Raw genomic sequence first — 72,089 nt, forward strand, 5'->3', positions numbered from 1 at the left:
TTTGGAGGGGTCAACAATCACTTGATCTGGGGAAATGATGAAGCCCAAAAAGGAAGTAGTAGTTATGTGAAACTCACATTTTTCTGCCTTGACGAACAACTGGTTTTGGAGATGTTTTCTTTGGGTTTCCAGATCTTGAGAATAAATCAGTATGTCATCAAGATAAACAAATACGAATTGACCCACCATGTCTCTTAGAACGTCATTGACCAATGACTGAAAAACTGCAGGAGCGTTAGTAAGTCCAAATGGCATGACCTTGTATTCATAATGGCCCGTAGGCGTGTTGAAAGCCGTTTTCCACTCATCCCCTTCTCTGATTTGGACCAGATGATATGCATTCCTTAGATCCAGCTTAGAAAATATCTTGGTTCCCTGGATCTGATCAAAAGCTGTGTTCATGAGTGGTAAGGGGTATCTATTTTTAACTGTTATCTCATTAAGGCCTCTATAATCAATGCATGGTCTCAACGAACCATCCCTCTTTCCAACAAAAAAGAAACCAGCACCTGCAGGAGAGGAAGAAGGTTGAATTTGCCCTGCCTTTAATGCCTCATCAACATAATTCTTCATGGCCCTGTGCTCTGGACCAGACAATGTATAGAGTCTGCCTTTAGGGGGTGATGTGCCGGGAAACAAATCAATAGCACAATCATACGATCTGTGGGGTGGTAGAGCTGTGGCCTTGATCTTATTAAATACTTCTTTTTAAATGGTATTCTTGGTATTCTTGCGGTACATTGGATAAATCCGGGTAGATCTCCTCAACCTCATTCTCCACACTGACCTCCGTAGCAGCAGACAAAAGGCAGGCAGCGGAACATGACTCAGACCAACCCAGAACCTCTTTCTTCCTCCAGTTAATATGAGGGTTGTGTGTTAGCAGTGACAGACATGTTTTCCCGTTAACATTTATTTTGTCTCCAATGCCAAGGAAATCACAGATTGACACTAGCTGGTCTTTGAACAGAGTGTGCATTTCACGCACAACTTCTTCTTGTAGCTTTACTACTAAAGACATTGTGGCAGTAGCCAGGAGGAATTCTGCTGGTACAGGTGAAGCTGAGCTGAGTGGTCTTTGTAGATCCTGATGATCTCTGGTTGGCCACATGAAACATCCACTGAAACACAGCTACCAGCTCTCCTCAACAGCAGCAGTTTCCTTACTGCAGTCTACCTGGGTTGTAGTGAGGGACCTGGCTGGCTTGGACTACAATGAACAGGCTGTGGACACTGGACATCTAAAGCAGCCATCCCAAGCGGTGCCTCCAAATGTTACACCCTTGAACAGGAGAGAAAGAATCACAAGAGTGATTATTAGTTGCTTCTCTCATGTAGTAGTTCAATGCAATCCAGGAATGAACATAGTATTTTTACATTTACTTCTCAATGTCACACAGTGGATGAAGGAGCTCATTAATAAACCAAAATAATGATAAACTGCTTACTATTTACCCTTTAACATGTTTCCTCACAGAATAAATGACAATAGGCACGTTCCTAGCTCCTGCTGCTTGTTTAATGCAATGAGGAGAGAGTGTGCGAAAGCACCCTAGTGGAGTATGGAGCCACTACCAATCAATCCCAGAAAAGCCTCACTAGCTGATTACTGATATACACATTGCATTTCCCATCATGAAAATAACTTTTTTACACTTTGTTCTACTGTATTTACACAGTTGTTTAGGCTTATGCCTTCTAATATGAATTAATATTTATTGTCCCCCTTTTTACGGTCAACTCTTACAGTATGAAATCAACTTATGAGCAACAGCTATATAGAATCTTTTAGTACTGCATTGGTGTACAATAGTAGTCTTTTCAACCTATCACACATCCAACACCAGAGGGACCAATCGTCTGTCTGCTGGATTACTGTCAAGGCAGTAACCTTTTTCAACTAGCGTACGCAAGTGGCTATTTGTGTAGGCCATGAAATGGCCATGAAATGGCCATAACATCATATTTCTGTATTAACAATTCTTATATATTGCGCTGATGTAATATTTTATCTTTCTGAGAATATTAATTTTTGGTTGCCATTAGCTCAAAGCCAAATCCACCAAAATGAACAAAAATTGTAATAATTCTCTGTATGAATTTAACATTTTAAGTTCAATTACTGAAATAAATTATGTTTTGATGATATTCTCATTTACAGACTACAGGCATGTCTTGAAGACAGAAAAACTTGGATAACTTTAAATTTTGTGCTTCTAAATTTAGACAAGACAGGAGTTGTCGTCTTTGGACCGAATCTTTGAAAAATAAATTAGTCAATAAATTAATGTGGACAGCATTAAATTGACCTCTGGTAATAAAGTAAAAAATCAAAAATGTTATTTTTGATCAGGACATGTCATTTAAACCCCATATTAAACAAGTTTCTAGGACTTTCTTCTTTCACCTACGGAATATTGCCAAAACTAGAATATATTTTTTGTGATGATCTCATCTGCGCCAGCCCATTTAAGGCATTAGCATACTCCCTGTGATCCATTTCACTGTGTTTTGAACTGGAGCAAATCACTTCCAGCCCCCCATCTGAATTTTACGTGTCATCCGGGTCACGTTACTTCAACCCAGCAATTATATATTCACACACACACACACACACACACACACACACACACACACACACACACACACATATATATATGTATAAAACCCCGATTCCAATTAAGTTGAGGTGCTGTATGAAACGTAAATAGAAAGAAAATACAATGATTTGCAAATCCTGTTCAACCAATATGCAATGGAATGCAACATATTTAATACAAGATATTTAATGTTCAAAATGATAAACTTTATTGTTTTGTTGCAAATATTCACTAATTTTGAATCTGATGCTTCCAACAGACATAAACTGGTACAGAGGCAACAAAAGACTGGAAAGTTGAATAAAGCTCAAATAACATGTTTGGAACAATTCAATTTTACAACTCAATTCAGTTTTATTTATATAGAACCAATTCATAACACATGTAATCTCAAGGCACTTTACAAAGTCAATTTATTTGATTCATACAGATTTCAAGTCAGTTACTGTCATAATTTGGTTTTGGGTAGGACCAAAGTGCATAGAAGGAGAATTAAAGTGAGTGTGAGATTTATTGTTCTCACTCACGGACCAGGCAGGGTAACCAGAACCAGGCCAGGACACTGGATACAGGCATAATTTAATGTGGCCTAACAAAAAATTTAAACTGTCTATGACAAGACGATGACAATGACACAGCCCAGAAGAAAGGCAACTAAGGAACATATATACAAACAGGAAATGCAGAGAGAACCAATGAACAAAAAGACCAGGTAATCATGGAAAACTAAGAACACAAAACATAGACACAGGCTCCTTCCCGCTAGATGAGAGGTTTGATAACTGGCAAATGTAATCTAATGTAAAGCACAGCTCAGCATGATGTTTACACTGTTTGATGTGGGCGGGGCCAATGCTGGGCTTTGGGTATGTGCTCCTTTTTGTCTCCTCTCATCTACCACTCATTAACTCTCCTTACCGCACATCTTTGTCACTCCTTTTTCTTTCTGTCACACACAGACATGCACACTCACACACAAATATTTCTTAACATAACCTTATATCTCTCTCACCTCCTCTTACTCCCAGCACCTTCTTAATTTTCTCTCTTTTTCTCTGCCATATCTTTGTTTCTGGACTTCATATAAGGCAACCCCTAGCACTAACTATGATTTCACTTGGGTCTATCCGTTTCTGTGGTGACATGCGATGCGATGTGATGACATTCACCCTGATCACAGAGAATATATTTTCTTCTCACATGTCCATCAGTCTTACTCTCGTCTGGATTATTTCTTAGTCAGAACCTCATTGTTGACTGACATTTCAGACACTGAGGTACACCCTATAGCTGTCAGCGATCATGCTTCCGTCTCCTTAACTTTAGTAAATAAGAAAGAAAACCCACAAAGCAAAAACTGGAGGTTTAATATATCATTGCTTAAGGACGAATAATTTATCAAACATTTTAAAGAAGAGTGGACTTCACATTTGGGGTTTAATGACTTCAACATCTGTTCTCTGGGAGGCAGGGAAAGCAGTGATGAGAGGTAAAATAATTTCATTCTCATCACATAAGAAGAAAAAAGAAAACTAACATATTAAGGAATTAGAAGAAACAATTAAACTGTTCCCAGGAAGAGGAAATGCTGAGCAAACTACGTAAAGCCAAAATAGAATTCAATGAAAATATTGACAAAAAAAAAAAAAAATTCTTAGTGCAACGACTTTGAATAGAAAACTTTCAACATGGCAATAAATCAGGTAGCTTTTTAGCTAACCAGCTAACAATAAATAAAGAAAAAATAATTCTATTTGCTGTTAAAGACTCAACAGGGAATACAGTTTATGATCCTGAAAGAATAAACAGCACTTTCAGAGATTTCTACTAAGCTTTATACTCACCACAGATAGACCCGTCAGATAAGGACATTGATAAATTTCTGGATTAAGTAACACTTCCTAAATTATCAGATAATCAAGCGATGGCCCTGGATGTACCACTGACTTCAGCCGAAATCCAAGAAGCTCTGACAAGCATGCCCAATTAAAATGCTCCAGGCCCCAAAGGATCCCAACAGAGTTCTCCAAAGAATTCTGAAACCAAAGAAAATGGCATACTTCCGCCAAATACAAATTCTGCCAACATCACTCTCCTGTTAAAACCAGGCAAAAACCCAGTACTTCCTACCAGCTACCGTCCCATAACCCTTATAAACATCGATCTAAAAATAATCTGTAAAGCTCTTGCAAAAAGCCTAGAAAAGGTAACTCCTCTCATAATACATAGAGTTAGCTGGAAATTCTTGTTCGCGACCTTGACTAAATTTGGTTTTGGAAACTCTTTCATAAACTGGTTAAAAATATTATACAGTTCCCCAACTGTATCAGGACAAAAAACCAAACATCTTCCAGCTTCTATCTTCAGAAGGGCACCAGGCAGGAATGATCACTTTCCCCCTCATTGTTTGTGATTTTTATTGAACCACTAGCAGCAGCAATCAGGCAAACTAAAGTTATTAAAGACATAAAATGCATGCATGCATATTGAACATAAAATTGTGGATTATTCTATGAATTGGTTGAAATTCTTCCAATTGCCTGTTCTTTCCGCAATTCCATAAATACACAACTACTGTCAGGGAATATTACATACTTGGGTATTAATGTTTCTCCTAGCTTGGCAGATTTAACAAAACTAAATCACATCCCGCTTATATAAAAAGTGGAAGATGATTTTGCTAGATGGAAATCTCTACCCATATCACTCATGGGCAGGGTTACTTCCAAAAAAAATTATGGTCTTGCCAAAAATAAATTACTTATTTTTAATGATCCCAAATTCACATCATCTGACTGGTTTAGATCTCTGGACTCCTCTATCTCTAAATTTCCTTTGAAAGATAAACCACCGCGTATAAGCTTAAAAACGCTACAAAAGACCAAAGATAAAGGAGGACTAGATCTGCCTAACTTTCATCATTACTTCTTAGCCAACAGGCTACAATACATCTCAAAATGGTTTAAACACAGTCCTCTAGATGAACCCTGGTTAGACGTAGAACAGAAATTATGCAATAATATTAAGATTTCAGATCTACCATTTATTAGCTCAAATATAAAACAACATGTATGCTTTAAAAGCCTCAATATCAGCAGCTCTCTGACACCATGGTGGGAATATCTAAAAATGACAGGGTCTTTACTAATCCCATGCGGACGCACACCCATCTGGAACAACCCTGACATCCTACAAAAAAATAATATGATAAACGTTTCAGATTGGAAGAGTATAGGAATTGAATACCTGGAACATATATTTGAATGAATTCAGTTCATCTCATTTAACAGATTAATTATACAATATGGAATGGACAAGAATACATTTTTAGAATATCAACAAATTAAATCAATAATAAAAAATAAATTTAGGCTTAAAATCGTTGGATTAAAAATGCCATCAAGTGTACTAGAGTCCCTAAAACTCAACCCCCCCCAAATTAATATCTAAAATATACAGGACACTGTCTAATATAGATGAGTCAATTTCCCTTCCTATTATGAAATGGGAGGTGGACTTATCAGTTAACTTTGACCAAACATTCTGGTCTCAGATTTGTTCCAGAACTTTTAAAATGACTAGTAACACCAGTTTACGATACAATACAATATAAAATCCTTCATAGAGTATACTTTACAGGTCAACGGCTGTTCTGGATGGGTTTTGCACCGTCTAATACAGGTCCTTCTCAAAATATTAGCATATTGTGATAAGGTTCATTATTTTCCATAATGTCATGATGAAAATTTAACATTCATATATTTTAGATTCATTGTACACTAACTAAAATATTTCAGGTCTTTTATTGTCTTAATACGGATGATTGTGGCATACAGCTCATGAAAACCCAAAATTCCTATCTCACAAAATTAGCATATTTCATCCGACCAATAAAATAAAAGTGTTTTTAATAAAAAAAAACGTCAACCTTCAAATAATCATGTACAGTTATGCACTCAATACTTGGTCGGGAATCCTTTTGCAGAAATGACTGCTTCAATTCGGCGTGGCATGGAAGCAATCAGCCTGTGGCACTGCTGAGGTCTTATGGAGGCCCAGGATGCTTCGATAGCGGCCTTTAGCTCATCCAGAGTGTTGGGTCTTGAGTCTCTCAACGTTCTCTTCACAATATCCCACAGATTCTCTATGGGGTTCAGGTTAGGAGAGTTGGCAGGCCAATTGAGCACAGTGATACCATGGTCAGTAAACCATTTACCAGTGGTTTTGGCACTGTGAGCAGGTGCGAGGTCGTGCTGAAAAATGAAATCTTCATCTCCATAAAGCTTTTCAGCAGACGGAAGCATGAAGTGCTCCAAAATCTCCTGATAGCTAGCTGCACTGACCCTGCCCTTGATAAAACAGAGTGGACCAACACCAGCAGCTGACACGGCACCCCAGACCATCACTGACTGTGGGTACTTGACACTGGACTTCTGGCATTTTGGCATTTCCTTCTCCCCAGTCTTCCTCCAGACTCTGGCACCTTGATTTCCGAATGACATGCAGAATTTGCTTTCATCCGGAAAAAGTACTTTGGACCACTGAGCAACAGTCCAGTGCTGCTTCTCTGTAGCCCAGGTCAGGCGCTTCTGCCGCTGTTTCTGGTTCAAAAGTGGCTTGACCTGGGGAATGCGGCACCTGTATCCCATTTCCTGCACACGCCTGTGCACGGTGGCTCTGGATGTTTCTACTCCAGACTCAGTCCACTGCTTCCGCAGGTCCCCCAAGGTCTGGAATCAGCCCTTCTCCACAATCTTCCTCAGGGTCCGGTCACCTCTTCTCGTTGTGCAGCGTTTTCTGGCACACTTTTTCCTTCCCACAGACTTCCCACTGAGGTGCCTTGATACAGCACTGTGGGAGCAGCCTATTTGTTCAGAAATTTCTTTCTGTGTCTTACCCTCTTGCTTGAGGGTGTCAATAGTGGCCTTCTGGACAGCAGTCAGGTCGGCAGTCTTACCCATGATTGGGGTTTTGAGTGATGAACCAGGCTGGGAGTTTTAAAGGCCTCAGGAATCTTTTGCAGGTGTTTAGAGTTAACTCGTTGATTCAGATGATTAGGTTCATAGCTCGTTTAGAGACCCTTTTAATTATATGCTAATTTTGCGAGATAGGAATTTTGGGTTTTCATGAGCTGTATGCCAAAATCATCCGTATTAAGACAATACAAGACCTGAAATATTTCAGTTAGTGTGCAATGAATCTAAAACATATGAATGTTAAATTTTCATCATGACATTACGGAAAAAAATGAACTTTATCACAATATGCTAATATTTTGAGAAGGACCTGTACTTGCTTACATTGCACAGGCAATATAACTGACAATTATATCCATGCACTATGGTTATGCACACCTGTTCAGAGGTTCTGGTACCTGATATGTGAAGACTTATCGAAGTGTCTGAGATTTAATATTTCACCTTCCCCCTAAGTTTGCTTGTTGGGCAACTTAGATGATGTCACCATAGAGACAAATTTGGTTCACATGTGGGCCGTTGTGGCGGGTGCAGAGGAGTGTCTGGGTTTGGGGCATTTGGGGTGTCCCTGGGCTGGGATTGCTGTGGCCACAACCAGGGTGGAGCTTTGGTGGCTCTCGGGGGTGGCATCTGGTGGAAAAAAAAAAAGGCACAGACTTTAGGCGGTCTGCGACGAAGAAAGACCAGGCTGTGACAAGACCGGCAATGGAACCAGAAGGACCCCTTATGATGCTTGTCAGAAGGCCAGCCCAAACGTGTAGAGGACCCTCGGAGACGCCGATCAGGTGTTCGGCCACGAGGAAGCCTGCGGTGGATCTCAGGAGACTAAGAACCACGGTGGAGCTCTAGAGAGTGGTGCAGGAACCTCTGGAACCCTGGAGAGCAGTGCAGAAACCGCTGGAACCCTGAAGAGCAGTGCAGAAATCACTGGAGCCCTCGGCGAGGCCATTAGGATCTGCGATGGAGCCCTTGGCGCTCTGAAAACAGAGGCGGTGTGTCCTCTCACCCCTCTGGAACAGGATGGAGAAGCGGTTAATCCTCGAACTTCCCTGGAACAGGAAGGAGTGCCAGTTCGTCCTCGAACCTCCCCTGCAACAGGAAGGAAAAGCGGTTTGTCCACAATCCCCTCACGGAACTCAGGAACTGGAGGCGGCTCGTCCTTGGACGCCTCCAGAATAGGAACCAGGATTGGAGGCAGCTCGTCCTCTAACTCCTCACGGAAAAGAACAAGATGTGAGGGTGGTTCGTCATTGGAACCCTCCAAGGCAGGACCAGGAACAGAAAGTGAAGGCGGTTCATTCTCAAACCCCTCCGGAACTGGACCAAGAATAAGGTCAGGGAAGAGTGCCAAGATGACACCCCAGAAAAACCCAAGAAGATGTGCAAGGAAAAGAGGTTGATCAGGAACCAGCAGCAGCGGTGATGGCTGAACAGGAGCGGAAGCAGGAGCGGAACAAGGAGCTGAAGCGTCGTGCCAACCCTCAGCAGAGACTGGAGTTGAAGCGTCATGCTGGCAACGTTGTCTGTGGTGTGAGGAAGAGGCTGAGGGATAGCAGGCCGGTTCCTGGGAAGGGAATCGCCAGCCTCGAACACCAGAATGACGATCGCTGCTCCCTCACCACTCACTGCTCCTCCACCACTTCAGCCTGGTGTGCGCAGATCTCCGCAGCAGCACCAACAGTCCGCAACAAACCAAGCCCTGAAGGAAATCTTCAGAATCCAAGCCATCCATAGCCAACTTCCTCCAGGGTTGGTAAATCAACCAAGTGCTCCTCTTCCTGTTGCCAGCTCGAATCTTGTTGTTGCCCACTCAACTTATTGGAGCGCTAGTCATCCGACACCTGAACCCTTTTCTTTTTTCTTTAAAAAAAAAAAAAAAAAAAAACCCTTTCAGGAGACGTGGAAAAAAGTGGGGATTTTTTGTTTCAATTTACTCACATATTTCAACAATCCAGAGATGCTTTTCCAGATGATACCAGCCGCATTGCTTACATCATTGGACTACTCCGAGGACAAGCGTCCAGGTGAGCAGAAAACCTCATTAATGAGAGAACCATTCACTTCTTCTCACTAGAAGAATTCGTAGATCTATTCAAACAAACTTTCTCACTCAGGCACAGTGATGAAACTCTGGCAAGGAAGTTATGGCACCCATAGATTCATCCTCTCACCTTTAACCATAATCATATTTATTTTATTATTATTGAGAATTTATTGTCCTTTAATCCCTAGTCAGTGTTGGATATGATACTTTTCATAATAACATTTGAAATGATCTCCAGAACAAAATATTCTTATCATTTTCTATCAAGGTCTAGTTTTTTGGAAAAACAATTTTTTAAGCCCATTAATAATATGATTACATCTACCTAAACTAGACCTTTATGGTCCTTCCCCGTTACATCTACCCCCCAATACTAGATAAAATAAATTTTCATATTCTGGACAACAATCATGCCATCATTTAGTTATTCATTCCTATTAAACATCTGATCAATGTAACTAGTCATTACCCCAATTCCCCCATTTTTTCCTGTTTCCATTTTAGGATTATTATCACTGTTTTTCTCTCTGAGGTGTAAAGGTTAGTCAGGCAGACACTGAAGACAAATATTGAGACAGAAACTTAGACAAACACCTAAGACATACAGTCATACTCTTTCTGAACCCCAGTGATATTATGTCCCAAGTAATAAGGTGTCAATGGACCCATTTGTAAGGCTGCTCCCAGCCACCGTTTCAGGCCTTCTTCACCTTGGAGAAAATCATATGTTTATAGTTATCGCTCTCATCAACAGGCAATATAGTGGGATGATTTTTCATTAAAATTTCAAGAGAAATCATTAACTCTTGAGTGTTCTGACCTGCAAAGCCTGAAAATAAACAATTTGATCATACAGCTGTCCCAGTGCAACAATTTAAGAACAAAAAAATCACAAACTTCGGTAGTGAAATCAGCATTTTTCCTTTTTTCTTTTTTTTCCCCCTTCTTCATTTCACGACACATAATCATAATTGTACATTGTTAATTTCAGTAGTACCAAATGCAAAGTAGACAAATATTAACGACATTCAAGTTAGAATGTCAAATGCAGATAGATCATAAAGGAAATCATTCTCATCAGAAAAGGAAAAAGGGCATTTTGTCTAGCATTGGCATCTCATCACCCTATGGGGCCATCAAGCACTGAAAGTTGAAAAAAAAAAATTCATATTTAAGCCTGTCACAATTACCCTATTTATACATAAATAGTCAGTGCAGTTGTTTTTCATACCATCAAGTAAATCAAATGTATCATTTAATGCACCTACCACTTTCGGTGAAAAGACAAATCTTAAATGTATGACATAATTTTAATCTGGTCAGAAGGCAATGATTGGTGTATTCGTCTTGAAATTATAGAGAGTTAACAGCATTTGTCCTCATATCTGTATGTCTTGAAGTGGTGAAAATTTAGCCAAGTTTAATCACTGTCATTATTTGTTGTGAGGTTTTTGAAAAACCCAACGTTTGGATTCGGACAAAGCTAAAGGCTAACCGGTTGCGCTGAAATCCTAAATTTTAATATCATCTGTAAGCTTGTTGCCTTAAAATCATCACATTATCATTCTGTAGAATGTTTTTCTCTTCCAGTTTATAAAGGAGATTTTACACAACTTTTACACAACTTATCCTGCAACTTATCCTGCAAATTCTATAACACTCAGATATAATTTTATGTCAATGCTAAACTTCATCCTCTCAATGATGTATATAATAGTCTCCGTAGATGTATTTGTTGCGGTGTCTATTTAGGACTCCTCACTGCCTTATGTATGAGTCCTTAAACTGGTTAGCTCTCCATTTCAGAAGACAACTTCATTGGTTATTTACTTTTACATGTTTCTATTTCCTAATTTTTTCATACCTAAAACAATATTTTAATCCCATTTTGTTGAGAATATAGCCTGAGCCTATCTTTTTGCTTCCTACAACAATAATTTGGGAAAGAAATTTCGCTTTGTCCATTAGAGTTTAACGTTCCATCAGCTTGGAATAGTTTGCCTCGCTCTTTCATTTACCCCTTTTCATATTTCTAAGTTGTCTTTAGTAGCTTATTGTAAAACATCCTGCTCTTCCTTTCAATAAGAACAAAGATTAATTTATTCTGGACTGAATCCTGACAAGGATGTGCATAGTGCTCTGTATCAGTATGTAATGCCTTATTTGTGTGTTAAAGTACCATACCGTTGATCCGTGGTTTGTGTTTAGGTGTGCGTGTGTGCTAAATGCGTGATTTGTATTACTGTTGTGTAATTCAAGGGGTTGTCCTTGAAGTTTGCTTCCTACAAACATTTCCATCTGGCCATGATAAAACTGTTATCCGTCTGGTTCCATAACGTTTCAAGTTGTATCCATCTGCAAGATTACAATTACTCTGGATGTTTTTATTCTACTTTAGCCTTATTTAGCTGTATCTGGATTTTTCTAATGAAGTTAGAAGTTCCTTAATTTTTGAGAGTGGGGTAGCTAGGTTTTATTAGTTGGTATTATTTTATAGTCTTTCATATCTCGATTAGTCTGTTTTTAAGTGCAGGATTCAAAAAGTATTCAAAGAGTATTGTATTCATTAAATTGTGAATGTATAATATGAAATCTCAACCCTAGATACATTTTTCAAAATCTGGTTCCCCTTTCCACATCAGTTTACAAGGCTTAATAAAATTGATAAACACTAAAATGATGGGCATATATCTTATAACCTTAATTTGTCTTTGTCAGTTTTATACACACCATACAATTTTAACTATAACAAGCCTGTCCAGTAATTCTGTTAAAGCATGTGTTTCATTTGTGTTGAATTTCAGTCTAATTTGATCATTCTGAACCTGACTGGAAAAAGGCTAAACCTTTGTTAATCAAAATCCTGTTTTGAGGGAAAACATTGTCACTGTCTGGACTTCCTTTTGTTTTACCATAAAGAACTGACCTAATGTTATGATACTGTTGAGGATCAGACTGGCTTTTATAGTCTATAATTGTTATTGTGATAACCCTGAGTTGGCATAAAGACAAGTCCTCATTTAATAATTAATGTTGTTACCTTTTAAGCAGGTGGTTCATGGGCTGGCCAAGACCCTGTTTACCTATTTGCAACTGCTCCCCAGACCTAACAAACTCAAAATCCCAATTAGTCTCGGATCAGAAAACAATGTCAAATGAAATACATCATGCCACATTTACCCTAATTTTCAATTAGCATGAAACAGTCATTCATTCCACATAAATGGACAGACGAAATGGACATTGGGCACATAAAAGTTCAATTAAACTGTAAATACCAAATGAAACATTTTTTTTTTAAAACATCTCTGCTCCACCACGTATTGTGTCAGCAATGCTGTATACGATCTTATCTTGTTTTAACTAGCATCCTGTTTAAAAATAAGTGTGCTCAACTTTAGGGAGTGGAACCACTGTTTTGCGACCCATACTCGCTCCATGTACCAGTTGTTTTAAGTTTTTAAAGCATCTTTGTGGGGAATGCTTGCTATTATTAATTTCCTCCCTGTTTCCATGCTTGCTAAGCAGGGAACTCATTTTCTCGTGATGTCAGCCAGAGTCTGTTAGCTTAGCATCTAGCATTCAAAGTCCGTCAGTGTAACATGTACCTGCTACTTCCGCTAGCTCACAGTTATTGACACACACACATTCACACTGGCCAGTTGATGTTACACTTTTATATTTACACAGCTGTTTACTGAAAAATGGGAGCCAGCGGATGTTTGACTTTTCTTAAGGAAAAATTAAGAGAGATATCGAAACTCAAAATCCCCCCCTCGGTGGCGCTTTCGAGTTCCGTAAGGAAACTCAGGACCCGTTTAAAACTTAGCCGAGGATGTGCATCTATCTCTGTGTGTTTACTCACAAGGAAGCAAGTGGCTTTTAGGACTTATAAGAAGCCCAAGGAACCTCAAACCTATAATCAAGCCATCAAAACCTATAATACTTACCCTCAGCAGCGCTTTCGAGTTCCGTAAGGGAACTCAGGACCCGTCAAAACCTTAGCCAAGTATTAATGCCTCACTCCGGGAGGTAGCTTTTATATTGTGTGTGAGGGAAGCTATTACCCTTGCATGCAATAAAGGAACTCAAAACCTTTCTACTCGTAGACTATAATATTCTCAGAAGGCTGGACCAGTTCCTTCCCGGATTCACCCTGCTATATTCGGACAACTTTCCCACACGTTATATCTAGCCAGTGTCTGTGTTTTGAGTTTTTGTTTTTGTTTATTTCTCCTGGTCTGGTCCTTAGTTTACCCTTAGTTCTGTGTTTTTGACTTGTTAATTGGTTTCACTCCTTCTGTTTACCGCAGCCTAGCTGGCACTTGTGTCTTGTTTCTCCTAATTATCTGGTCTTGTTTTTCATTGGTTCTCCCTGCATTTCCTATTTGTATATATATTCCTTAGTTGCCTTTGTTCCCCGCTGTGTCCTTGGTCGTACTTATCTCTGTGTTCTGGTCGTACTTATCTCTGTGTCCTGGTCGTACCTGGTCGTGTATCCTATCTCCTGGCCTGGTTCTGGTTTCCCTGCCTGGTCCGTGAGTGAGAACAATAAATCTCAGACTTATCATCATTCATCTGACAGCTGGCGTCTCCTTTTCTGCACTTTGGTCCTACCTCAAACACTCATTATGACACACATCTTATATTCTTCTTTCGTTTTCTCAAAATCTCACTAAAAACATTTCTGAACCATTTCTCTGCCTCCAAGGGTACAAAATTCCAGATCACTGTTGATCAGAACCAACAACACAGCCAAAATGTTTTTAGGAAAAAACATTTTTAAGAGGATTCTCCTCACCTTATGAAGTGTGGCCGCAGGCTGTGGTATCCAATCTGATCGTGGCCCCTAGCCAGAGGATGAAGCGCTTCCAGGGCACGGGCAGAAACACCAACACCGCATCCTGTTGGCGGACAAATGCCTCGGATCTCCCCCGAATTATTTTCCCCTGAAGCGTCACCTCTACTTACAATCACTTTCTCTTAAAAGGAATGAATCTCAAACTGTTCTATATTCTCAACACTTTTGTTCTAAATAAGCCAGAGGAATGGTTACAGAGATCAGCGCTGATGGCTCCCGTCCTTAACCTGCTCGGTGATTGAAGTGACATATAGCCCGAAAGACGGCCCCACATGGGTTTTATATCTGGTACTCCCTGCAAGGGATGTACACTCCCACAGTGTTTATCAGTAACATATGTGTCATCATTCTGGTGTCTATCTGACAGAGTGTGTAATAGCAGGTGTTGATCCCTGAATCTATGTGTGGCTGCTGCAACCTAATCGCTCCTGTTACAGTATATACCACAATCAATCCAATGCACTAAACTTCAATCGTCAGTCACTGAGAATTATTATCCTATTCTAAATGAGTGAAAACATTGGCATTCATACTTTATCATTCTGGTCTGTGTGTGAAAGCTCATCTGTAATAGTAAGCAAGGTTATTCCTAACAGGAGGACCCCCAGGTCGCCATTACGTCCTTTCTTCAATAAGATAAAAGGTTATCCATTGGGCTCATGCATTCATCTTCTCTGGCCACCTTGGTCGTAGTTGAACTATTGCCTTCATTTGGAGGTACTTTTGTGGCCCACTCTAAATAAGGACGTTGTGGACTTCTTAAATGCATTCTTCATCTGTGCTCGCAGCAAGAATTCTCATCAACCCCCAGCCGGACTCCTTCAAACTCTGTCCATTCCCAGTCAACCCTGGTTCCATATTGCGCTGGACTTCATTACAAGTTTGTCATCTTCACGCCATAAAACAGTCATTCTCTCCATCATTGATCGATTCTCCAAAGTATGTCATTTACCAGCCTTAAACAAACTGCCTTCTGCTGCTGTCACTGCAAAACTTCTCATTAACCATGTTTTCAGGATTCATGTACTACCCACCAAAGTCATTTCTGACAGAGGTCCCCAATTCAATGGAAGGATTTCGCTTCATTTTAGGAGCACAATCAAAACTCTCTTTTGGTTTTGATGGACAGTGCAAATGATTAAAACCAGGAGATGAAAAACACCTTGAGGTGTCTCTGCATCAATAACCCCCGATCGTGGAGCCAACATATCATATGGGTCGAATATGCTCCTAATTCACACATCTCAGCAGCCACAGGTTTATCACCATTCGAATCATCCTTTGGTTATCAACCTTTGCTTCTTCTGTCCTCTTGTCCCGAACCTGTTCTCCCATCAGTCCAAGCGTGGTTCAGTCGCTCTAAGAGAATATAGAACCAGACGATAGACGGAACTCCAATGGTCATCCATACAAATCAAAAGGTATACTGACATAACGAGGAAACCAGCTTCTATCTATTCGCCCGGACAAGAGGTATGGCTCTCAGCTAAAAATTTTCCTCTGAAGGCTTGTTTTTCGAAAACTGGCTCCCAGGTTTTTTGGTCCATTCCAGATTGAAACCATTATCAGTCCATCTTCAGTGTGCCTCAAACTTCCATCTCATCTCTGTGTTCATCCTACCTTCCGCATTTCCCAAATTAAACTGGTCCTTGCCAGTCCTTTGTGCCCTCCGACCAGAACCCCTCCACTGGCCCAGGAAATCGATGGCCATCCAGCCTATGATGCAGTATCTGGTTGACTAGGAGGAATACGGTCCCGAGGATTACCAATGGGTCATCAATGGGACAGCTGTACCTCGTCAGGAGCAATCGGGGAGAGCTTCATAAGCCTCTAACCTTGGAGGAGTTGTCAGATTGTTTGCTCACCTCCAGTGGTAATCAGACCAACAAACTGCCTGTGCTCAGGAATAGTTTCCTTACCTGGTTGTGTTTCTCTTCTGAAGGTTACTGTTACAGAGATCCTGTCCTGGATGACCCGTCGTGGTTCTGCCTCCTGCCTGGTTGGTGAATCCTTAAATGAAATTACCTCAGCTTTATTAATCCCCTGGATTTCCTGGACCATCCAGCAGAATCCTTGTCCTTTCTGTCCATCATCCAATGCAACTCACTTTCTGGAGGAGTCCACTCTCACAGCACACCAGCCTGTCAACCTCAGTCTCCGTAGCTTGCTCATTTTCCCCTGGAACTCTTTCCATCGTCCACAAAATGCAGTTAAAAGCCTTCAGCTGATTCGAAATGCTGCAGCAAGAGTTCTGATGAAAATTAAACAGAGAGATCATATTTCCCCTGCTTTAGCTTCCCTTCATTGGCTCCCTGTTAAATCCAGAATAGAATTTAACATTCTCCTCCTCACATACAAAGCCCTTAATGATTTAGCTCCATCATACATCAGAGATCTGATTGTTCCATATGTTCCTAACAGAGCACTTTGTTCTCAGACTGCAGGTTTACTGGTGGTTCCTAGAGTCTTTAGAAGTAGAATGGGAGGCAGATCCTTTAGTTATCAGGCTCCTCTCCTGTGGAACCAGCTCCCAGTTTTAGTCCGTGAGGCAGACACCCTGTCTACTTTTAAGGCTAGGCTTAAAACTTTCCTTTTTGATAAAGCTTATAGTTACAGTGGCTTAGGTTATCCTGAGCTATCTTCCTTATTTTTTATGGTTGAGGTGTAAATACACCCTCCATTTCTGCTACCTCTATGATCCCCTCTCTTTTCCAATGGTTATGGTCAAACTGACAGAGAGAGGTATCCCAATCATTGTGGTTTTTAGTTTTAACAATGGCCATCAGTGAGCTCTAGATGGACAAATTGTCTACTTTTAAGGCTAGGCTTAAAACTTTCCTTTTTGTTACTGTAAGCGTTAAATCATCTTTAAAGTCCATGGTTTGTTGTGGAGTACCACAGGTTTAGTGCTTGGGCCAGTTCTCTTTACTATGCTTCCAATAGGTCAAATTATCAGGCAGCATGGGATACATTTTCACTGTTATGCTGATGATACTCAGCTTTACTTATCCATAAATCCTGATTAGCCCAACCAGTTAGATAGACTACAGGCATGTCCTGAAGACATACAAATTTGGATGACTTACAATTTTTTGCTTCTAAATTCAGACATGACAAAAGTTGTCATGTTTGAACCAGAGTCTTTGAAAAACAAACTGCTTAGTCAATCAATTAATGTGGACGGCATAAAATTGACCTCCGGTAATAAAGTAAAAAACCTTAGAGAGACTAAATGTACATCCTTCAATCAAACGAGGTGTGAAAATTTTGACAGGTGGACTTCCAGTGGCTGGGACATCCTAGGGCGGGACTTCCGGTGGTGGGCCTTCCTGTGACGTAACCGGATATCATCATTAATCGGATGTTGTCATTAGCCGGATGTTGTCATTAACCAGATGTTGTCATTAGCCGGATGTTGTCATTAACCGGATGTTGTCATTAGCCGGATGCTGTCATTACAAGGAAGCGAATCTTTCTAATTGTATGTTTTTAGATGTTTTTTACATCTAAAAACAAAACATGTAGTTTATCCACTTTAAAAGGTCACTCAGGTTAATGCAGGCACGTCACACAAAATTCTGATAAAAAGAGAGAACCTGACAGAATTGTAAATTCATTTTGTTTTAACACAGGGTTTATTTAGATGGATGTTTTTACATCTAAAAAACAAGAAAGACAAAAAGTAGATACAGAACCTTTCTTCCTCTGCTCAAATGTTTGAGTAATCTAATCTGCTCCAGCAACTTGTAGAGATGATCTAAAACAGAGAAACCAATGAACTGAAAAAATAGTTATGAGTGCTCAGTATGCTGTTTCCAAATTAGAAATGGATTCTACAGCTAAAAGACTTTGTTTGGAATCATGAGAGACTCCATTTGGTAAAATGGATGGTAATTTTAGTTGCCTTAAGCTTTTCTTTTTTCATCTTAGAGCAATAGTTATTGAATATTTAGAGAAAACAGTTTTCTCCTGATTCCACGTGGGGAGCCAGAGGTTGTAACCAGTATGTCTATGTTAAACGTCACAAGAAACTGAAAAAAAATAAATAAAGGTTATAAAATCCTCAGACATGTCACTGTTTGTTGAATTAAGCCAGACATCCACAGCTGTTTCTTGCGTATTGTCTCAGACACAGTTTTCACACTGACAGTGCTCTTTTCCTGGGCCAAAGTGTCGACCATTGTCTCAGTCAATACACATCCACTGTTTAATGAGCCTTTCTTCCTCTGCTCAAATGTTTGAGCAATCTAAACGGCACCAGTAACTTGTAGAGATGATCTAAAAACAGAGAAATAAATGAACTGAAAAATATTTTTTTAAAAGTAAGCCAAACATGGAATTATCTATTTATGAGTGCTCAGTATTATGTTTCCAAATTAGAAATGGATTCTACAGCTAAAAGACTTTGTTTGGAATCATGAGAGACTCCATTTGGTAAAATGGATGATAATTTTATTTGCTTTAAGCTTTTCTTTTTTCATCTTAGAGCAATAGTTATTGAATATTTAGAGAAAACAGTCATCCTGTAACTGCTGCCTCGTCCTTCTGATTCAAAGTCTTCTTCTCATACCACGTAGGAGGCAGAGGATGTATCCTGTAGGTGTGGTCTATGTTAAACGTCACAAGAAACTGAAAAAAAAAAAAAAGTTAAAAAGTACTCAGACATGTCAATGTTTATTGAATTAAGCCAGACATCCACAGCTGTTTCTTGCGTATTGTCTCAGACAGTCTTCACACCAACTGTATTCATGAAGTAATTAAAGCGACGGTGCTCCTTCCCTGCCCAAAGTGTCGATCATTGTCTCAGACAATCCACATCCACTGTTTATTGAACAGACCTCAGACACGTCACTGTTTGTTGAATTAAGGCGTCTGCGGTTTTGCGAAGGTGTCTCCGAAGCTGTGTGTATATTCTTTAATGCAAAAAAAAAAAAAAACAGAGAGCAAAGTGTACCGGAGTCAAATTCCTTGTTTGTACATACGAACTTGGCAATAAAGCTGATTCTGATTCTGATTAAAGGAATAGGAGAGAGGATTTGTCAGATTAACTGTCAAATAACAAATATTTGAAATAAATGCATTTATTCCTGCATTTGTCTGAGCATCTTTCCGTCAGTCATTCTCCGTTGATTTCATTTCATATTTTTTGCCCATTAGTGCTAACCGTCGTCATTCTCTGTAATGCTGGCAGACTACCTAAAATAATATATCTTGCTTACAGATAAGCGCTTCTCTCTAAACCTCCCAGGAAAAAAAAAAAGGACATTTAAAAATTGCTGTCATTTCCTTTCCTCAAGGCACCTGAGCAAGTCTTTTGTACCTGTTGTAATAGGGAGCCGGGGTTTCATTAACATAACTTTTAAATATCTTTGCCGTGAATTGGGGATGGGTTTGGTTCCTCACTGATCACTTTAGAGACACCTGCAAAATTTATTTCAATCCAATTAAATTTAAAGTAAACACAGGATTAAGCCACAGTTTAGCACAGTCAATATGACATGACTAGTGAATGCATGATGGGGTAATAAAACACCTGGTTCTCTTTTTACTTCTTCACAAAACTTCCACTACTATTATAAACTTTACTCTTTATCATCATCCTCATATTAAATTATTCAAGATTTGATATTTCATTTAATAATTATTTCATTTGGCATCTCTTGCTTTTTCTGTATTTTAAAGAAGTATTTTAAAGTCTATTCTTTGAGATATGGGGAGCCAATGTAATGACTTTAGAACTGGGGTGATGTGTTTCACTTTCTAACTTTTAGTGAGGACTAGAGGGTGACACAGGAGTGGATTTTCTCTCCTGTCCCATCCCACTCCCACAGAAAAATGCCTTGTACCATCCCAATCCAGGCCAGCATAAAAAAAAAAAAATCCTGTCCCGTCCCACTCCTGGTAAATTGACTCCCACTCCTGTGCCACTCCCATTTTTGTTTTCTTCATTTAGTCTTTTGGCAATTTCTTTGAAAGAGCAGTTAGGTCCCTGTGTTTAGCTGTAGTAAAGGCCAGTTAAAGTAAAAAAGAATAATAATCAAGAAATAAAATATCAAACAAGGACACAGACCATGCCTATCTTAGTTGAATAAACAAAATGTACATAGTTGTATTTTACTCATTTATTAAGTGATTTCCTTTGAACAATGACATTACTTTTACGTTTCAAGTTGCTGAAATGAAAGAAAAATGCACCTAGCAAGAGAACTGTACTTGGTGAACAAAAGTGCAAAAAGGCATTACCTTCACAATTTAGAAACTGTACCTCAATGGTTCACAGCCCTGGTCCTCAGGGACCTCTTCCCTGCAAGTTTTAGATGTGTGTCTGCTCCAGCACACCTGATTCAAATTCTGACATGACCTCCTATACAGGCATCAAGAATGGAGGGTCAAACTGGACAAAATTAAAACAATAAAATTATCATTAAATATTAAGTGTACCACTAATTACGTCATGTCGTCTTTAAAATTATACTTAATTATTCAGTGGCACATTTAATGGTACATTACATATTTTCTATTTCACAACGTATTTATTTAATATCATCCCTTTATAAAGCCTTTCCCCTCTACTGTGGCAAAGGCTCTTAAATCTTTAGTGCACATGCGAGCAATTTTGTTGGTCAGATGAGACTTGACATGTGATGGTACTTTCGTTTGACGAATGAAGAGATTCAGGGCTGATTCAATCCAGAATCTGCCTAACAAGTGTGCCTTAATCACTGGTGTACATGATTATGACTAAACACGTTTTACAAGCAGCATACTGCGTGTTGACACCGCTACATTCAACTCTCCTGAAGTTCAGTAATATTTGCGACTTTCCTGTCAGCTCTATAAGTTTAATAGATTAGTTTAATATAAGTTCCTTTTTTTTTCTAATTTCAAGTATGAACTCTGACAGCGAATCAAGCATGTTTAAATCTTTGTAAACAGATAACAGTACCGTTGTGAAAATGAGAGGAATAGGCATGTAAATGCCAAGTGTCACAAAGTATTAGAACCTAAATACTCAAATATAATTGTACCTGGAGTTGTAACAGTTGTAAACTGTGTACTTTTTTTTTTTTTTTTTTTTTTTTTTTTTTTTTTTGCCTTCTGTTTTTGGTCATTAGATGTAATAAGCAAAAGAAGAGTGTGGAACTCTCTTATACAACTTTAAAACCTAAACGCATGAAGCAAAACCAAAGAGCATGAATAATACATACAAACCAGAACTCGAGAACCTCCCACAATCATTAGTCTGCTGTTTGTTGATTGATTGTTTTTCAGCCATACACAATATTGTAGAAAGAAAGGTGGTTTAATTAAAGTTGAGACCGGCATTGTTGAACAAAGATAAGATGAGTAGCTGGCTCTATGTTGAACTTAATTTCCCCCTTGAACTGGTATAACTCGACTGAATGTAACTGGTATAAAGAAAAAAACAAACTTAAGTACAAATCCAGCTGCTTGTGGCATTCAGGTAGTCCTTTGCTAACAATTCAGACCATACCATACCAAACCAAACCATACCAAAGCCATAACAAATGCTTTGAGAATCTTTATAGCTGTAGATGTGGAACGTAACTTTGTCAATGCACCACATTTTAGCACATATAGAAAGGTATTAGAATTACATTGTGTTTTTTTTTTCATGCTGCTCCTCAATAGATATATTTTGCAGATTATTGAAAAGCTGTGTTTCAGCAGCTAAACAACTTCCTAATAATGACCAGCCTCTTTGATGTCTTCCAGTCAGGCTTCCTTGCTCACCACAGTACGGAGACTGCCCTTGTCAAGGTGTTCAATGACATCCGTATAAATGCAGCTTGTGGAAGAACCACAGTGCTGGTATTATTGGACCTTAGTGCAGCATTCAACACTGTTGATCACTCCATTTTATTAGAGCTCCTGGAAAACTAGGTCGGCCTTTCTGGAACAGCACTCAATTGGTTTAAATTCTACTTGAAGGATAGGGACTTTTTTGTGTCTGTAGGTAACTTTACATCAGAGATTACAAAAATCACATGTGGTGTTCCCCAAGGGTCCATCTTAGGACCCCTCCTATTCAATATCTACATTCTCCCCCTAACTCAGATTTTAATAAATAACAACGTAAGTTATCATAACGATGCAGACGACACACAGCTATACGTTACGATGTCACCAGGTGACTATGAACCCCTTCAAGCGCTGTGTAAATGCTTAGAAGAAATCAATGCTTGGAAACACTGAAGGTGTTAGGGTGTTAGGGTAGATATCCAATTTTTTCCAGTGAAGTTGATGTGGAACCAGTTTCTGAGGTGAAACATGTTCAATAAGTGGAAGGAAAGATTGAAGAGTTATTATGAATTAAGCAAATAAATCATATAGATGCAGTACGGTGGATTATGCAGTGTGGAAATAGACATACATGTGGACAATCTTTGGTTATTTCTAATGTCATCAGTGGTAATCCAGTATTTGCTCTTGTAAAAAACAGATATATTGCAAATGCATCAGAGTATTGCTTTGAATGCCAACCTCTCTCTACAGTTGGTTGGAATAATAATTATTTAGCTTATGAGGTAGAAATTCCCTACCTCGCTTAAGCCAATATTTTCATGGATGCCAACAAACTTATTGATTATACACCATACTCCTATATGAATTTCAATGATAGCTAGTACATTGCAGTGAACTATGACCTCAGATACAATCAAATGTCAGTCTTGAATCAGTGGTGAGTCTGTGTATTTGGACCAAACAATGTTTTAAAGTATTGCCAATTACTGTAGTACTGTACTGTAGCTGTCTTCTTTCCAAATCACGTGAACATTTGGTTTGACAGAAATGTTTTCAAAATAGCTACACTTATGGAAGGTTTTGTAATGCACTGTGAGTTGGGCATGTTGTTGATATGCAGTTATCAATAAAGCAGATTTATCTTAATTCAAGTTAATTATTTTTCTTGAAACAAGACACTCAATGCCATATGTCAGCACAAGGTCCAGAAAATGAAGACAAAGGTGGGTAGGTTTGTTAATGTTTTGAGCAAAGTCAATTGAGTCTAAGATAGCATTAAACGCTATATTTAGGCTATCACTTTCAGCGTCTACATGAATGTTAAAATCCCCCACTATAATAACTTTATCTGTATTTAACACTAAATCAGATAAAAGGTCTGAAAACGGATGTAAAAATTGAGAGTAAGGGCCTGGTGGACGGTACAAAACAACAAACAGAAGAGGTTTTAGTGCTTTGCAATTTGGATGAGGAAAACTAAGGATTAAATATTCAAAAGAGTTGTAGCTATTGATGGGTCTGGGACTAATCAATAAATCCGACTGAAAGATGGTTGCTACTCCTCCTCCTCGCCCAGTAATTCGAGGAATGTGAAAATTTAAATAATTAGTAGGAGGTGACTCATTTATAGTAACATAATCCTCTTGCTGCAGCCAGATTTCTGTGAAGCAAAATAAATCAATTTGATTATCACAAATCAGGTCACTAGCAAAGTCTTTGAAGAGAGAGATCTTTTAATCTATTCAATTTTGGCCGTGGGCAAGACACTGTCTTAATAGGGTAATGGGTGGGTAGCAGTACAGAAGCTGCAGAGAGGAGTGTTAAACTATGACCCTGCTTCCTGGTCTGAACCCTGGGTTGTCAGAGTTTTGGAGAACTAATAAATTCGGCCAGATTCCTTGAAAGAAGAGCTGCTCCATCCAAAGTGGGATGGATGTCGTCTCTCCGGATCAGACCAGGTTTTCCCCAAAATGTTCGCCAGTTATCAATGTAGCCCACATCGTTTTCTGGACACCACCTAGACAGCCAGCGGTTGAATGACAGCATGCGGCTAAACATGTCGTCACTGGTCAGATCGGGGAGGGGACCAGAGAAAATTACGGAGTCCGACATTGTTTTGACAAACTTACACACCGAAGCAACACTAACTTTGGTGACCTCCGATTGACGTAACCGGGTGTCATTACCGCCAGCGTGAATAATAATCTTACTGTATTTACGCTTATCCTTAGGCAGCAGTTTCAGGTATGATTTGATGTCGCCCGTTCTGGCCCCTGGCAGACATTTGACTATGGTCGCTGGTGTCTCTAGTGCCACGTTTCTGACTATGGAGCTGCCAATTACCAGAGTTGGCTTCTCTGCGGGTGTGTCACTGAGTGGGGAAAATCTGTTAGAAACGCAGACGGGTTGGTGGTGACCTGTGGGCTGGGATCTAGGACTATGCTTCCTACGTACTGTCACCCAGCCGGCCTGAGGCCCCATCTGCACGGGCTCTGCTGGAGGACTGCTACGGGGAGCTACCCTCGGTGGCTCCGCGCTGGCTAAGGGGCCTCGGCTATCTGCTGGGTGACAGTACGTAGAAAGCATAGTCCTAGATCCCAGCCCACAGGTCACCACCAACCCGTCTGCGTTTCTAACAGATTTTCCCCGCTCAGTGACACACCCGCAAAGAAGCCAACTCTGGTAATTGGCAGTTCCATAGTCAGTGATAGGTATTATTTAGTCAACTCAGAAGTAAGGAACGACACAGAGTCAGATGTACTTGCAGCAAGGGTAGCTCACACTTTGCAGTGCAAATCTACAAAGCAATAGCACCCCTCTCTCTTTATTTATAACATGCTGGTTCACACATAGTTCAACAAACATTCAGGGTGTGTGTGTGTGTTTGTGTGTGTGTGTGTGTGTTCCTGTCTTGGCATCACAGTGAGAACCATTTTCCCAATTTCACCATCAAATTGAGGACCGTTTGTATCAAAGTGAGGACATTTGGCTGGTCCTCACAACCTATTTTGCTAACGGTTAGGTTTAGGACTAAGGTGTGAATTGACTTTAGGTTAAGGTTAGGGTTAGGCATGCACTGGTAATGGTTAGGTTTAGGGTTATTGTCAGGGTTAGGGCATAGAAAGGGTTGAAAATGACTGAAAATCAATGGAAGTCAATGGGAGTCAACACATGGTCCTCACTACATATAGCAAAACAAGAGTGTGTGTGTGTGTGTGTTTGTGTGTGTGTGTGTGTGTGTGTGTGAAAGGTTAGGGTTCATGTGTCTTGATTTTAAGCAGAGAGAAAGGAGTGAGGATTGGTGCCAGTCCCTAGATGTTGCTGATAATAGCATAACTCACCCTTCTCTCTTATCTCTTTGTCTATGGCATGTGGGGGAAGAAAGCACTTAGAGCAGACACAAGTGATAAACAATATAGAAGTATTAAAAATACTAACAGTCCCCCCTTTTATCACAAATAAGTCACGAGTAAAATACATGTAAAAGAAAACACTCTGTGTGAGCACAAACCCACGGGACGGAAAGCAGATTTAATTGTGGGAAACACTCACACGGTTCCTCCGCCCAGGCGACCACCAATCATGGCAGAGTAAAACAATATAATAAAACAAAGAAAACAAAATGTAATAAAAGTAAAAGAATTAAAACAAGCCTTGTTCATATCATCATTGCACTTTTTCTCATTTCACTTAAACAGCAACTTCTTTCGATTTTCTGCTATAAGGTCATTTTATGAAGTACAATTATGAATACACTCGGGCATTGAAGATATATTCATTTACAACATGTCATCATAGTCATCTGCTTTTGGGTCCAGTGATGTGTCGACTTGAATCAGTGCTGCATACGCAACTGTGACTGATTGAGTTACTAACCTTTTTACCATGCATTTGCAACCTGGGATAATACATATTGACAAGGTGCACAGGATGATCAGGAATGCTGCTATGGCAAATAAGAAAATCTTAACCCAATCCATCCACCCCCCTCGGAGCATCCAGTCTAGCCAAGAGGAGCTGGGAATCGGGTGGTTATGTGTCATGACATTTTGCAGGTTACGTAGGTTATTCAACGCCCCTGTTATATTTGAGAAATGTATATTATCTGGGATATATGTGCAACAGGTGTTGTTCAACAAAACGCAAACGCCCCCCGTTGATGCTGTTAGAATATCCAAAGCCATGCGATTCTGAATTATCATGGCTCGCATAGCGCTCATATCTGTGTTTTGGCCCTCTTCTACTATTATGGAGTTATTCAAAAACAGCCCTAATCGGTAGCTTAAAGCTTCCACACGCAGCATTAGTTTACCCACACCTAACCAAGGAAGGAGAGATAGTGTCACTTTCTCATCTTTTGGCCAAAGCTTAAATTCATCCGGGACATTAGTTCCCCAGATAGGGTCGTGTGGTTTAATTTCTATGTCTCTCTTTAGCCTTTTGGAGAAGGTGGGTATCATCGTTACCTTACTGAGTATTATAGTGTGATCAAATGTGAAAACTGGGGCACATACACCGTACCAGCTGGGTGGAAGTACATAATACACATTATTACCACATAACCATGCCACCCCTTCTATCCAGTATGTGCCGTTTCCGGGATTATTCCGGTTAGTATAGAAGTAGTTACATCTCGTAGTATTCCCTACAAAATGAGTATGATTCCCTGTAATTTTTTGTCTTATGCAGTGTCGATGGTTTCCGGGGTCTGATACATGTGCTTTGAATGGTTCTGATTGCCCTGTAATGTTGAGAGGTTGCCACTGTTTTCTGTCGCAAGTACAGTTTTCTGGGTCACAACTATAATTTAATCTCTGGTTACTGAAAGATTGGTTTGGCATAAGAAATAACTTTTTATTTGTATATTCTATCAGGCCCATTGATATGGCACAACTTGTCTCGGTGAGGTTCATAGCTTTGACATATATGGTGGGGCCTTGGGAATGCACGGGCATTATGGAACACACATAACAATCAGTTTTATTTTGAGTTTTAGCTGTGTCATACACATAACGATACCAGTAATTTTGCAGAAATGGGTGACCTCCTCCTTCCTTTAGGGGTCTGAGATGAGAGCCGTCCGGTGTCCATCTATTCTCGTGTGATGTTGCATCCTGTGGATTCTGCCTTAAACAGAAAAAGAGTCCTGCTACCAGAATTAGGCTCAGGCTTATCAGTCCTGTCCACACGTTACAAAAAGCCATGCTAAATTGGGCACAGGTCAGTAGTTTTCTTCGCCAGTTTGAAATGTTGGACCATATGGGTTTCCCCTGTTACCCCGTCGGTTGGTTTGGCTCTTGTAAAGGAAATATTAGCTTACAGTGGCTCTTGTGGATCCAGGATGGTCTCTCTGCGATTTTCAGAGCTGTCGGTGTGGTCAGGAGAACACGATATGGCCCTTTCCAGCAGGGGGTGCTCCAGTCCTTTCTGTGAAGTGTCTTAATCAGGACCAGGTCCCCAGGCCTCAGGTTGTTCTGTGAAATTGGAGCAGAATTTACTGGCAGACTACTGGACAACTGTACTTCTTTTGTTTGTAACATCTTATTCATCCATTCAGCTAATGATGTTTCCTGCTGTGCTTTTCCTATGTCATCCATTTCTGATGGCAATGGAAAAGGTCTGCCACGTACTATTTCAAATGGAGTAAGACCAGTTTGAACTGTGAGAGGTGGAGGAGTATAAATACCCTAAGGTTCACCTGGACAAGAGACTGGACTGGAAACGCAACAGTGACACTGTCTAAAAGAAGGGACAGAGCAGACAACAAGCTTCGGTCCTTCATTTTTTACTGCAGGATGCTGTATATCTTCTATAAGTCTGTTGTGGAAAGTGCAATCTGCCATAATCTGTTGGTGTTGCAGCTTCAGAGCCAGGGATTTAAAAAACTCAACTAGCTGTTTGAGAGGCCTGCTTCTGTTTTGGCAACTGCTCTGGAACCTTGTGCAAAGAAGGATTCTTCATAAAATGAACAACATTATGAACAACATTGAAAATCCTCTACATCAGACTATTATGCAACAACAGAGTGTTTTCAATCAGAGCTGTCTTCAGATCAGCTGCAATAGGCTACTGGAGAACATTAATTTCCCTTTTGGATTAATAAAATATTTTTAAAAATTTATTTAATTAGGTAGCAAGGATCAGAGTAAAAGGACTGGCCTGGTGGCATAGCCGAAGTACAGAAAGAGAAGTAGCAATTAGAAGACAGCATGGCACCAAAACCCAGTTCCCAGCCTCAACCCACAAACCCAGCGTCATATACCCACTTAAACACACCTCTAAAGTCCACTCAGCCAACAGAAGCCTTCCCCACACACACCCAACCTCAAGCTATTGGTCACTGAGGAACAAGTGGCCTCACCCACTCATTAGCAAAAATCAAGATATTTCATACACATTTTTAAAAGTGTAATTTTGGAAATTGATCATTTAAAATATAATTTAAATTTTCCAGCTGTAGTTCACATTATTTTTTATCACTTTTCTCTAATCTCACAACCAGCCTCATATGTGATAAAGCTGTGAATGTAATGAACATTTTGATATAGGCACTGTGATAATTACATCAATTTGACTTAAAAAGTCAAATGGATGAAAGTAAGCAAAACTAAAAATATATCATTTTGTCATCAAAAGGTTCTTAAACAGAGGTTTCTTATGGCCTCAGATAATGGACTTGTGTCTGTATTTGTTCTGTTATATCTCTGTGCTGCATTTGATACAGTGAATCACAATATTCTCTTAGAAAGGCTGGAATATGCTGTAGGGATCAGGGGAACAGCGCTATGCTGGTTTAAATCTTATTTGTCTGATTCCAGTCAGTTCCAGTTTGTTCATGTAAATGATAAATCCTCTTCAAACTAAAGGGTTAATTGTGGAGTACCACAGGGTTCAGTGCTTTGGCTAATTCTCTTTACTATATATATATGTTTCCAATAGATAAAAATATCAGGCAACATAGGATACATTTTCACTGTTATGCGGATGATACTCAGCTTTACTTATCCATAAACCCTGATGAACCCAACCAGTTAGATAGACTACAGGCATGTCTTGAAGACATAAAAACTTAGATGACTCTAAATTTGATGCTTCTAAATTCAAACAAGACACTAGTTGTCGTCTTAAGACCAGAATCTTTGAAAAACAAACCACTTAGTCAATCAATTAATAAATTGACCTCTGGTAATAAAGTAAAAATAAAACTGTTGTTATTTTTGATCAGGACATGTCATTTAAATCCCATATTGAACAAGTTTCTAGGATTTCCTTATTTCACCTCCGGAATATATCCTGTCCAGGTTTGATGCTGTAAAACTAGTCCAAACATTTGTTTCTAAAAGGCTGGAATATTGTAATTCTTTACAATCAGGATGTCCACAAAATGCAGTTAAAAGCCTTCGGCTGATCTAAATGCTGCAGCAAATGTTCTGATGAAAATTAAAAAGAGGGAACATATTTCTCCTATTTTAGCTTCCCTTAATTGACTCACTGTTAAATCCAGAATAGAATTTAAAATTCTCCTTCTCACATATAAAGCCCTAATGATCAAACTCCATCATATATCAAAGATCTGATATATTCAAATATTCCTGACAGAGCACCTCATTTTTTTAGACTGCAGGTTTGCTTGTGGTTTCTAGAGTCTCTAGAAGTAGAATGGGAGGCAGATCCTTTAGTCATCAGTTATCCTCTCCTGTGAAACCAGCTGCCAGTTTTAGTCCGTGAGGCAGACATCCTGTCTATTTTTAAGGCTAGGCTTAAAACGCTCCTTTTTGATAAAGCTTATACTTAGAGGGGCTTAGGTTATCCTGAGCTATCTCTGTAGTTATGCTGCTATGGACATATTGACCACTTTCACTCTCTGCTACATTCTCATACTACCAGCCCTTCCATCAAAGCGAAGCCACATCTCACTCAAGACTGCACACCGCCCGGCCAAGACCCCCTCGCCGGAGCCTGACACCTCCCCAACCGACGGACCGGGCAGCGAAGCCAAGGACTGAGATCCAAGGCAATCCAAACGATCCCGGGAGGGCCGAAGAGCCAGTCCCATCACTCGACAACCCCCAAGACCCAAACCTCAACCCCAGCCCAGATCCCGATCAGAAGGCCCGCTCCCTTTTCCGGCCTCCAACCCCAGACGGCAAACAGCAAACGAATGTGGGAAAAGACCCCAAGCCTACCTCCGCTCGCTCAAATGTGGTGTCAATGCGTGTTGTTGTAGTGTGCATTTAAAAAGAAAAAAGGGTGGGGAAGAGGGTCTGCGACGCCCCCTTCCACCCCACCAAGAACCCTAAATGTCTACATGCATCTTCACCCTTAGAGGTGAGCGCAGGCACCAGAGGATAGGGTAATAAAATACCCTCCTTCTCAGTGCCATTGATCGCACTCACACCCAAGGCCCTACATATGAATGCCATGAAAATGTTATAAATGAGTGTCTAAGTTGTACAGTAAAATTGGGGCACAGGCTGCCATGGGACTGCAAAGATGGAAATCCCTTGCGGCACCCCAGTGACGCACCTGCACCCCAAGGCCCTACATGAGTGGTAGTGTGATGGAGTGGGCAGAGGGAGTTGCCAAGGGATGGGGAGGGAAGGACTGGGGGGCAAAATGCTCTCCCAGGGAGCCAGCTCCCCACCTTATACAGATGATCCACTTGGCCCTGTCTTTCAATGTTTAACCCTGTCTCTCCAAGACATAGCTGCTGGCTGAGCTTCTACTGTGTGTGCTGAGCTGTCTTTCCTAGATGAAGCCACTAAAGAAGCTATTACCATTAAAGTTTCACTTTTCTTTCCTTCTGTGCTTGTGTGTTCTTTTTGTGTCTCTGCTCTGTTGTCTCAAACCCCCAGTCGGTCGTGGCAGATGGCCGCTCACACTGAGCCTGGCTTCTGCTGGAGGTTTCTTCCTGTTAAAAGGGAGTTTTCCTCTCCACTGTCGCTACATGCATGCTCAGTATGAGGGATTGCTGCAAAGTCAATGTAAGCGACTGTCCACTGTCTCTACATGCTCATCCCGGAGGAGTGAATGCTGCAAGTCACTGACTCGATGCAATCTGCTGGATATCCTTAGATAGAAAAACTCTTCATTTCAAATTCAAAAATACTTTTTTAATCCCAAAGGGAAATTAAATGTTGTTGTAGCTCATTATGAAGGTTTCTTCAAAGAGCTGTTGTAGATGCTGATTGCTGTGGGCAGGAAAGATCTCCTGTATCTATCTGTCTTACAGCAGATCTGAAGAAGCCTCTGACTGAAGACACTGTGTTGTTGTACAACAGTCTCATGAAGAGGATGCTCAGGGTTCTCCATAATGTTCTTCATTTAATGAAGAATCCGTCTTTCCACAATGATCTCCAGAGGTTCCAGAGGAGTCCCCAGAACAGAGCCAGCCTTCTTTATCAGCTTGTTGAGCTTTTTAAGTCCCTGGCTCTGATGTTGCTTCCCCAGCAGATGATGGCAGAATATATCACGCTCTCCACAACAGACTTATAGAAGATATGCAGCATCTTGCTGCAAACACCAAAGGACCTAAGCTTCCTCAAGAAGTACAGTCTGCTCTGTTCCTTCTTGTAGATGGCTTCACAGTTGCATATCCACTCCAGGCTGCTGTCCAGGTGAACACCGAGGTATTTATACTCCTCCTCCACCTCTTCTCCCATGATGGAAATAGTTTTTGACTTATTCCTGTTTCTATTAAAATCTACAATCATCTCCTTTGTTTTATTCACGTTCAAAATGAGATGATTGTTTCCACACCATGTCACAAAGCAGTCCACCACCTTCCTCTACTCAGTTTCTTGTCCATCTCTGATCCACCCCACAACTGCAGAATCATCCGAGTATTTCTGCAGATAACAGGAGTCTGTCTTTTACTGGAAGTCTGAGGTGTACAGAGTGAAAAGGAATGGTGAGAGTACAGTCCCCTGTGGTGCTCCTGTGCTGCTGACTACCTGGTAAGACACACAACCCTTCAGTCTCACAAACTGTGGTCTGTTTGTCAGGTAGTCTTTGATCCAGGAGATTGTTGAGGCCTCTACCTGAGTCTTCTGGAGATTCTGACAAAGCAAATCAGGTTGAATTGTGTTAAATGCACTGGAGAAATCAAAGAACATGATCCTCACAGTGCTGCTGGCTTTGTCCAGATGACAGTGGGTTTGTTGAAGCAGGTGTATGATGGCATCTTCAACTCCAACTCGACAGCGATAAGCAAACTGAAGGGGGTCCTGATGGTTTATTGTTTGCTTACTCAGGTGGGCCAACAGGAGTCTCTCTAGGACCTTTATGATGTGGGATGTCAGGGCAACAGGTCTATAGTCATTGAGGACTGATGGGTGAGTTTTCTTTGGTACCGGAACAAGACAGGAGGTCTTCCACAACACCGGAACCTTCTTCTGGGCCAGGCTAAGGTTGAAGAGGTGCTGCAGAATCACACAGAGCTGCTCTGCACAGGCCTTCAGGACTCAAGGGCTGACATGATCTGAACCTGCAGCCTTATTCCGATTCAGTCTCTCCAGTTAACCAATTTGAATAATAAACTGAATCTGACTGCACTGTTCCTCTCCTTTGTAACCACAAGCTTGCTCAACATGAGGATTGCTGCAAAGTCAATGACATAATAACCTGCTGGGCTATGTATGTGGAGAGCAAAAAAGGACAAGATCAAATAAATATATGTATCAGGCAATAAAAAATTTGAATGTCCCATGGCATATTAAACAATAAAATTTTGTATTAAATAAATACATAGTACATTTAATTATTTGATGGGACATTTAATGGCACAATTCTTTATTTCATGGTACCTTTATTTCATGATATATTTATTTATTTAATTTTTTATCTCTTCTTACCCTTAATATTGGACATCCTTAGATGACGTTTAGCTATGGCATTATATGATCAGTCGAACTGGCTCGCAATTTGAATGGAGTTGGACTGTATGCAATTTGATCAGAATTTCACAGTATGATTTCATTGTATTGAAATAAACACTTTAAGAAAATAAAGGAACAGAGATAAGGCAGATATTATAATCTTGTAATATATTTAAATAATAATCTAACCTAGTGATTATTTGATAGACAAAAGCTCTATGGGCGTGGCCACAGTGGTACTGGCTTTCCCTGGAATCTTATTGGCCACCCCACCTGGCCACCCCAACCAGAGCTGTCAGTCAGTTTATATAGCGTTTGCAGAGAGGTTTGCAGTGTTGCCATATTAGCACTTTTGTCAGTAGATTTAGTGCATTTTCAAAGCCACTAATCGATTTTTATTCAAAAAAGTACGTAGTGCCAAATCTTGCACGTTTTTGGTAAACTAACAGCAACTTTCTGAGGAAGAAAGTCGATACATGAATAAGCTGAATCTGTTACCACGCACAGCAACCGGTTCCCGGGCTTTGCAAACGTGGAGGATGTGGCTGTTTTAACACCCAAACTTTTCCTTGTCAGATGGTTAGACACCCTCACTTTTCCCACAGTACTTCTAGTCTGTTTCCTCCGTATTTGCACTGTTTGTGCTTGTCCCTTCCATCCCATTCCTCTGCCCCTCCCTTTCCTGTTGAAACCTAACACTGGCTGCAGATTGCCTTTCCCACCTTAAGTCCCGCCTGTCTTGTGTTTTTCCTTTGGTGCTGAGGACACACCATTATGTAACCACACAGAAGTCACTTATTGCTAACATATTGTTTCTCTGGATGTGCTAGCATATGTTAGCCAGAAAAAGCAGTCTCTCTGTCATGTCAGTCAGATTAATGACACTGTCAACGTTTGTCTTTTTGTCACTTACTACAATTAAGATGCAGAAAAGAAAAAGATAAGAAAAGATTAACAACTGTTTCGAGAGAAATCCTGTAAGTGATATTACTGTAAAAAGTTAAACCATGTTTAGATGAAAAAATAAAAAATTTTATTTTGGATTAAGCTTTTGTTGTGTAAACTGAGCCATAAAGTATTTCTGTCATTTTGATGAAGGATTTATTTTAAGATGTAGCCAGGAGTGATGATGACAAGGAGCTGGAAGACGTTATGTAAAATAAAAACTTAAAATACACAGTTATTAAGAATCTCGATTCATAGCCAATGCGCCCCACAGGCAAACAACATGCCCCGCACTTTTGAAAAGCATACAACACCACTGCCAGTGGTTCTCACAGCACGGAGTAACAACTGGCAATGAGCTGCGCATGTGCAGAGTTTTTGTTAAATCTGATGGTGGTATAACTTTTTATAAGTCTGTTAGACACAAAAACACAACAGAACAAAACATATACTGTATACAAAAAAAAATATCGTAGCTTACACTTTAGGTTTTGGACTATATTTTTAGGGTGACACGTTTCAACAATCTGTAACCCTACCTGTCCCCCCTGTCAAAGATCAAAACACAAGAACAAATTCTAATAGATTCATATAATCCCATACATTTTATAATATTTACAATGTTGGAACAACACAAAAAATATGCCTTGAATTTTTAGTTGCAAATAATCCATTGTTAACTAATCTGTTAACTAATCTGTCTAAATTACACGTGCTAGTTCATTTTGGTTTTCAAATTACAAAAAAAAAAACAACAACAATATTTCATCAATGTGTTTGGGGATGTATGGTACAGCCACAATTAAAGTGTCTTACTTTAGCCTTTGTTCTGACACTAACACAACAACTTGGTATTCAGTTTAAGTAGAAGCCAGAAGTAAATGCCCAACAATATGGCAAAATTCAGAAACATGGTTTCTGCTGTTGCCCATTTCTGCTATTCAGAATTTCATTTATTCTCCTCTGACAAGTTGTCAACAATAAACGGGCCAATAAAAAAGCAATAGAAGTCGCATATATATAGATATATATATCTATATATATATCTATATATATATATATAGATATATATATATATATAATTTTGCACGTTTCCAATAAAATAGGCAGTTTCAGTAAAAGCTGTAGTTCAAATACAATTTTTCTTCAAACGTATCTATCCATAGCTAGGTTCTTTGCTGCTGTGCTTATTTTAGAAAAACAAATAATAGATTTTACAAGTATCAACACCATAATGAAACCAAGGTCATTGGAGTCACTGAGGCATTTGGGTAGGCTGTTTAAAACCGCAGTTTACTGGGAACTTTGCCATGAAATGTGAATGAAATGATTAATGACACCTGTCGAAATCCGTGAAAAAAAACCTGTCCGTATGTAATGCGATTTTGCCAAACCAGGTTAACACTGGAATGATATTTGTCATAAAAGAAATAAGTAATACTTCAACATATTCAGAATTACATAACACACTTTGTTAGCGTTCATTTCCGATTAAATGGCTTTAAAATCTAGTTGTTTAATCAAAATAGTGTGTTCCGGCTGCTCCCCTTCAACAGGGAGAAGAAAACAGCATCGTACCAGGTAGCCATGAATGTCTGCAGGCTGCTGGAGGAAGAGCTCATTCAGAGCTATCTCTATTATCCTCTATTATCCCCGGAACTCCGTTGATCCGGTAAAACTCGGCTGCTGCGGTCCTCGTTTTTTGCACGTCCTGCTCTTCTGTGAGAAGGCCGCTTAACGTCGGGGCGGACAAGTCCGACATGTCGCAACAGTTGTAATGTTGTGTGCTACCATGGAAACATAATCCACAGGTGATGACGAGCACTTGGGAAGTCGTCGTCAAGTGCAGCCATGCTATTCTTTTATAAAGTCATCGGGTCAGTCATCACTTACAGCAAACCCTGCAGATCAGAGTTTATAAGCGAGTTTTACTGAATCACAGTGACAAAAATAAACAGGGATGTTCATTGTGAACATGTTGCTCTATAATAATAAGCACGCATTACAATGGCTCCTACTACTAATATCAGGCACAACACATAAATATGAAATAACGAATAGAACAGAATTAAAAAGTTCCACTGACATCTGCACATGTACTGACTGTTCCACAGCACCTTTCATCCATTTAAATTAGTTTTTTTTTTTGTTACATTTGTGGGACTATGCAAACCTGTTAAGTCTGGGTCATAGGGAAAATATCAGTCATTGCCAGTAACAAAAAATAATTTTGGGATTTTCTTGAAATAAGTCTCTGCACAAGTGTGGTTTGGAAGGCCTTAACCCGATGCTCTTAATTATGGCCAATGTCAACCTATTAGCAGGCTGTGAATTGCTCTGACAGACATCTAACTTCATTACTGATACCAACAAGGCCGGGAGGGTCGGCCAGAATTCTTTCCATTAAGAGTAATTGTCAGCTTTCTGCAGAGCAAATAAAAGAACGTGTTTACAATGGCAGAAGAATTTTCCTGAAATGTCTCGTTTTCTTCACTTTGAGGCCAATTTAAGGCTTTACAAACAAATGAAATGAAAACAACATATCTTATTATTATTATTGTTGTTATTATTATTAAGATGCGCCTATTCTGTTGGAAAGGCAGTTTCACGCACTTGAACAGTTTCCAGTGGAAGGGGACTGTTTTTAGTCTACTGAGTCCCGGTTGTATTCAGTCAGGATTAATTTGGTTACATCGTTACAGGACGTGTTAATTTCGTGTTAATAGCTTCTACTTTTTGATCGCTAGTAAAACGTCTCTTTCTAGGTAGGTTAGACCTACGTGAAACCTTTTAGAGCAAACAATTTATGTCTCACTTTCTGTGTAGGCCTCTGCTGTTTTACTTTTATCATTTTTATTTCCAGGAGCTGTTCATTTATCATACTGCATTAATTGCAGTAAACGCTCCTCTGACCCGTTTACCGTCTACTGCAGTGCGTCTGAGTCCGGGCTGCTCCCTGCTGCTTCCCGGCTCTGAGTGCGGCGTTGTGGGACGGCTCACTGGGAAAGACACGAGCAACATCTCCTGCATGGAAAAAAAGTTTCTGAAGGAGCTCATTAAACTTTAGCTGTCTGTGAAATAACGTATAACTTGCTGTACGACACTGGTTGTCATTTAAATATTTCGTTTTCTGAAAACAGAAGAAAATAAATTAGTTAAAAATGTTTCCAACAAGAACTCGAATCATAAAATATTGTTAGACTATATTAGACTTTATCAGGTGAAGGTAATTTTATCCTGATATCAGGATGAGTGTCAGCCGCAGTTTGTATCCAAACTGTGCCTGCTTTCTGTCGTCAACCAGTGTTGTATCACGCTGTTCATTCAGACACGCAAACATAATTCTGGTTATCCAAACTAAAGAAGCAAGTTACCCAGAGGATTTTTCAAAGTTGATATTTAAAATGGAAGGACCAAGGCTTCATGATAGTCTTTATTAATACCTTTTTTATGGAGGAACTAAGGTTCACTGTAAAACAAGACACGACATCAATACAAAGAGTGTTAATACTTATAAGTTAACATTGTCTGTTTTTACTACATCTACACACTGGCAAACACAACAAATAAAAATAATCAGTAAATAAATAGATGAAGACTACGTTTTTTTCCCTAAATAAAAACATTTCTTAATTTTTTTTTTTACTTCCAGTTTGATTGAAGACATTTTGGTTGAAGCCCCTAGCTGTTCAGTGTGCCCATGAGCCCCAAGCTCAAGGGTGGCCTTCTGTTCAGGACAGGAAATCGTGCATGCATGAAGGAACTGGTGACCAAATAGGGCTCTTTGTGTCTCTGTGTGTGGTTCCAAAAGAAGAAACAAAGAAGAGGATTTGCTACACTGGGGAAAGACAGAAGTGCAGATATTTGCCACAAAGTTGTTGTTGAAGCCCATTCTAATCACTTCCGGATTAAATCTAATCTAAAACCATTTAACCTACATGCACAATATGTAGAATGTCTGAATGAACAAAAACCTCTAACTCTACATTGTTTGCTTTTGAATGTATGCTTAATAAAAGAACAAAATGATGTAAATCAAATTGTATTTTAGGTACATAGTTCATAGAAAATCTTTAAAAGTACTTACATCCACGTTGGATGTGGAGGAGTCAGATTATGCTCCACTGCTTCTTCCTTCATACATTGCAGGCACATATCAGTCCTTTAGTTTTTTCTCTCTGGATCTCCTCTCCAAATATAATACAGGTTCCTTCCTAGAAAGTCACAAACTCATGTTTTGATAAATTTACAAATATAAAACACTTTGGATACATTTGAACCTTCAAGGAGCCACAATCCTAGGCAGCTCATTAAAAGAAGGTAAATTCTACTCAGCCTTGTCAGGAAACCCCACATTTAAGAAGCTGCAATCTTAAATAAAGTGTAGCTGTTATTCAAAGCCCAGTTGAATCTGGTACTTTCTTCAGCAACATCTGAGGTTATAATAGAGCTGTCATTCCTTTCTCTTTGTTTTTTTCTTTGTCGTTTATATCTCCAGTGGATGGTAGGCTACAAACTCTAGGGTGCCTACAGGCTTTTAAAAAAATGGAGCAGCTGCAAAGAAAATGATTCACATGTGATGACCAGTTTGGTCTAAGTGACTCAAATGGCATATAAATTGGGCTGGATGAAAAGTGTCTAGAACTAATTTGTTGCAGGAAGAACTATGAACATCTTTTTGTTAAAGTGCTGCTGCCCATTGTAAGGATCCAGTATGAGTCCTTGAGGGGTTTCAGGGATCCTTGGAGAAGCTTTGTTGGGTGTCTTGGCTAAATAGGGAACAATTCAGTGTTGCTGTTATTCTTTTTTTTCAGATATTTGAATTTGAAGATTGGAAGATTTTTCCTAAAAGGCTTTTACGAAGACACGATATGTGCTTAAATCCTGGTGTGTTTTTTTTAAAGAAACAAAGTCCAACTGTTTTGGGTAAATTAAACAAATAGAAAAATGTAAGACAAAAATTTTCTCACCCAAAATCTGTTCATTGGCTCATTGTTAGTTTGTTGAAAGAGCATGTATGTGCTTTAGTTATGTGTAGGGAAATGCTGTTCAATGTTTCTATCGACCAAGCTCTCCGCTGACCACCTGTTGCTGTTTGTCCTTTAACAGACGTTCTTCAGGGTTCACAGACAACTCATCCCAGCACACCCAGTGCAATGGTGTTTAAGTCGTTCAAATGAATCCCAGTTTTAATTGTCAGAGTGGTGACGTTATACAGCTTGTTCAGGGTCTCCACAGGTCACATGAATAAGAGTAGTCTCTGGCCCAATTAGCACATCTTTTTTTCTTGAGCTTAAAAAGCAGTAGTTGCATCCAGGTCTCCACATGGCCACCATCTCTAATTGCATCTAATTAAAATCCCCCTAATCATGTTTTCAAACTCAACCAGGTGTGGTTTGAATGGAAGCATTGGTGGGCTTTAAAGTCTGCTTTGCAACTTTTATCTAGAAAAGAATTGCCTGTGATGATGATGCATAATGCTTGGAAGAAACCAAACTTCCACGCATTACTGCTGGTTTAGGTGTGTGTGTGTGTGTGTGTGTGTGTGTGTGTGTGTGTGTGTGTGTGTTTGTGTGTGTGTTTCAAAACTGAACTTGTGACTGCATCATCCATTATGAACCTCAAAGATTTAGTTAGTTTAGGTCACAGTAATCTAAAAGACTTGAAAAGTCTTATGTTTAAGGATGTTTGTTAAATGCATAAATTTTGTATCTTCAATAATTAGATTTTGTTTATAAAATAAAATGTGATGAGATCCAAAGATACTTTAGATATCATCATTTTTAATTTTCTTATTCTTCTTTTTATTTTACTTTTATTCTTCATAATAAATTAATTTTTTAGATGATACATTAACTTTTTAGTTTTAAACAAGAGGTGGAATATCTTTTCAATTTGTTGTTCTAAGGAAAGCATAATGTTTCTTAAATAACATTTATTCCATTAATTTCAGGTTTGACCAAAAATGTACCATGTTTTTTTAAGAGAAAGAATTTCTTAAAACTGTTTTTGCATTTTTACATTCAAACTGCCATACAGCTGTAATCTTTCAGCATGTAGTTTAGGAATGTCTCAAATCTTTCCATAGTCATCTACTGCTGTGCCATAATTCCTTGTTAATCTGTCTAATATTAAACACTGTATGGACCTTTCAATTTAGTGAGTGATCTAAATTATGGTTGTAATAGCTGAATGACGTTCCTGCCTCCATTCTTCAGTTGGCAGAAAAATCTTTACTGACACATTTCTCATGTATAGACTTGTTGATTTCAATCTAAATCACTTATTAGGTTTAAATCACGTTTTTTTTTTTTTTTTTTATATCAAACCCAACATTGCAGTCTGTTTTCTAGAGATCAGCTTATAAACATATTCCTTTAGAATAAGACTGTCACTGCTCCTGCTTGGAGCAGGGCAGCGCAAGCTTGGATCTCCTGATCAATCCAGACTTTGAAGCTCAGTTGTGGTTTGAGTCATGTGCAGTCCTTTTTTAGGGCCACAAAGGGGCAGTAAATCGGTGACACTGTTTAAGTGTGGCCTTGAGGAGTTGAACTGGAAATATCCTGATATCCGGGACCCATCAGATCATTTTTTTTATGGGTAACTATAGTCTCCGGAAAGTTACTTTTTTTGCCAAAATACAACCTGTAAACTTAGTTAAATTAATGGAATTACAAGCAATCTGTTAACTAATTTATATTTATGTATAAAGTATAATGAATGTTGCTCTGACCAGAAACTGAATCCAGTCAAATGATAGTTCCATGAAGTTTCAAACTAAAGAGGCTTTATAAATGTGTGAAATAGTAAAAAAATAAAAATAAAAATAAAAACAAACCTAAAAGTGGAAATATTTATAGAGAAAAAATATTTTTACTACTTTAAGTAGTTTTCTAGCATACTGATTGTACCTGTCAGGATTTCTTTGTCTGTGCTGTAATTTAATACAAGAATGGTGGAAGCCTGCAGTTTCAGCATCTGTACTGTCCTCTAGTGTCCCACACAGTGTACTCCACTTTTGCTTCCATCATTGATTTACGCAAATATCTAGTCCCAGGTCAATAACCATCACTTCATGCTTGCATCTTACTAAAACACCATAACTGCCTGTAAATGTATTTTGTAAGATCTTTACAAAACTGTATACATGACCGAGTCATATTTGTGTAATATCTGTAAACTGTTCAGGATTGCATGAATGTTTGGACTTCTGCACAAGATGCTGTTGATATTTTGGATGCATGAGTGAATCTAATGGTACATTTTTTTCTTAGTAAATCAAATTGTAAAATCCTGATCAAATTTTGGTTTCAACATCAGATAAAATTCATAATACCGAGTAATTACTAGATGGGACAAGATGTTTCACAAAAAAATATGAATACCAAATGATGTCACTATTATACATCTTCCGACCAGAACTTTAAGACTGCTGTGTCTCCATCAGTCCCACAATCTCCGTTTATAATATGTATAAGGTTTCTAACTTGGGGTATATGCTGCATGAGGAAATGGAAAGTGAATCTTATACTAATTCATCTTATTAAAATCAAAGGTCATTTAAAAAGCCTAAAATATTACTTTCTCTGTGCACATTTCCATGCTAGTTTAAAATGACATTTCAGGAGCCATACATGTTTAAATGCTGCCAGTTAAGTAGAGTTGAGGTTCACATTTAATTCTGCCGTGATTTGGGTAGATGTGGTTTTATGCTTTTTGGATACAATTCGGGTTAGCACCCGAACATCCCTTTCAGACAGCTTCCTCTTGCGTCCACAGTTAATCCTGTTGGATGTGGTTCGTCCTTCTTGGTGGTATGCTGACAATACCCTGGATACCGTGGCTCTTGATACAACACAAAGACTTGCTGTCTTGGTCACAGATGCGCCAGCAAGATGTGTACCAACAATTTGTCCTCTTTTGAACTCTGGTATGTCACCCATAATGTTGTGTGCATTTCAATATTTTGAGCAAAACTGTGCTTTTACCCTGCTAATTGAACCTTCACACTCTGCTCTTACTGGTGCAATGTGCAATCAATGAAGACTGGTCCAATTTAGCCATGAAACCTCCCACACTAAAATGACAGGTGTTTCAGTTCATTGTCCAACCCCTGTATCTATATATATATCTATATCTATATATATAGATATAGATATAGATATAAATATCAAAAATTTAACTGTTGCCTTTCAAAATCGTATCTTATCACTGACTATTTATGTTGGATTCTATTTAGGTCAGAGGAACTCTCCTTGTATGAACTGGCAATTTCTTTTATCATTTTGTCCAACAAGATGAAATTAACACCAGATTTATTCAAGAGAAAGTGTCATTTTTATTAGTATGTGTTGCCAAGGTGCAAATTATAATAAAATAGTGTGGGTCAACTTTTTATTCCAGAATGTGAAAGCAGGTCTATTCACAATAGACATATTCTTCAGTAAACTGAGGTATTATAATCTTTCACAAGTTTTTATTTTTTATTTTCATATATTGTCTATACTCAGGCTGAATTATAACCAGCCCAGCATCTCATAAATTACATATTACACAATAACCGTAATAGTCAGATGTCATGTACTGAATATTCTGATGCAAAAATCTGAGAAAAAAAAATCTACCCTGAACAGAAAACTAGAGCAGGTTGATGGTCAAAAATGACCATCAACATGACACAAAAGGAGATGATCCTGATAAACAGCATTTACATCAGCTCTGTTTCTTATTATCAATAAGACACATCCAGTAATTTAATCTCTGATGTATTAAAAATGTTAAATGTGAGGAAAAAAACAACTTCCTAATTTTTTAATTAATCTTTTTGTTCAGCTAATAATAGGTTGGAAAGGGATAAATGTGTAAACAGATATGTTTTTATTAAATATATTTGTAAATATGGAGTTATGCTGCAAGTCAGTGACTCGATGTCATGCTGGGTTTCCTTAAATAAACTTTTTTTATTTACCAATTTTAAAAATAAACCAAAGTTGACTATTATTTGATAAATAGGATCCAATTGGAATGCATTGACTTCGCATTTGTTTGTATGATTTAATTGATTAAATTAATTTTGTAAAGTGCCTTGATATGATGTTTATTGTTTAGTGGCACTATATAAACTGTATAAATTAACCTGTAATAAAATAAATGATCCTTGATCCAAGTGTCCCATCTTTTTCAACAATTAAAAAAATTTATACATGTTGTATTTGTTAACAAATCTTAGATTCTTGCACAGAAGTCTTGACTTCCTGACCTATTTTCATGTAAATCGAGTAGATGAGGGAAATTAACACTTTGAAGGCCAGGTGTGAACTAAACAAGTGCGGAAGGCATTTAGGTTCTATGCCTCTCAGCTCTAGAACCACCTGCCTGAAAACCTGAGATGTGCAGAAAATGTTTTCTCTTTTAAATCAGAACTGAAGATATTATCGTTTACTGCAGCCTAATCATAACGATCAAAGACTGTTTTATCATTTAGATCATGTCTTAGTTTTCTGTTTGATGGATTTTTTTATTTGAACATGTGTTTCTTTCGTGTGAATATTCTTCATCTTTTATGCTTTATTTGATGCTTCATTCATGTTTTTGATGTATCACGTGTTTTAAAATCTCCGTGTCTTTATTTTTCCTGTATACCACTTTAATTTACCATGTACGGATAGTGCAACACAAATAAGCTTACTTTGCCGTGCCTAATAGATGAGCACAAAAGAAGAGACTCAATGTTCACACCTAACAAGCCCACAATAATTGCTAGTTATTTGATTATTATGGTACCTAGATGCTACAAAATGCTGATAGGTTTTATCAGGAGTAAGAACAAATTTATAAACATTTTGACCTGGGAGTTGTTCAAAATGTTGTTCAACAACCATTCTCCTGGTCAACTCCTAAAAGGCTGTCCTATATTGATTTCACTGCTCTTTCAGATAAAAACAAACATGACACTGAAGTTGATAATTGATTTAAGACTTCCAACTCAACAATTCAGTCATTTAACCAGCTGCTAGTTTAGGCACTACAAGTCTTTTGCTAACTTCAGTTTGTAATTAAATTAAATTATTTGTGTTTGTTATGCCACTGTAATGTACTTTTTCTTTTATGTCTCTTTCTCTTTTTTTCATGTACAGCACTTTGAATAGTCTTGCTACTGAAATATGCTATATAAATAAACTTGCCCTGCCTTGCCTTGCCTTGTAAGGACAACAGAAGCTGCTTGTTGACATCCCTTAGCTAAACCATAACATAAGGAAAGTGTTAGCCAGTTTGCACAAACCCCAGAAACTTTACATGACAAAATAAACAAACTCTAAAAAAAAAACTAAAAGTGAATTATTTCAGCCTCTTACTACGATCAACTGATTATAGCAGATCGGTAGGGAAATTCAGTTTACAGCACAGTTGATTGACAGCAGTTGGCGGTTAAAGTGACACAAGGATCAGGATTGGTACAGTCCACCAACTTATTCCTCATACCTCTTTTGGGGGTCCTTCAGTTTGTCAGTTTGAAGCTACTAAAGCCACACACCTTTTGAGGTGGTCTCGGTCCGCTTCCAAATGGACTCTGGTGCGGTTCACTTCTGGTGTGAATATGAACTGGCCAACTACAGCCACCATACTGTGGGTCAGGGCACACAGAGCACATCATCTCCTTTGGCATGCAGCACACAATCGCCATTCCAAAATTATAAATAAAACATCACAAAACCTGCGTTGAATCAGCTGCTCTTGACAATCACAATGATTTTTTTTAGCTGTAGCAACGGCACAGATATGCAGAACAGAAATGCAGCAAGCATCAGAATCAGAATCAGCTTTATTGCCAAGTTCGTGCATACAAACAAGGAATTTGACAGCGGTACACTTTGCTCTTTTGTTCTGTTTTTGCATTACAGAATATACAAATTTACAATTTACAATGTACAATATACACATATCTAATAGAAAAGGTGCATTTGCAACATCTGTATGCTGTTGTTCTGTATTGAATGTTCATCAAAGAAACAGCCTGGGGGAAGAAACTGTCTTTGTGGCGGCTGGTTTTAGTGAACAGTGCTCTGTAGCGGCGGCCCGAAGGTAAAACTCTAAACAGTTTATGTGCAGGGTGTGTGGGGTCTGCAGAGATTTTGGCAGCTCTTTTCTTGTCCCTAGACCTGTATAAGTCCTAGATGGAGGGAAGGTCAGCTCTGATTATTCTCTCTGCATACCTGATTATTCGTTGCAGTCCGGACCTGTCCTGTTTTGTGGATGAGCCAAACCACACTGAGATGGATGAAGACAGGACAGACTGAATGATGGCAGTGTAGAAGATGACCAGCAGCTCCTGTGGAAGGTTGAACTTCTTGAGTTGCCTCAGGAAGTACAGTCTCTGCTGGGCCTTCTTTCGAACAGTGTCTATGTGCGAAGACCATCTCAGGTCCTCAGAGATGGTGGTTCCTAAGAACCTGAAGTGGTCCACGGCCGATTGTGTTGTTGAGGATTGTGAGGGGGGTGTATGGGGGTGGTGTTCTCCGAAAGTCCACCACCATTTCCACAGTCTCGAGTGGGTTCAGTTCAAGGTAGTTCTGACCGCACCAGTGTACCAGCCGATCCACCTGCTGTCTGTATGCAGACTCATCACCGTCCTGGATCAGTCCAATGACAGTGGTGTCGTCTGCAAACTTAAGGAGTTTCACGGACGAGTCCGATGAGGTGCAGTCATTTGTGTACAGAGAGAAGAGGAGTGGGGATAGAACACACCCCTGGGGGGCACCAGTACTTATTGATCTGGATCGGGAGAAGATGATCCCCAGTCTCACCTGCTGCTGTCGGTCTGTCAGGAAGCTGTTGATCCACTGACAGGTGGAGGATGGGACGTTGAGCTGTGTGAGCTTCTGGTGGAGGATGTCTGGTATGATAGTGTTGAAGGCCGAGCTGAAGTCTACAAACAGGATCCTGGTGTACGTCCCTGGGTGGTCGAGGTGTCGCAGGATGAAGTGTAGACCTAAGTTAACAGCATCATCTGCTGACCTGTTTGCTCGGTAAGCAAATTGCAGAGGGTCCAGCAGGGGGCCTGTGATGTCTTTCAGGTGCTTCAACACCAGCCGCTCAAAGGATTTCATGACCACAGACGTCAGGGCTACAGGCCTGTAGTCATTTAATCCTACGATGGTGGGTTTCTTGGGAACCGGGATGATGGTGGATCGTTTGAGGCAGGAGGGGACCTCACATTTCTCCAGTCACTTGTTGAAGATCCTTGTGAGGATCGGAGCAAGATGATGTGCGTAGGCTTTCAGACATGATGGGGAGACATTATCAGGTCCTCCAGCTTTCTTTATTTTCATGCGCTGAAAGAGCCTGTTTACCTCTTCCTCGGAGATCTTTAGTGCAGGCAGAGGATCTGATGGTGGGGGGTTGGTTGCTTTATGGGAGGAATTTGTTCCTGAATGGGATGTAGAGGGGATGATTTGAGGTGTGAATGGCTTCTTGTCATGTCTGCAGTATAAGCCATTCAGACGGTTGGCCAGGAGACGACTCTGTTCAGGATGGGTGGAGGGGCTCTTGTAAGCAGTCAGGTTTCTCAGACCAGTCCATACAGCTGAAGTGTCACCAGTAGAAAGGCTGTTCTTAAGCTTCTCACTATAGCTTCTCTTAGCTGCTTTGATCTCTTTTGTTAGTTTGTTCCTGGCCTGCCTGTACCACGCCCAATCTCCACTGCTGTGAGCTTCTTCCTTTTCCCTGCGCAGATTCCTGAGGTGTGGAGTAAACCATGGCTTATTGTTCCCAAAGGCGCAGAAGGTCTTGGTCTGCACACACATGTCCTCACAGAAACTGATGTATGATGTACATCAGTTAGTTGGTTTAAGTCAGTGGCTGAGGTTTCAAAAACAGTCCAGTCTGTGCATTCAAAGCAGGCCTGTAGCATCTGCTTTGATTCCTCAGTCCACTTCTTAACAGTGTGAACCTTGGATTTGGAAGCTCTTAGTTTCTGTCTGTAGGTTGGGATGAGGTGGATTAGATAATGATCCGAAAAACCCAGAGCAGCCCTGGTAACAGCATGATATGAGTCCTTTAAAGCTGTGTAACAATGGTCCAGTGTGTTTTTGTCTCTGGTGGGACACTTAATATGCTGTCTGTATTTGGGGAGTTCATTTGAGAGGTTTGCGCTGTTAAAATCTCCCAGTATTATGATGAAAGAGTCCGTGTATCTTTTCTCCATGTCTGTAATCAGCTCAGCAAGATGTTTTTCCGTGGCAGAAGTGCAGCCATGCGGTGGAAAACATGAGCCGATTATTATAAACGAGGAAAACTCTCTCGGTGAGTAAAACGGTTTACAGATTATGGAAAATGACTCCAGATCCGGGCTGCATGTTTTTTCCAGCAATTTTACGTCTCTGCACCAACTTTCATTTATATAAAAGCAGATTCCACCACCTCGCCTCTTCCCCGATAGCTCCGCGCTGGGATCTGCTGTGATCAGCTGGAAGTCCGGCAACAGCAATGCGCGGTCCGGGATGTTTTCACTCAGCCATGTCTCGGTGAAGCAGAGAACCGCTGATCCGCGGAGGTCCGTGTTTTTACCGATGAGAAGAAGCAGCTCGTCCATGTTGTTGTTGAGAGAGCGGACATTTGCCAGGTGGATTGAAGGCAGTGGTGTGCAAAGTCCTCTTTTGCGGAGCTTTACCAGCGCGCCAGCACGCTTTCCCCTCCGCCGTTTTCGGCACAGGATCCCATATAGAGCCGCAGCTCCGCTTGCCAGGAGGTCAGTGAACCTCGGATCAATGAAAGATGGTGAAAAAAACCCAAGAGAGGACTCTCTGATGTTGAGAAGTTCCTCACTACTGAATGAGACCACAGGATTGTGGCCCGACACCACAGAACTGTGGCTCGAAAAACATAAAAACACACAAAATACAAAAACAAAGAGACAGCGAAGCTCCGAGGTTGCCATCGTCGGCGCCATCTTGAATGTTAATAATCTTAATAGTTTTCCACCATTTTCGGGTCTGCGTTCTGTCCCTCTATAGTAATATCCATCAAATGGGAGCAACGATTGTCACACATGTGGCTTTGTTTAGAAGTTATATTTCACTTTTAAAAAGTACAATGTTAAGGGGAAACCACACTAAATGAAAAAAATAAAGTCCACTTTCAGTCCTGACCAAACAAGCTGATCTAAGGACTTTCCTGGTGTAAAAACATTATAAGCATGAGCCAACTGAAATATGTTTGATAGGTATGGAATTATTGTCTTATGGTTTTTTTGTGAGTTTGGATAATTGAAAATTCAAATTAATGTAAAACATTGCACTTCAACTCAAGTCGAAAACATAGTTAACAAAGTTGAGTTAAATTTTCAACCTTATAAGAGTATTCTTAACCTATTAAAAACTAAGGGTTTTAGAAGCAAATTTCCGCCTGTAATTACATAACTGAAATAAATCAAGTACACTCACCAGCCACTTTATTAGGTATACCAGTCCAACTGCTCGTTAAGGCAAATTTCTAATCAGCCAATCACATGGTAGCAACTTGATGCATTTAGGCATGTAGACATGGTCAAGATGATCTGCTGCAGTTCAAACCAAGCATCAGAATGGGGAAGAAAGATGATTTAAGTGACTTTAAACGTGGTATGGTTGTTGGTGCCAAACGGGCTGGTCTGAGTATTTCAGAAACTACTGGGATTTTCACACACTACCATCTCTAGGGTTTACAGAGAATGTTGCAAAAAAGAGAAAATATCCAATGACTGGCAGTTCTGTGGGCTCAAATGCCTTGTTGATGCCAGAGGTCATAGGAGAATGGCCAGACTGGTGCGAGCTGATAGAAAGGCAACAGTAACTCAAATAACCACTCGTTACAACCAAGGCATGCAGAAGAGCATCTCTGAACACAAAACACGTCAAACCTTGAGGCGGATGGGCTACAGCAGCAGAAGACCACACCGGGTGCCACTCCTGTCTGCTAAGAATAGGAAACTGAGGCTACAATTCGCACAGACTCACCACAATTGGACAACAGAAGATTGGAAACATGTTGCCTGGTCTGATGAGTCTCGATTTCTGCTGCGATATTCGGATGGTAGGGTCACAATTTGTAGTCAACAACATGAAAGCATGGATCCATCTTGCCTTGTATCAACAGTTCAGGCAGGTGGTGGTGGTGTAATGGTGTGGGGAATATTTTCTTGGCACAAATATTTTCTTGGCACACGTTGGGCCCCTTTTTTTCTTTTTTCCCCACCAAGAGTGCCAAGAAATTGCCCAAAAGATTTACTTTCACAAGCAGAGCATCACAGCTAATGCTTTAAAGCTCTGCTTGATATTTATAAAATAAACTTTATTATAAACCTCTTTGGGAATATTTCAATTGTTACGGACACGGCGACTGAAATGAAAAGGAAAAAAGAAGCTCAAGAAAGAGAGAAATGGGGGAACAAGGGGAGAAAAGGAGGAAAGAGTGGAGGAGAGAAAGAAGGATGAAGAGAATACAAGATTACACCCTGTTGCTTATACACCTGCAGCTGTTTTTTTTTGTTTTGTTTTTTTTTTAAATATTACATGGTAATTCTGAATGTAAAATGTACTTAGTGAGAGGTGCAGCCCAATATAGAACATCTGTGTATCTGTCAACACCTGAAGCTTAACACCTGTGAGTATGGTGTGGACGCGCTTTTGTATACAAGGTTTCTCCACAAAAATATGCAATAGCGAGTGTGAGGACCCACAGGCCTGCCCCATGGTCCCTGGACGGACACTGAGGAGATCTGAGTCACAGACATTTAAAGGCCCCCCAAAGCACAGCAACCGCAGGAGAACCACCGCCGGGACTACCACAACCCCCACAGAGAAGAGCAGTGGAGAATCGCAGGAGAACCACCCAGCAGCGACAGTGCAGAAGCCCGAGGGAGCCGCAGCGAGGAGCCCACAGGTCCCGCCAGCAGCCATCCACGCCCGAGCAGATCCAGCCATGGACCCAGAGGCCCAAGACCCCAGGACACACCATCCCCCAAGCAGAGGCCCGGAAGAGCCCAGGGGGCCAGGCCCCGGCAAGCAGCCACCCGGAGTGAGCCAGCACACACCAAAGCACCCGGCCCCGGACACTGAGAACCACAAGTACACCAGCGGGCAGAGAATACCAACCACCGGCAGGCAGTGTGGCGGGGAGGAAGCTGATCCAGGAGAAGGAGCAGTCCAAGACCCAACCTGAACCAATAAAAAAAAAAAAAAACAGGCACACAGTCACAATCACCCACTCCCACCCTCATGCATACCCATAAAATCACTCACACCCAACGTAAGGATAAACACCAATGGACATCATACGCTCACTCACACTCCCCATGCATACTCTATACTCCCAGGTCCAGGCGCCGGTACCACCTAGGGGCAACCAGCTCCCGGACCCAGGAGGAGGTACCCTTCCCTCCTGGGGCAGAGGCAGGCAGACAGCGCCGGTACTGCCCAGACCCGGGTGACCCCGGCCCGGCTCCCGCCCCGGACCCAGTCCCCAGCAACCCCCATCCACCTCCGGAGAGGGGGCTATGTACAAAAAAGGGGTCCACATGGCCCACAGCAACCCGCCAACCGGACCCGCCCCAGGATGGAGCAGTCCCGACCCCCCAACGAGCTCCAATCCCAACCCCATGAGTCTCCCACCCCCAGTGAACCCTAACAAGTACCTCCCCACAGGGCCACCACCAACAAGGACACCGATATCGAACACATCCCCCCCGAACCCAAATGCCATGAATCCCCACCCCCACAGGGGCACACCCCCACAGGTGAACTCCATGGCCGAGAAGCCGATGAAGCCACACCCACACAGCGCAAGCTCCACACACAGCCCCGCTCTAAGAACCCCCGCCGCACCCCGCTCCCCCACCACACAGCGCGCCGCAACGGCAAGGCAAGGGCCCCGCGCAATGCCATCTCCGCCCACTGGCGCACTATATGTGTTTTTACCGACATCACTCAATTCCAAAAAATCACAGATGTATAGTCATTCTGGAGGTACTTGCAGTGACTAGTAAAGATAAGTACTCTTAGCAATGCTAATTTATACACTACAGACCAAAAGTTTGGACACACCTTCTCATTCAAAGAGTTTTCTTTATTTTCATGACTATGAATATTGTAGCTTCACACTGAAGGCATCAAAACTATGAATTAACACATGTGGAATAATATACTGAACAAAACAGTGTGAAACAACTGAAACTAGAAACCTGCAAGCAGCTTTGAAGGCCCTCGCACCCCTCAGCGCAACTCGGGCTGTTGAGCGACCGCAGGAGCCTGGCATCACCTCATACACGCCACATACGATGACACCGCGTCACTTAAACACATCGCCAGTAGGTGGCACTTTGAGCAACATGTCATATGATCTTCGGTCATGCAGAGTTTCAGTCTGGCAAAAAGCATTCAAAATTTGGAGTAAATCGGACCTTCCAGATGGGAGCTGCACTCACTTGTTTGTTTCTGGGCAGGGCTAAAATGACATCATCAATTGACTGTGTCAACATGTCCATCATTAAGTCATGATCATGTATACTACATTTATTGTGGATCCGATGATGTATGAGGGAGATATAGCCCTTGAAGTGTCCTAGGGGGCGCTGTTGATCCAAATTTAAATGTAATCCAATAGAGCTGTTTGGGGGCTGACAAAGATCAAGCATATTCAGTTTGGAGTGAATCGGACCATGCATGTGTAATTTAGAGGCAAACGTATGGGCGTGGCGTGACATCAGAATTCGCCACGCCATCATATTCACACCCTCCAGCTAAAGCAGTAAGTACTGTCGACTGTCTAATACCATCATATTATCTGTTACTTGGGACAGTTTAACATTGATAAGGTGAAGATCATCAAACATTGATTCTCTAAAGGAAAAGGGGACACTTCCTGTTCACAGGGGGCGGGGCTTCGATGATGTCAGCATCTGACCAGTGAATATTGTTCAGGCCTAGAGGCAGATCAATCCCAGAAGCTTTGATGTGTCTGTGACTTTCCTTGTAGGAGTTATGTCAATTTAGTGTTTTATGGCGAGAAGTCATATTTTGAGGTGTGGCCACGCCCACACGCTTTCATGTATCAAAATCCTTTTGATAACTTTTGATCCCCAATCCCGTAAGAGTATAGTGAGTGATTTTCAAGTCTCTAAGTCAAAATCTGTAGGAGGAGTTCGCTCAGATATGCGGGCTAGAATCGCCCAAAAAATGGTAAAAATGGCAACTTCAATCCAAAATGGGTGACTTCCTGTGGTGTTTGGACCAATGCTCCAATAGACGTTTTTGTAGGTCTTGAGAAGTTACATATGTGTACCAAATTTCAGAATTCTCGGTCAAAGCATGGCTTGGGAGTGATTTTTTGAAATTTTCTAGGGGGCGCTGTGTACGAATTAGGCCACGCACACCAAATATGTCATCAGATCTCTGTTGGGGACTTGACAAGGTTCAATCACATTGAATTTGGTGCAGATCAGATGATATATGTGGAATTTAGAGGCAAACGTATGGCCATGGCGCGACGTCTGACTTCGCCGCACCGCCATGGCCACGCCTTTTTATGAAAAGTCACTGTGCTTCAAACGAAGTTAGACCCACTAGGTATCTGTCTTCTGACACACTTTCAAGTTGATTGGGTCAAGAGGGTCAGAGAGGCACCTTTCCAAGTGAAAAAAGTGACTTCCGGTTCTGAGGGGGCGTGGCTTTGATGATGTCAGCATATGACCCCATAGGATCATCGGGGACCCGAAGGTCCTCCTTCATGCCAACTTTGGTGTGATTTGGAATTTTTTTGGGAAAGTTATTGCAATTTTTAACTTTCAGCACGAACGCCAAGTTCGTGGCCCGGCCACACCCTCTAAACATGGCCAAAAACTCACAATTTTGATAACTTTTAATCCCCCATGCCTTAACTGCACGTTGACCAAATATGAACCCGATAACTCAAAATCCCTTGGAGGAGTTCGTTAAAGTTCGAGGTGAGTAAAAGTGAAAAACGGGCAAAAATCGGCCTTTGACCCAAAATGGCCGACTTCCTGTGGATTTTATGGCATACCCCCAAGAGACTTTTTTTCTTGGTTTGAGGAGTTCTAGCATTGTGCCAAATTTCAGATCTCTACGACTTGCGACATCTCGATTGGGTTCAGGTCCGGTGACTGTGGAGGCTAGGTCATCTGGCGCAGGACCCCATCACTCTCCTTCTTGGTAAAATAGCCCTTACACAGCCTGGAGGTGTGTTTGGGGTCATTGTCCTGTTGAAAAATAATTGATGGTTCAACTAAATGGAAACCGGATGGAATAGCATGCTGCTGCAAGATGCTGTCGTAGCCATGCTGGTTCAGTATGCCTTCAATTTTGAATAAATTCCCAACACTGTCACCAGCAAAGCATCCCCACACCATCACACATCCTCCTCCATGCTTCACAGTGGGAACCAGGCATGTAGAGTCCATCCGTTCACCTCTTCTGCGCCGCACAAAGACATGGTTGTTGGAACCAAAGATCTCAAACTTGGACTCATCAGACCAAAGCACAGATTTCCACTAGTCTTATGTCCATTCCTTGTGTTCTTTAGCCCAAACAAGTCTCTTCTGCTTGTTGCCTGTCCTCAGCAATGGTTTCCTAGCAGCTATTTTACCATGAAGGCCTGATTCACACAGTCTCCTCTTAATAGTGGTTCTAGAGATGTGTCTGCTGCTAGAACTCTGTGTGGCATCGACCTGTTCTCTAATCTGAGCTGCTCTTAACCTGCGATTTCTTAGGCTGGTGTCTCGGATGAACTTATTGTCCGCATCAGAGGTGACTCTTGGTCTTCCTTTCTTGGGGCGGAGCCAGTTTCTTTGTAGCGCTTGATGGTTTTTGCGACTGCACTTGGGGACACTTTCAAAGTTTTCCCAATTGTTCGGACTGACTGACCTTCATTTCTTAAAGTAATGATGGCCACTGGTTTTTCTTTACTTAGCTGCTTTTTTCTTGCCATAATACAAATTCTAACAGTCTATTCAGTAGGACTATCAGCGGTGTACTGTATCCACCTCCTGCACAACACAACTGATGGTCCCAGCCCCATTTATAAGGCTTGAAATCCCACATATTAAACCTGATAGAGCACAACAAATCTACTTCTGAAAACCATTTCAGGTGACCTCTTGAAGCTCATCAACAGAATGCCAAGAGTGTGCGTAGCAGTAATCAAAGCAAAAGGTGGCTACTTTGAAGAACCTAGAATTTAAGACATATCTTCAGTTGTTTCACGCTTTTTTGTTCAATATATAATTCCACATATGTTAATTCATAGTTTTGATGCCTTCAGTGTGAAGCTACAATATTCATAGTCATGAAAATAAAGACAACTCTTTGAATGAGAAGGTGTGTCCAAACCTTTGGTCTGTACTGTATATTGACACAAAATATATATGAAAATACAGTATATCTTTTTTGCGTAAGAGCTGTGCCACCACATACTCCTGGGAACAGTAAAAACGTTATCTAACCATCCTCGTTCTTACAATACTCCAAACCATTCTATTTCTTCTCCTCATCTCCTAGATGACACCTTCAAACAGAAGAGAAATTATTGGACTGAATTACGAACATTTCCAAATTACTCCTTCATGTAGATCCAAAAAAGCAAAAGTATGATGACTTGATAAACTTTATTCCTACCAAATCTATCTTTCCAGATCATGAAGATACTGTATGTCACAGGCAAACACAACATCCTAAACAATTTTTTAACAAGACCCTCAAAAATGTGTCAGCCTTCCAAAATGCAAAGACCATAACTCCTGTTTCATTCGAGTGGACATGACTGGACTGCATAGGATATTTAAGTTCAGGATATACCAACACAACATACTTTTCTAAATCCTGTGGCCACTGCTGGTCTATGATATTCCCCTTACATCAGCTGAGATAATGGAAAGACTGATTAGTGGACATCTCTTTAGATGACAGGGCCTGCCTCGCAGCATAAGCAGCTCATCTCTGTATGGAAAGAATACGGTCCTACAACTTTGATTTAACAGCACTAAGGAAGAGTTTATGGTCACCTATAGTGGAGAAGTACTACAGCAGGCTACTCTGATCCCAAATTAATTTCAACTAGCGTCAACATCTGGAGTGCCATTTTATAGACTAAACTTACTAGAATGTCTAACAACCACAAACTTCAATGTATCAGTGTGATAGACCAGACATGTCAAGACATGTAAGAGATCATTTTTGGCCAGATACTATGTCCAACATTGTGTGGTCAACGATACAATTATGTCATGCCAGCAAGATAGTTTTATATATGTACTATTTATGGCCCGTTAGTAAGTTACATGGGGCTTGCACCACTCATAGTATCTTTTGGGTGACCGTAGCAATGGTGGCAGGGATTCGTCTTGTTACCGGTGGGTTGCTGGTTTGAGCCCCTGCTATGTCTGTCTCAGTCGTTGTGTTGCGTCTGTGTATGGCAGCCTCACTTCTGTCAATCTGCCACAGGGCAGCTGTGGCTACTATGTAGTTCACCACTCTCAGTGTTGTCACATATTCTGCTATACACTACTGTCAAAACGATAATAGTTAAAGAGAATCACATCAATGATCACTGGCCAGTTACTTCAATAAAATGAGTCAATCAGAGGTTGTTGAATGCGACATTTGCCCATTGCTACCTGCATGATATACACGTGGACAAATTGTTGATACCCCTAGGTTAATGAAAGAAACACCCACAATGGTCACAGAAATAACTTGAATATAACAAAGGTAATAATGAATAAAAAGTCTATGAAAATGAACAAATTAAAGTCAGACATTGCTTTTCAAACATGCTTCAACAGAATTATTAAAAAAAATAAACTCATGAAACAGGCCTGGACAAAAATTATGGTACCCTTAACATAATAATTTGTTGCACAACCTTTTGAGGAAATCACTGCAATCAAACGATTCATAGTCCAATGTTTTCCTCTTAGCCATTCTTGGGTGTTTTTAGCTGTGTGTTTTGGGTCATTATCCTGTTGCAAGACCCATGACCTGCGTCTGAGACCTAGCTTTCTGACACTGGGCAGCACATTTCTCTCTAGAATCTAGAATAGATAGTCTTGAGATTTCGTTATACCCTGCACAGATTCAAGACACCCTGTGCCAGATGCAGCAAAGCAGTCCCAGAACATAACAGAGCCTCCTCCATGTTTCACAGTAGGGACAGTGTTCTTTTCTTCATATGCTTCATTTTTCCGTCTGAAAAACATAGAGCTGATGTGCCTTGCCAAAAAGTTCAATTTTTGTCTCATCTGTCCATAGGACATTCTCCCAGAAGGTTTGTGGCTTGTCAACATGTAGTTTGGCAAGTTCCAGTCTGGCTTTTTTATGATTTATTTTCAACAATGGTGTTCTCCTTGGTCGTCTCCCATTAAGTCCCCTTTCTTCAAACAACGTCGGATGGTGCAATCTGACACTGATGTTCCTTGAGCTTGAAGTTAGCCTTTAATCCACTTGGCCCTGTCTTTGAGTGTTTAACCCTCTCTCTCTCCTTGACATAGCTACTGACTGAGCTTTTACTGTAACTAATTATATGTGCTCTCTTTCAGACTCTAACCTTGAAAATTGGCTCAGAGTTTATCTGTTCTTTCTTTCAAGATGAAATGACTAAAGGAGCTACATCCATTAACATTTACTTTTCCTTCCCATAGGAAGTACTCCTATATCAGTGCTTCTGTGTTCTTTTTGTGTCTCTGCTCTGTTCTCTCAAACCCCCAGTCAGTCGTGGCAGATGGCCGCTCACACTGAGTCTGGTTCTGCTGGAGGTTTCTTCCTGTTAAAAGGGAGTTTGTCCTCTCCACTGTCACTACATGCATGCTCAGTATGAGGGATTGCTTCAAAGTCAATGCCATTGACTGTCCACTGTCTTTACAAGCTCATCCACGAGGAGTGACCCAGCAAGCCGAAGGACGCCACAGAAAGGCCACAGCCCACACAGCAAAGAGGCTGCATCCCCCCCAAGACGCAGAACCACCAACATCCAGGCCAGCCAATCAAATATGATAGAGCCAAACCACAGTTTCCCCTGAGCCAACATCACAACGACACCACACATCCTTCCATACGTCGGTAGGGGCACAGTGAGGACCACCATTCCCAATCACACACCATCCACCAGGAACCAACCAGCAGACAAGCAACCCCCCCAAAGTACAAGGCCAAGAAACCCGATGCAACAGCTTAGCCCAGCGACCCCCACTCCGGAGCACCCACACTCATTAGCCAGAGCCCCCGCGCACAGGAGCACCACCCCAACACCACAGCACACCATATAGCGTAGGACAGGACGCAGCAAAGAGCACCCAAAGCAAAAGCCGTGCACAAAGCCCACACTGCACAAACGTGCCCCCACCAGCCTCCCAAAACTAAAGCCCCCCTGCAAAAGTGCACCCCCACGAGAAGAAGACCCACAGCATACAAGCCCAAGAAAACATGCCCGACACCCAAGCCCTACCACAAGTAGTCCCACGAGAAAAGCCACACCGAAGCCCACAAATGGCAGAGAGGCCATAGAGCCAAAACCAAAACTCACCAAGAAGTCGAGACCAGACATGTGATTATCTCTGGCCAGCCCTCTTGCTCAAACCATGCAGACCCCTCCGACCCCACCCCCAGACAGAATCAGAACCGGCATCAGGAACCAAAACCAAGACAAGCAACCAGAATCTAAACCGGGACCACCCATATCCAAACGATGCCTATCCCCACCCAAGGCCAACCACCCACCCTAACCCCAGAAGATACCTACACCCACCCCAACTTTCAAACAACTCCCAGAACACATAAGACATTAGACACCCAGGTTGCCTTCACCCCACCCCCTCCTACAGAACCTCCGCCCCACCTGCAGAATGCACTGCTTGAAGGAGAGAGCACCTGCAATGAGATGATACTGGTGGAATTATGATTATCGATTAATTAATATTTATCAAGAATTATAATTAACAATCATAATTTGACAAAATTAATTTCTTAACCAAAATCCTCATTTATGAATCGAAGACCAGGGATGTCTTCTGGTGTTGTAACTGTGGCTCAACATCTTTGATAATTACAACCGTTAAATACTCGGTAATAATTGATAACTATTACCAGAGATGTCACTGTTTAATCAACTGTGTTGGGTTTATGATTATTGATTGAATAATCTTGATCAATAATTATAATTACAAATCATAATCTGACAAAATCAATTTCTTAACCATAAATCCTCATTTACGAATCGAGACCAGAGATGTTTCTGGTGTTGTAATTGTGGCTCAACGCCTCTGACAATTACAACCATTAAATACTCCGTAATAATTCATAAATATTGCCGGAGATGTCACTGTTTAATCAACCGTTTCTGCCGAAACGTGTGGAACTTGAACCTTATTTTGACTTACACATCACTTTTTGCATACAATAAAACACCAAACGCTCTCTCTTTATCTATGTGAATATTTATTAATTTTCACCTACTCAACATGCAAAATTCTACAAACACAGGGGTAACACATCTAAATAAGCAAAATCAACAAACGGTAGTGGGTATGTATTGAGTCAACCAGCAGTTTATGGCACTACAGACGAAGGGAGAGGGGGATATGAGTGGTGGTGAGTGGTGGGGGTTGGAGCGCAGCTCCGACTGTCCTTATGGTCTTCTGATCATAAAACGTCCCCCTAACTCCTGACCACAAAGGATTGATAACTTTTGGTGGCAAGCTAGCACAGTGAGATTGAAGACAAAGGTAAAATGGAGAATTTTACCATGAGGTCGTTTTAACAGTCCAGTCTTGCAACGCACCCGCGTTCAGATAGTAAACACAAACAGCTCTGGGGGACACGGCGGGTCCCGATATTACATAACACATCAAAGTTTCAACAAGCAAGGTTACATGCACATATTATTCAGAACACATGAGATCCTAACCAGCGATTCTGATCGCTTCTACAACCTCTGACCCTGCCAAGGCCTTCTAATAAAGAAATAAAAGATGGGTTTTACTTGTGTCGTCTTCTTCCAAGTGAGGGAATTCGAGCGAGGAATAGTGGGGTTAAGTTAATGTGCGTCCACAATTAACTTCAGTGGAACGGTCAGTCTTTGTCCTTTGGTCTTCTTGACAAAAAGGAAAAATATGATCTGACCATCAAAGTCGACTTGAAAATGAAACACGGTAGCGGTTCGTCTCTCCGAAACTCCGTGTCTCCAGTTACGTGTTAACTCACGTCTTCGATCGGCAAAGTGAAATCTCTGGCCTTCTTAGTCCAAAAACTTCAGTTATGAATGGTTCGTTGTCCAACGAGAGAGAATGAATGAAACTCTGCACAGAGCTCTTCTCTTAAAGTGACGCGCTTCAATCGCCAGACCGGTTTCTAGCAGAAGGCAAGTTTTCAAACATGAACTATATAGCACCCTGTGACGTCAGACTGGGGACGCCCAGTCATATCAGTCGCAATGCTCGATGGGATATGTAGGAGCGGGCTGTCCTGGGTACAAAATGGCCGATGCCATTGGAGGGGCACAGTGACGTCCAACAACGTGCAGATAATCCAATACTCAGCAAACAAGTGGTCCAACAACTGTTTCTACCAAAACGTGTGGAACGTTTAACCTTATTTTGAATGACGAATCACTCTTGCACAAAATAAACACAAAACGCCTTCTCTTTATCTATGTGAATATTTATTAAATCACAGCCTGATACAATTCGCTCTTCCGATTTAATAATCTTCACCTACTCAAACATGCAAAGTTCTACACAAAAAGGGGGTAAAATATCTAAATAAACAAAATAGAGCAAAACAGCAGTGGCACCCACTGGAATCAACCAGCAGTTATGGCCAAAGTAATAATATGACAAAGGAATATGGTGTTGAACGAAGCTTCGGGGGCGCAGCCCGCCAGAAATGTAGCTCAGTGAATGCACAGTCATAAAACATCCCCGAACTCTGGGCAGGGGAGAGCACACAAAACTTATAAACTTATAAAACTTTTGGTGGCAAGCTAGTAAGCAGTAAAATTGAAGACAAAGAAAATGATGACTTTCCCCATGAGGTTATTATAACAGTTCAGTTTCACAGCGCACCTGGTGTTTGCACGGTAAAGACACATGTTGAGACACGGCGGTCTCCGAAAGTACCAGCAAGTTTCAAAACAATGGCATGCACATACAATTCAGAACACATTAGACTCTAAATGGCGACTCTAATCGCACTAAAATTTCCTACTCTATCCTGCCTACGCTATCCTTAATAAAGAAATGAAGGAAAAATTAAAAAAAGATGGGTTCTACTTTGTTGGAGTCTTCCTTCTGAGCAGAGGGAGAGAGGAGGAAGGGGAAAGTTGGAAGTTTATGTGCGTCCACAGTTAACTTCGGGAAGAGCGGTCAATTTTTGTCCTTTGTCCTCCTTGGCAAAAAGGAAAAATATGATCTGACCATCAGCAGTCGACTAGAACCAAGCAAGGAGGGAAAGTTGCGTCTCCTTGAAACTTCGTGGTTTTGGTTACGTGTTAAACTCACGTCTTCGATCGGCAAAGTGAAATTTCTGGCCTTCTCATTCCAGAAACCTCGTTCATGAATTTTTCGTTGGCCAATGAAGGAGAATAAATGAAATCCACTTGGGACTCTTCTCCAGAAATTGATCAGTTGCTGGTCCGGCTTCCAGCGTGAAAAGCAAAGCTTCTTTCAAATGTTCCTTTCTATATTGCCTCCTGTGACGTCAGACCTGGGACGGCCCCGTCATATCAGCCGCAGTGGCTGCTGGGTTTTGTAGGACAGACTATCCTGCGGTACAAAATGGCCGATGATGTTGGAAAGGCATAGTGGCATCCAGCAACGTGCAAATGGTCCAATATTCAGCAAACAAGTGGTCCAACAATACCTACCTGCCAGTTGAAAAGTCCCCTATGCTCACCAATGCACCGAAGGCCCCCAAGCCAGGACCGGGTGACATTGCATGCACGGGCCCAAAACTCCGGCAACATACCCGCCAGGACCTAAGCTCCCCAGGCCCAGCCAGGACCCCAGCCCGGAGGCGACACATCCCAGGAACCCTGAGCACATCCAGGACCCGCCCAGGAGCAGCACGTCCACCAGGCCAGTACCTAACCCTATCCCTCTACTGTAAGCTGTCTCCAAAGGCATTTCAGAGAATTTGGCAGTCCATCCAACTGGCCTCACAGTCGCAGACCACTTTTAACCACACTAGCCCAGGATCTCCACATCCAACATGTTCACCTCCAAGATCGTCTGAGACCATCCACCCGGACAGCTGCTGAAACAATCGGTTTGCAAAACCAAAGAATTTCTGCACAAACTGTCAGAAACTGTCTCAGTGAAGCTCATCTGCATGCTCGTCATCCTCATCGGGGTCTTGACCTGACTGCAGTTCGTTGTCGTATCCGACTTGAGCATGCAAATGCTCACATTCAATGGCGTCTGGCACAGTGGAGAGGTGTGCTCTTCACAGATGAATCACGGTTTTCAAAATGCTTTTATTTTGGATGATACAATAGTCTGTAAGATTAATAAGCCTTGTCTTATTATTTATTGCAAATCAATTTTAATGAACCCAGCCTGGTAAGGATGTATAATATAAAGGGTTTCCTTTTTAAGCCCTGTGGTCAATGTCTTGCAGATGATTTTAAGTTCTGCATTTATAAGTGATATTCGACAGTAACTGGGAGGAATCTTTATCTGGCTTGAGGATAAGATTTATGTTAGCACAATTCAGGTTTGCAGAAATTATCGAAGGCGAGGCCCTGAAAAGCGGTGCATGAATCCTCGGTGACACTCTGGGGATTGGCGTTGAAGCAGTTTTAGTCATAGATGAGGAACTGGGGATTGGAGCTGGAACTCTTGGTAGAGATCCTCCTACGCTCCATGGGTAGCGTAGGAGGAACTCGTGGTGGAGCCTTGATGATCTGCAGTGGAGTTGATGTCGAGGCTGTGGAGACAGAAGTAATTTGTCCTCAAACCCCTCCAGAGTAGGAAAAGATGGCATTGATATTGATAGAGCAGAAGACAGTGTGGATGAAGATGACGGTGATGGCTGGTCAGCAGAGGTTGATGGTGATAGTGCGTCAGCAGGGGATGAGAGTGATGCCAGGTCAGCAGGGGATGATGGCTGGTCAGCAGGGGATGATGTTGATGGCTGACCCTCGGAGGCAGGAGCTGAAGCAGAGGCGTCTGGCTGACCCTTGGAGGAGAGAGCATAGGCTGAAGCATCTCTCTAATCCACAGTGGAAGGAACTGGAGCTGAAGCATCATGCTGACCCTCAGTGGACTGAGCTGAAGTGTCACGCTGATCCTTAGAGGAAGGAGCAGGAGTGGAAACATTTTGAGAACGGCGTTGCCTCTGAAGGGAAGAGGGGGAAGCAGGAAGTGTAGCTGTCGGCAAAGAGTTGTCGTCCAGATACTTTGAGGCTGGAGCATGGAGGTCGGCCTGGCTCTCAATGACGGGGGCAGAGGAAGCGGTCAGGTTTTCGGAGGTAAGATCGGAAATGGAGGTGATAGCCTGATCCTAGGAGAAAGATGACAATATGTCCGTAGGAACTCTCTGATGCTCAGCTTCAATGATCTCCAGAGTCATGGTGCTCTGGGGAAAGAATTATCCCACTTCTCCAACCAATCTTTAAACTGGTTGATCACTTGCAACCTTTACCTGGGTGAACTTGGGGAGCTCAGGAAGTGCTCATATAAGTCAAGTCAAGTCAAGTTTATTTATAAAGCGCTTTTCAGAAACAAGGCACTCAAGGTGCTGTACATAAAGAAAAACATTACAATGATACAGAAAATCAAACAACAGAGGTAATTAAAAAAAAATAAAGAGAATAGAATTGTGGATAAGAAAATGAAAGGAAAATTGGACTGAAAACTTAACTAATAATGTTTAGATAACACATTCAAAGGCCACTCTAAACACATAAGTGTTTAATCTTGATTTAAAGCAACTTAGGGTTTCGCCGCTTTTACAGTTTTCTGGGAGTTTATTCCAGATTAGTGGAGCATAAGAACTAAGCTGCTTCTCCATGTTTGGTTCTGGTTCTGGGTATGCAGAGTAGATTTGACCCAGAAGACCTGAGAGGTCAGGGTGGTTGATACACTGATAACAAGTCTGTAATGTATTTTGGTGTGAAGACATTCAGTGATTTATAGACTAACAGAAATATTTTCTATTATAAGTCTATTCTCTGAGCTACAGGGAGCCAATGTAAGGGCATTAGAACCGGGCTGATGTGCTCCACTTTCTAAGTTCTAGTGAGGACGCAGGCAGCAGCGTTCTGGATCAACTGCAGCTGTCTGATCAACTTTTTAGGCAGACCTGTGAAGACACCGTTGCAGTAATCAATTCTACTAAAGATGAACGCATGAATTAGTCTTTCAAGGTCCTGCTGAGACATTAGTCCTTTAAACCTGGAGATGTTCTTTAGGTGATAGAAGGCCGACCTTGTTACTGTGTTTATGTGTCTCTGAAGGTTCAGGTATGAGTCCATCACTACACCCAGGTTTCAAGCCTGACTGGTGCTTTCTAGCTGTATTAAGTGAAGCTGTGTGCTAACTTTTAAACGCTCTTCCTTTTGTCCAAAGATTATTACTTCAGTTTTGTTTTGATTCAGCTGAAGAAAATTTTGGCACATCCATGCATTGATTTATTCTAAGCATTTACCCAGCGCTTGAATGGGTTCATAGTCACCTGGTGACATTGTAACATATAGCTTTGTGTCGTCTGCATAGTTATGATAACTTACGTTGTTGTTTATTAAAATCTGAGTTAGGGGGAGCATGTAGATATTGAATAGAAGGGCCCTAAGATGGACCCTTGGGGAATGCCACATGTGATTTTTGTGCTCTGATGTAAAGTTACATACTGACACAAAAAAGTCCCTGTCCTTCAAGTAGGATTTAAACCAAATGAGTGCTGTACCAGGAAGGCGCTCTAATAAAATGCAGTGATCAACAGTGTCGTATGCTGCACTAAGGTCCAATAATACCAGCACTGTGGTTCTTCCACAGTTTGCAATTATACGGATGTCATTGAACACCTTGACAAGAGCAGTCTCTGTACTGTGGTGAGCACGGAAGCCTGACTGGAAGACATCGAAGCGGTTGGTCATTGTTAGGAAATTGTTTAACTGCTGAAACACAGCTTTTTCAATAATCTTACTGATGAAGGGGAGGTTTGAGATAGGCCTGTAGTTCTGTAGTAGCAGCTTGTCCAAGTTGTTCTTTTTCAATAGAGGTTTGATAATTGCTGTTTTCAGGGCCTGGGGGAAAACACCTGACAAAAGGGACGTGTTTATTATTTGTGTTAAATCAGATGTTATGACAGGCAAAGCTTTCTTAAGTCAGTCAGTCAGTCATTTTCTACCGCTTATTCCATGGTGGGTCACGGGGGAGCTGGTGCCTATCTTCAGCAGTCTATGGGCGAGAGGCGGGGTACACCCTGGACAGGTCACCAGTCCATCGCAGGGCAACACACAAACAACCACGCACACACTCATTCATACACCTAAGGGCAATTTAGAGTTACCAATTAACCTAACAGGCATGTCTTTGGACTGTGGGAGGAAGCCGGAGTACCTGGTGAGAACCCACACATAGTCTTATTGTTTGTTTACTTTATTCTGTTTTCTTGGATGTTTTGTTACTTCCCTTGACTCCCTGCTCATTTGTGTTAATTCGCCTTCCTCCATCAGTTGCTTTGCATGTTCCCTGTCATCAGCTGCCTCACATAACTCCTGATGTGTTCATTGGATCATTTTCCTATCTTCCTTAGTACTCATACCCTCTGGTTCTCATTGTTCTCCTCTGGATCCACTGCTGACATCCCTGTTTCTTTGTCTCTGTGTTTTTGCCTGTTACCCTGCCTGTGTTCCCTGTGGTAGTACCTGAGTTCAGTTCTCTTATTAAACCTTTCAATTCACAATGTGGCTCCCGTCCTCCTGTTTGCACTTTGGTCCTGCGCTTTAGGTCCTCATGCGCTTTTGGTCCTGCGCCACCTCCTCATACCATGACATTGTTAATGTTGAATTTCTCAAACAAAGTGCTTCTTTGTTTTTGTATATGACTAAGTTAACACCTGTTTATATCTGTTTTCATACGCCAATTCTTTCACTATATATTGCACTATATAGGGTATGGAGGGTTAGCTTCTTACTCTGAGCTGAAGAATTTTAAATGATATTGGGAAACCATTTTCTAAATCCACATAAAAAACCTTTGTTCTCGATTTTAAATAGCAAAGATTAAAGTAAAATTAACATCATAATGAACAAGGCACAGTTTTGCTTTTATTTTGACATTTCCAGCTGGAAGTATCCTTGTAATGTCGCAGATAGTTTAGCAGCGACAGAGTGTCAGAGGTGAGTTATTTTGTTTCTAAATTGTCCAAAGTCGTTTAATACAGTGTTTGTTTGGATAAATGCATGTGGTCATTTTATGTCTAAACTAAAAGTCAGGGACTTCCGGGTGAGCAAGCAAGATGGCGACAGCTTAACCAAGTGGCTCCCCGTCAAATCCCAGAAACCTCCTCTTTTTAAGCAACTGCGGGATATAAAAAACACTAAAGAGTAATTCAAAATGCCTAAATCCAAACCAAATCAGACACCGTTGTCTCGACATCTGATTCTACAAGACGAGGAAACAAACGAAGAGTGCACAGCTAGCCTCTCGGACTCAGAAGTATCACTGGTGGCCAACAATGTAGCTAACAAGACAGCTAATCTACAAACTATTCTTCAAGAACTAAGAGTCACATCGTGAAAATGGAGAGGGTTTTCGAGAGGTCAAAGAAGAAATAAAAACAAATGGTAGACTGGACGAAGTAGAAATGTGCATTATGGAAGCTGAGAACAAGATCCAGCAGATTGAAGAGGCGGCTGTGAAACTAAGTAAACGCAGGACGAAATAGAGGCCAAATTGATTGGGCTCGAGGTGAGAGCAACACGTGAGAATATAAGGCTCCATGGTATTGCAGAAGGCTTTGAAGATAGCTCCCCCTCTATTTCAACCAACATCACCTACAGAATCTACTCCAAGATAAGTTGGACATTTTGACATCATTCAACCTGGGTATTGAAAGACCTCACCGCTCTCTGTGACCCAGAGCCTCACGCGACGCTCCCCCATGTTCAATAATAGTCAAGTTTGCCACATTTAAAGTCAAAGATGAAGTGTTAAAACGAGCCTGACAAAAGAGGGGCTTCAGACTGTCAAGGAAAAGAGTAATAATAGACCACGATTATGCCCCAGATGTGTTAAAATGGCGACATGAATATGTGGAAGCGAAGCGGGTCCTCAGAGAAAAGAAAATCAAATTTCAAACTCCATACCGTGCCAAGCTGAGGGTATTCTATGAGAACGATACATGTGTCTACAACTCCACAGCAGAAGCAACAAAAGACATGATGAGTTGAGGCTTCGATGTCACCATCATTCAACCATCCACAACGTCGGCGTACAGAATAAGGAGTGTAATGTGGACCAGGTCTGGAAAGACAGATAAGGAGCTTTTGACGAATGAGATGCGGGAGGGATATAAGAAGAAACTGGGAACCTTTGGAAGAAAACAACAAGCTGAACCATGAGGAACAAAAAGGAGCAGGTGGGACGAATATATCCCGTTCCTATCTGAATAAGTTGAAGTCGGGGGTCCCACGGAGGGGACAGGAATGGGATAAAGAGGAGGGGATGGTTGAGATGGGGAAGGGGGAGAGGAAAAGGGGAGAGGGGGAAAAAAGGGAAGAGAGAGGGGAACATAACCAGGTAACGCCATCAGAGGGCCCTTCACAGCCACAGGGTTGCGTGGGATTTCCCTCAAAGTCACTCACTAACTATTACACCATCAAGGTCGTTGACAAGACCAAAGAAATGGAAGTTCTACTTAAATGTATTCGTGTTAATGGGATTGACAATGTTAAAATGTTCAGATTGTTGATAGTTGTTGTTTGTTTGAGTAGCCAAAGGGTGTCATTTACTAAAGGAGTTCTAGGTTTATGGAAATCTATAACTCATGATTGTGCCATCACCAATAAAAATCGTAACCTATAATGTAAAAGGAGTTCTTAATCTCATCAAAAGGGCTAAAATACTAGGCAAAATGAGAAAAGAAAAAGCAGAAGTAATATTGCTTCAGGAAACTCACCTCTCTGAGATAGAACATGGTAAACTTAAAAGAATGGGCTTTAATCGGGTATTTAGTGCATCATATAAGTCAGGTCGTAAAAGGGGTTGGCAACATTAATATCTCAGAAAACATTTGTGTCATTTTGTTTGTTGCCAATTTGACCCACATGCAGAAAACACTCAAAAAGATTATAAAGTTTAAAACGTTTATTTTATCACATGATCGTGGAAGGCGTGGTCCGGGACAGGAACTCCTCGGCTGCATGGAGAGGTAACAGGTAAGTGATGGATTGTAACAGTTAAGATTTGCTGTGTAATGTATCTTACAGTTGTAAGTTTGGATGGCTCACTGGAGGAGATAGGTTCCGGGTCTGGTAAGGTTGGTAAGCCTGGTTACGTAGGTTTGACTGATCCTTCCCAAGGATCAGAACTTAGGTTCGGTGCGTTCTTTCAGATGGAGTCCAGGGGTGCCGTTTGTTGGAGGGTGGACAGGGTTCGCTCAGAGGAAGCTGAGGTTATGGAGTCCGGTTGCTGCCAGCGGAGCTTGATGGAATATCCAAACTCGAATTCTTGGCATGAAAAGGCGAAGGCGGGTAGGTTCTTCAAAGGAACTTGAGCTGAGTCAAAAACTGAACCTGGAAACAAGTAAGGACAAGATCAATAAGTCTAGGCTCAGCATAAACATGGAGTTCGTTTACTTTGGCCAGTTGAATATACCACAGAGGCAAAACATTCAGGCATTGAAGTGCTGGCAGCATGCTCCTTTTAAACCTCCCAGCTGATCACGGAGATGGAAAACATCTGTCCTTAACCCAACAGAGCACAAGCGGCACCTAGGGGTGAAGCACAGTTAATAGCAGGCACAAAATAAAGTCAGCAACTCCCAGAACCCAACAATTTGAGAAGATCCATGAATATAAAGACAGAGAAGGTAGATATAATATAGTTGTTGGTAGACTAGAGGGACAAGAAGTTACCTTTGTGAATGTGTATGTCCCCCCCAGGTTTAGAGTGGACATTCTATAAGCATATTTTCAACATGATGATAACAAAATCACATGGTATAGTTTTCTGTGGCGGCCACTTCAACGTAAGATTAAACCCTTCGGAAGATACCTTTAAGCAACCCGCAATTAACAACAGCATGGGTAAAAAGATTAGAAAGTTGTTGAGAGAGCTGGGGATAAGTGATGTTTGGCGGGAACTAAACCGCCAAAAGAGGGACTATACCTTCTACTCAGCAGCTCATCACTCGTATTCAAGAATCGACTACTTCTTCATATATAAAAAGGACATAGGTCGAGTTGAGAAACGTCAAATCGGATTGATGGATCTCTCGGATCATTTTCCTCTCCATATACAAATATATGTCAATAAAGCAAAAACTCAATTTCTGTGGAGACTTAACTCAAGTTTACCTAAGGGTGAAATTAAAGAAGAGTTAAGACAAGAAATTCAGACATATATGCAGGACAATGACAATGGAGAAGTCTCCCCGGCAGTCCTTTGGGGTGCTTGTAAAGCAGTCTTAAGAGGAAACATAATCACAAAATCATCCTTTTAAAAAAAAAAATAGACAAGAAAAATGTAATAATTTGGAACATAAATTAGCTGACTTACAGAAGAAAAATAAAAACAGAGTAGACCACGAAACGCTGAGAAAAATAAAAAAAAACAGAGACGAAATTAACCAAGAACTTCAGAGCCACATACAGAAGAAATTATTATTCTTAAAAAAGAGCTATTATGAAACAGGCCCCAAGTCAGCAAAACTCTTAGCATACAGGTTTAAAAAGCAACAAGAAGAAAGAACTATTTACAAGGTGAAAGAGCCAAACTTCTCAAAACCATGAAATTGGCCAGGTTGAATACCACGAAGAGGCAAAACACTCAGGCGTCGAAGTACTGGCTCGCCTCCTTCTTATAGTCCTCCAGCTGATGACAACATGCGAAACACCTGACCACCCTGATCCTTCAGCTCCTAACGCCCCTACTGGTGAAAAAGGGTTAGTAGCAGGCAAAATGACCAGGATCTGACACCACTTCCCTCTCAACGACCGCCACTGGGCGGTCCAGATGAACCGGCCGGGACGACCAGAAGTCCCGAACCAGTCTAGAGTCCAGGATGAAGGACCATGGAACCCAGAGGCGGTCCTCGGGACCGTAACCCCCCCCAATCCACTAGGAACTGCCACCCCCTACCCCGCCGGCGGGAGGCCACGATCCGACGAACCGAGTAGGAGGGCAGAGCGTGCTGGACTGGACAGGCTTAATCTGAGATACGTGGAACACTGGATGGACCCGGAAACTAGGGGGCAAACGTAGACGTACAGACGAAGGGTTAACCACATAATCAATAACATATGGACCAATGAACCTGGGAGATAGCTTCCGAGGCAGAGACTTGAGCGGAACAGTCCGTGTTGACACCCACACCTACTGACCCGGGCGATAGGCAGGAGCGGGAATCCGTCACCTGTCGGCGTAGCGCTTGTTGGCTGCAGCGGACCGCTGAAGGGCCTTGGTGGTAGACGCCCAGATCCGTCTGCCTCGCCAGACGTGCTGTCGTACGGAGGTAACAGCGATCTCCTTCTCATCTGCAGGAAACAGGGCCAGTTGATACCCCAGCGAGACCTCAAACAGGGAAAAACCAGTGGCGGTGGAGACATGTGAATTGTGTGAGTACTCAATCCAGGGCAAGTGGTCGCTCCAATCAGTGGGGCTGGAGGATGCTATGCAGCGTAGAGCTGCCTCCATCTCCTGGTTAAGTCTCTCCACTTGGCCATTGGTCTGCGGGTGATGACCGGACGTTAGAGAGACAGTGGCCCCCAACGCTGCACAGAACTCCTTCCACACCTGGGCGGTGAACTGGGGCCCCCGGTCAGACAGCATGTCCTGGGGAATTCCATGCAAACGGAACACGTGCTTGACCATGAGCTTGGCAGTCTGGAAAGCGGATGGCAGTCTCCTGAGAGGTACAAGATGGCAGGCTTTAGAAAATCTGTCCACTATAGTCATGATAGTTGTCATACCGTGAGAGTTTGGAAGGCCAGTGACAAAGTCCATGGCGATGTGGGACCAAGGTCAAGGAGGAACGTCCAACGGCTGCAGGAGGCCAGCAGGCGGCCGATTGGATGTCTTGTTACGAGCACAGGTTCTACAAGCTGAGACATAGTCCCTAACGTCCCGGTGTAGAGTGGGCCACCAGAAGCGTCTAGTCAGGGCAGCGATGGTCCAATTAGCTCCCGGGTGGACGGCGAACCTTGAAGCGTGGAACCAGGTAATGAGCCGGGAACTGGGCCACCTAACGGGATGGCCCGGGTCAGCGAGGAGGGCCTGTCGCACGCTGTACTCAATCTCCCAGGTCACGGCTCCAATTGTGCAGCTAGGAGGCAGGATAGGCGCAGCTAGCTTCTCCGTCTCATTAGTGGAAAACTGTCATGACAGGGCATCTGGCTTGGAGTTTCTGGTACCGGGTCTATAAGAGATCAACAAATTAAAGCGAGAAAAGAATAAAGACCAACGTGATTGTCTGGGGGTTTAACCGTTTTGCTGATTGGATGTATGACAAATTTCTATGGTCTGTCCAGACCAGCACTGGATGTTCAGCGCCCTCCAACCAGTGCCGCCACTCCACCAGGGCGAGCTTAATAGCTAGGAGCTCTCTGTCACCCACATCATAGTTCCTCTCTGCCGCAGATAAGCAGCGGGAAAAAAAGGCACACGGATGGAGCCTTGAGTCGAGTTTCTGGCGTTGGGAGAGCACCGCCCCCACCCCGGTGTCCGAAGCATCCACCTCCAGAATAAACTGTTATACTGAGTCAGGGTGAACGAGCACTGGTGCATGGGTGAACTTGGTCGAAGTACTGGCTCGCCTCCCTCTTATAGTCCTCCAGCTGATGACAACATGTGAAACACCTGACCACCCTGATCCTTCAGCTCCTAACGCCCCTACTGGTGAGAAAGGGTTAGTAGCAGGCAAAATGACCAGGATCTGACACTTAAGACCTGGTCAAAATTAGTAAAAGAAAATAAGGAATCCTGTTTGCCAATCAGATGGATAGCATATAACCAGGATTTTACTCCACATAAAACACAAAGCACCTTTAGAAAATGGATTGGAAAGGGTCTGGTAAAATATACTGGTTTTTATCACAAAGGCCACCTGAGGTATTTTCAAGATATTAAACAGAAATATGGTCTCGTCAATTAAGATTTCTTCCGTTTTCTACAAATCCGGTACTATTTAGAAAAAACAAACAATGAGGAACCAGACAGGCCTTTTGCTGGTATTTTAAATATTTTTCTAAGGTCATATCAATCAGCCTTCATTAACAAAATGACATCCAAAATGTATAATGAGTTACAAAACCTGGAACGAGGGGAAACATTATATATCAAGGAGAAATGGGAGAGGGAGGGTAACTGTCAGATTCACATTGGACTGGTTAAATATTTTGAGAAACTGTTGGAAATGTACATCATCACTAACATATAGGGAATTTGCCTGGAAGGCTGTTACACGCTTCTTCAGAACACCATTCCAGAGAGGCAGAAATGCAAATAGATCATGCTGGAGATCATGTGGGTCAAAACAAGCTAGGCATTTTCATATTTTCTGGAGCTGCCCTAAGTTACTATCTTATTGGGGGAAAATTAAGCAGAGTGTGGAGAGTGTTATCAAGATCAATATTGCCTTGGACTTTGAGACTCTGTTCTTAAACAAACAGCCAACTTGTCTAAAGGGGTTTTACAAGACATATATGCTTAATATAATGCTAACTGCCTCTAAAAAAGTAATCACTCGAAATTGGATGACTGATAAACCACCTACGCTAGAGAACTGGATAAACGTCGTTCAGGACATTCTCCTGATG

At 41.3% G+C, this 72,089-nt stretch overlaps 1 long non-coding RNA gene across 2 annotated transcripts; it reads right to left on the reverse strand.

Moving 5' to 3' along the window:
* Window positions 1-1,034: 1,034 nt before the first annotated feature.
* On the reverse strand, window positions 1,035-38,352 carry LOC124859269. Of its 2 annotated transcripts, XR_007036054.1 has the most exons (4): window positions 38,158-38,352; window positions 36,992-37,094; window positions 35,649-35,971; window positions 1,035-1,282 (listed from the first exon to the last, which is right to left on the reverse strand). It is a non-coding gene; the product is annotated as an uncharacterized LOC124859269 (long non-coding RNA). The 2 variants fall into 2 exon arrangements; XR_007036053.1 differs by lacking the exon at window positions 1,035-1,282 and having other exon boundaries at window positions 34,011-35,971.
* Between the last annotated feature and the right edge of the window lie 33,737 nt (window positions 38,353-72,089).

The sequence above is a fragment of the Girardinichthys multiradiatus genome, chromosome 22 (genome assembly GCF_021462225.1).
Source record: "Girardinichthys multiradiatus isolate DD_20200921_A chromosome 22, DD_fGirMul_XY1, whole genome shotgun sequence".
In the NCBI taxonomy this organism is placed as follows: Eukaryota; Metazoa; Chordata; class Actinopteri; order Cyprinodontiformes; family Goodeidae; genus Girardinichthys; species Girardinichthys multiradiatus.